At 44.4% G+C, this 72,089-nt stretch overlaps 1 protein-coding gene across 1 annotated transcript; it reads left to right on the top strand.

The window, feature by feature from the left end:
• The first annotated feature begins 44,068 nt into the window (after positions 1-44,068).
• Positions 44,069-71,648, top strand: LOC306715377 (activin receptor type-2A-like). The gene is made up of 12 exons (XM_079185726.1): positions 44,069-44,543; positions 44,842-44,921; positions 54,725-54,932; positions 55,729-55,862; positions 57,180-57,334; positions 64,466-64,609; positions 64,940-65,083; positions 66,912-67,057; positions 67,150-67,264; positions 67,511-67,649; positions 67,738-67,868; positions 68,030-71,648. The coding sequence occupies exons 1-12, from the start codon at positions 44,482-44,484 to the stop codon at positions 68,222-68,224; spliced, it is 1,653 nt and encodes a 550-aa protein (XP_079041852.1). The 5' UTR covers positions 44,069-44,481; the 3' UTR covers positions 68,225-71,648.
• The last annotated feature ends 441 nt before the right edge of the window (positions 71,649-72,089 follow it).

Raw genomic sequence — 72,089 nt, 5'->3', positions numbered from 1 at the left:
TTACATTTCACCACGGTTTAATTTACGCGTTTTGATCTTAAGTTAATATTTAACAATAAAAAGAAGACAATGTTTGAGAAACTTTAGTAGCAGAATAAGTCTGGAAGGGGATGTTTTTGTTCATCATTGTTGTTGATTGTTCTCTGCCCCTCACTACGAGTGCATGCACTCAACTACTACTGTGTTCTGATCAATAATGGAGTCCCGTCTTCGTTAACTGCATCTCGCAAGGCACGGATTAGCAAGACGCTCTCGCCAGGCCGTACATCAGAGAAAGACTTGCCGTTTTGGTAAGTTTGACGTTTTCTGCATCCTGATATTTGATTTATTTAAAAGACCGCTTCAACTGTAACTAGGATCGTCTTTCCCCTCACTGATCTCTACAACAGTGCTATGTACATATTTCTCTTTGTTGCCCTCATGAATATCCAAAACGGAACATGGCTCCATCATGCTCGTAACAGCCAATGGTGTCGCACGACGTCACAGAATGACTGATAGTGTGTATCAGACATTGGCTGAGATGGATCAGAAAAAGAATGGCTGCTGTTATCAGCGATACTGTGGAACTGGTTCCATGCTGTGCTGCATTAAAATATGATCAAGTGAACATGCTGTACTGTTGAATTTGTCAGCTGCACGTTTGTTTCTCTTCTTGTCCTGTTTTTCTTATTTTAGCCAATGCCGAGCGGTGACCCAATTTCCTTGCATCACATTTACAAAAAAAAAAAACACATTAAACATTAAAAACACTCGTCTCTCCATCGACAAACATCAGCTACATTTCAAACCCAGTCCTGAGGGAGAATCGTTCTGTGTGACGGACCTTTTATCCAATTCAGAAATATGGTTTTATGAAAATTAAAACATCCACACTCTTACTTTCATAAACTACTTCCTGTTTCCGGATTTTGTCTCCCGACATTGCTGAAGCATTAATAAACAAATTAGTCAACCGGTTGAGATAATTAATTCCGAACAATTCCGATGAAATAATAACTAATTTTATTTCAGCTTCATTTAAAATAAATAAATGATCAATCACCAGATTAATAGATATTCAGCTGCCAGTATTGTTTCAATTTTAAAAAACACCTTGCTCATTACTCAACATCCCCCCCAAAGATTAGATTTTTCTTCTGGAACGCTGCACAAAAACCAGCCAGAATCAGCACTACAAACAAGCCCGACGCTGGTGTGAAGTGCACCCGTCACCCGGCATATGACAGCATATTGCCGCTGCGCTGTGCAGCAGCCTTCAGAGTGATGTGTGCAGATGAAGGGCCGCGGCTGAGGGGGCCCGGCCAGGCGGCACGGCGGCCCGGAGAGGAGCGCTGGGAGCTGCAGCGGCCGAGCTCCCCTGGTACCCCCCTAATGAGCTCCACCACGGCTCCGAACATGAGCCCTCGCTCCTCCACAACATCACAGAGGCAAGCGAGAGAGCGCTAGCACACATAAACACACAGCTGCTGCAGCATGGAGCAGGAACATTACACACTCTCAGAGTAGCAATATGCATGTTTAAACATACAGACACAGCCCGAGACTAACAAGTACACACAGTCATATGTACTCGGATGCAAAAACAGTCCCTCCACTTACACACACACACACACCTCACAGCTGTTGCATAGCCCACTCCAACAGGAAGAGAGAGTATTTATTAGAGCGAGAGCTAATTAGAGATGCAATATGCATGCACACACTCACAATCTTTCTACAGCTGTAGCATGGACTGTAACTTAAAAGAACATGAAACACCAGAGTCTGAGGTTAAAGATGCAGAATTGTTCACACACGTAAACATTCGTTTGGATCTGGTATCATGAACCCGGCTCAGAGTTGAAAGCGATTCGAAATGTGTACTTTTCAGAAGCACGTTTTTAAGTCTTCATGGATCCGATCCAACACTGTCCTGTGGAAAACCTGATGTGCATGAATTCATCTTCTAAATAAAAGAGGCTCGATCCAAGAGGTCACATGAGGACAAAGGGGCCAAAGATGTTCACAGTTCATCCTGTTCAATAGACAAATCTCAAGAGGCAACAGAACTGAACCCAACCTGGTTCCACTCAGGTCGGATCTCTGTCACTAGGAACCGAGAGGACCTTTGAACACTGAAACAATTAATTCATTAGTCAACAGGGAATTAAATCAGCAATTTGTTACCCTACCAGTTACACATGCAAACGCCAATTAATGTGCCTAAGCTCTGCAATACAGTGAAGTGTAATCATAAAGCCCGGCAGTAGAGCGCCGCTTTGTTAATGTACGAACACGTAAAACATTTCACTTCTTTAACTTTTGCACCAAAATTTAAATCTGCTTGAAAATAAGTGTTCCTCGCTTTCAACACAGGCCCGACTTTGAGTTCTTATCATACTTGGACTATATGACAAGAAGCGAGTACATGATAAGAGCTGGAATCAATTCTGAAAACAGGATAAGAATCAGGCCGGATACATCTTAAATCACGCCCAATGAACATCTATCTCACGTATGTGGCTAAACCCCACACACACCATCGAGATGGCCTCCATATCCACGACTTCCAACAAGTACCAACACTCACACAGAGATGCCCGATAATGTCTTCCCGAGAAGCAAACAAATTGAATTTGTTTTTTTATTCCAGTCAAAGAAATCAACTTCCAGTAATTACCCCACATGGCCAAAAGACAAGAAAGAAAGAAAGAAATCTGCAAACTATATCATTTTTTTTTTTTTTTTTTTTGCCGACCATTTCAACTAATGATATTGTAATAAGATGCCTCGCAATGGAGAGGGAATGGAAAACATAATTACATGCATTAGTTTATCTAAGCGCCGGTACCGTCGCAGATCCATCAGTTTTTCAGAGCTCATCTGGAAGCCCATGCATCACTGTCAGGAGCCGTTTGATGGGGGGAAAACGTGTTCATTTGTTAGCCTCGTTTAAAAGATGGCGCCTCAGATTCACTTAGGCCCAGACGGAGCAGAGCGGTTATGACAGCGCCATTACAAAAAAACACACACACACACACACACAAAAAAAAAGAGAAAAAGGTCTGAGACGGAGCACTCTGCGCCTTGGCAACTTCATCAGCTTTTTGCATTAAGGTGATTACAGTCAATGAGAAGAGCCGGAGCCGTGTTGTGTATGTTAATGATGAGACGATGATGATACGGTAACAGCTGCTCTACCTGGGCTGCTGTTAAGCTGGTGAGGCTGTGTACACGTGCACTTTATTAGCTCCGTTTGGCATAGATCTTATGCTACGTATGTTTATGGCCCATCATGAGCTGCATGATGGTTTTACGTACGGAATAAGCGGAGGAGGAACAACCTTAAAAATGTTTGGATTTGCTTGAGAGAGAGACGGTCCTGTAACTTTTTTGTAAAGTTATTTAATTGTTTCATAATGAATATGCAATTAAATTTAACATGAAGGAGAAGTTACGTGTATGCTGTCAGTTCCAATATAGTTCTTGGAAAGACAGATAATTGTAAATATCTGATATTCTACTTTTTAGAATTATACTTCATCGTGTTTTTTTTACGTCTGCTCATCATCATTATTTTACGCCTTCAAACCAAACATTCCCATCTCTGAAGCTTTGCTGTGTCATCTGAAAGTCTGCAAAGAGAAGCGTCTCCCTCTTCTGCTCGTGTCGCTGAAGGTTGAGCACGTCACTGGTTTACCAAATGTGCTGCAGAAATGAACGCGTTCAGCACTTTCTGACCACGTCTGATCTTCTGGCACTCGTTCCAAAGACCGAGGCAAAACAATTCCTTTGACAAGATTGGCCATTAAACAATACGTCGGATTCATTTACAGCTAAATCTACTTTTTATTCGGGCCATCTTAAACAAAACTAATTCAACAACACTTAAACCGTGTCACTTTCCGTATTAGTCTGTTATAAAAATGATTAAATTCAAGCCACTTGAAGTGATTTGCTCCACGTAGCACCAGTCAAAGTTATCCAAGTTTCTGCTTAAACAAAGTACTTGCATTTAAATTAACTTCCCTTCCAGAGATGCAGGTCACTTGTTTGGGCATTTCGCTCAAGTTATCCATCCTACCTAAACACTCAGCTTTGTTTTAGTGAGCAAAATCCACTTAATTATTAACTGAATGACCCTTAAAAAAAGTTAAGCGGATGTTGTGTAATTGATGATACAATTAACGAGTCAAGGTTTTTCACTAAATTGTCCTTTTAAAAGTCTGTAACAGGAAAAAAAAGAAAGCGGGCTAATGCTACAGGACACCATTACATTCCTCAGTCACCGTCTCTCAACTCTTAATGGACATTAAACACGGAGCTGAAAAAATACACCAGCACAATTGAGTTAGCGGGCACTTACAGGGGAGAAGCCTTGCCCTATACATTAGCGTAAGAACACATAACTGTCACAAAATAACATGTCATTATTGAGCAGATCGTATGGATTCCACTTATTGTTGCTTAATGGCCTCCTTTTTTTCTGTTAAAAATGCGGTTAGCCGTGTTTAAAGATAATGCCGAGGAGGATGCCGAGGGTGTCGTCTTGCCCGGCCTCCTGTCCACCCCCCCCCCCCCCCTCCCCTCCCTCCTTTCATTGAAAGCAAGAATCTGCTCATTCAGTTACATTTCAAACCTCAATTTCCGTTTGCAATCAGCTCATTAAGGCTGACAGCTTGAAAGGCAGCCATTAATGACACACACACACACACTCTGTGGCTCCATGTCCAAGAAAAGGCTTCTACTGCAGCCAGGACCGGATCGGAGTGGAGAGACAACAGCAGCTCACAAGTAGAGGGAAGCCGCCCCCTGCTGGCCTTTAAGAGGACAGCAGCCAAACATCACAAGCTTCTTCTCTGACTGTAACCGAGCAGAAGGAGTGTATTTATCATCTGCATTTAGCTTTTGTGCTACGGCTTCTTAAAAAGTAACTTTCCTGCATGGTGTAATATTTCTGCTTTTGTAGTTTTTAATCAACTTTGCGTTCACGGTGACTATAGCTGGTGTTTGTTTAGTGCAACCAACACTGCAGGCTTTTTGTTCAGGTGAAAGAGCCCCTGATAAAGCATTAACACCATCAAGGGACAGTAAAACGCAGACTAATGAAAATCCTTTAAGGTTAGCAGCTATTTAATTAGCATAATGGACACTCTGGGTTACACTGCTGCTGAGCCTTTATCTGCGTTGGTACCTGGTGATAAACCTCTTTCACAAAAGACCACATAGAGTACGCATCACACAGGTGAATTTAAAAGCATCATGTCATCATAAAAGCACAACGTCTGTGATTTGAGCCTCTAGATGTATTCAAGGATTTGATTTTTTAGATTTTTAAAGTCCCTTCACCCGTTTAATTTTGTTCCCGAGCAGGTGTAACATTTCATTTTTTTTAAATGGAAATCTTTTTTGAGTATTACATTTGTTGGCAGCTTCTCTTGCATGATTCATGAAAGGCCGGTAGAGGGCTAATTGTTCAAATTAATTTGCGTAAACGACTAAGCAAGAGATAACAGAATTACATCTGCACTTCCCTGGCACGGGTTCAACAGTGACGGGCCTCGACAGGCAGCTGCATCAAGACGGCATCCTTGCCAGGAATTAAAAGCCACAAAAAAAACATTAATTAATAGACGTTTTGTTACGTTAATCTGCACCAAAAGGTTTAAGGAGAACGGGGGTAGGGGGAGCGCAGCACAGAGGTAGACCGTGTGTGCATAATTAGAATAAATTAGTTTGATAATAACATTTTGGGAGGTTTGGCTGTGGGTTAAATAAAAAATAAAAATAAAAAAAAGGAGGCGGAGGCACCGGTGTAGGAGGTAAGTTTTTGACAACCTCATTAATCACCATGCTAACAGAGTCGTTACAGTCTGAAAGCCGTCGAGTTGGACGGCGGTAACCGCCTGGCCAAGGAAAAAGCCGGCCGAGCCAAAGAGGACGTGGGACCATCAATCCGCTGGGCTTCAGCTCCTCCTCCCCCTGTTCTCCCCAAATTGAAGGAGCAGCCCATACTCTGCGCTTGTCAATTTGGGGCTTTATCTACATGCTGGAGGCTAATGAGCCATCTCAAACTCTTGATGGCCAGGATGTAAATGATCTTAACTAGCTCTCTGTCACCGGTTACAGGCCCACGGTGGGGAGGAGAAGGCAGGAACTGCATGTGCTGGATCCTCACACACACTAAGTCACACTCTTTTGTTTTTGGGGTCAAGGAATGAACTAGTTTTTGGTTAATGATTGGTTAACCTGCTTCCCACAAAGCGTTTTGTCAAATGTCCATTGAATCGTCACATAACAAAATCAAAACATGCACAATCCAAAAGAAAAAACACATCTTGTTCAGTCAAACTTTATATTTAAGGATCCACAAGTTTACGAAGATATGCCACGGTGCAAGACATGATACATCAATTGTGTAATATATTAGTATAATACTATATAGGAACTTTAAATTATAAGTTTTACATCGTTATGCATTGCATCAAATGACTATTTGCTGGTAATCATCTTTAAACTGAATTTTTGAGAATGCAAAAATATTTTTTATTTGTATATATATATATATATATGATAAGTTTAACAAGCTAATTGGGCAGAAAAAGAGAAAAATACTGCGGAAATATTCAGAGAGGAAAACTGCATCTGAACTGGTGAAACACGGCGATACCGTCGAAACACAACATCAAGAGCAGGACCTGCTGTTGAACATGTATTTATAGTTAAAGGAGTCAGGAGAGGCGTGTACGTTCAGGTGACTTGTGCATCGAGTGGGCTGCTCACATCTAAATAAACCGACATGTTTTATCACCAACGGCATCTAGTGAGCTGTGAATCATCACCTGCTGCACTTGTGACACTGTGGACCGTTTCTTTAGGAGAATGCACGCAGCTAAAGCGCTTACAAAGGCTACGAGATGCTACCAGCAAACTAACAGCGTAGTGACACTAACAACACGGTACACGAGAATGAGAAGACAGCAGATTTACATGAGCAATGCCTCTAATGAAGGCTAAAGCTCGCTGAAACCGAACAACCTCGGATGAATCACCTTCTCCCATCAGCCCGAGGTGATCCACTTCCCCCCTACAGCGCTGGAAGTACCGTTTTTCCTCAATCATATAGGCAACGTAAACATGCTGCGACGAGGCCCCGTTTCTCATCCGCTTCTTTACCCGCCACCATTTCACGGATATTATTAACATAAATTACGGCTGTAACGCGAGGTGGGAGTCTGGGCATCCATTTAGCTCTGGTAAACCTCCCCGTTGCTGCCAGTTCATGATCACCCATCCAAACGGACTATTTTATGCCCCACTTGTCTGATGCATGGGCAGGAGAGCGCGTCGACATTTCTTCTTTTTTTTTTAATCCCCTTTTTCTTCCCCTCCTCTATCCCTGGAAGAGAGAAATCGATGGGAGGACACGAAGAGGCCATCGGTTATGTTTGCTTTAGCGGGAAACAAGCTTGCGTCCGCACGCAGCACGACTCACCTGGGGCCTTTTCATCTCTCCCCCCCCCCCGAGGGCCCTGAACGCACCGCCCACACCGGTAGTACGGACTCTTCGCCTACACATCACTTCAGACAGAGCCGGGATCTAACTGTCACAGAAGGTGTGTCTTTTCTCACATGTAATCTCTACAGCTAAATGAGCCATGTGAGCAACGCATCCGATGTCCACAAGCTCGTATGTATGCATGAGGAAGGATAAATAACAGACACCTGTTTGTGGAATGACAACGCCCACATTTTGACCAGTTTCATGCCAAAACATTTCCTTTTTCCCTTCCTTACTTATAGTACAGCACAGCTCTCGTTCCCTTATTTCATTCCTATGATAGTTCATCTTTGTTTCTTTGTATACAATACTCAAAACTTTGATCAACTCCTAGAAAACATTAGCTTTGCTCGCTCTGATTTATTAATAATTTCTTCTTCCATCTCTCCCCCCCAATCACCATTCTTCCCCACCACTGACATCCAGACAGTTGGTGCTGCCATGTTGCTTGAAGCCTCATTTTTCTTCTTCTTCTCTTATTCTGCTAATATATTCAGCCTCTTCTTCTCCTCCTGATACATATTCCCTCTTGATTGTGGCTGCCAATTAGCCGGCGAGGCTGTGGCAGTTCATCCATCTGACTTAAAGGTTCCTTGCCACTAATTTTGACGGTCGGGTCAAGTAGCAGAGGGGCCCATTAATTGGAATAATGAAGTCTTCAGTGAGTGATCATCAATGACTTCAGAGTACTATTAATCCTTTAAAGAAATCATCTCTTTATTTTTAATGTTTAGCTTTATCGTCCAGCCGGCTGCTGCAACATCTCATTTATCCAAGAGTTAATAAACATCACGCATTTATGATTCCTCTCTTTATGCTTTTTATTTTTTACTCCGATGTCATTTAGTGTAATATCTACTCCTCCCTCTATACCATTTCATTTGTTCCTATTCTTCTCTCCCTCCATCCCTGTTCTCAGCTCTTCTTCATTCACATATTTTTTATTATTTCAGGAGTTTTACGTTCAGATCATTCTGCAAACTAAACAACTCCTTTTTCCTGGACTAACTTTAAATCCAGGTTAAACCCTCAGCATCTCTTTTCACTTCTTTTACATGTAGTTGACTTTGTCTGTCTAACGCTGTATATCCTGTGTGTGTTTTAATGCATAATGTAATGCCTCGTATGAAATGTGCTCTCCCTCGATGCTATTCATCTCTTCATTTTCTTGCTCTTTGCTTTCTCCTCGTTCCTTCTCTATTTCCCCCTCTCCCTCTCTTCTCATCTCATATTCCCTACAGTACCGTCCTCCCTCCTTCCCTCCATATCTCACTCCACTCATGCCGTACCACTTCAGGTCTATATTTGCTGCTTGACTGGACAAATAGAGGATCTATCTGCGCACAATTTTCTTCCCATTCATTCTGTTGCCAGGCGTCAGACAGCTTTAATAACCAATGTAACAAATAAACTGCGGGGGGGGGCATGAACCGGTCTTTCACATAACTGGCAACCCAAGCCTCACATGCAACTACAGACCCACAGACAGCGAGGCGGGACCAACATGCATGACCGTGAAAAGAGGCACGAGTCAGTAATTCAGTCCCATCATTTATTTTAATTCATGCTTCTGTCCGTGTGGTTAAGTTTAAAGCTTTAACGTCAATATGACTTCACACGGCGCTGTGCTTGCAAGAGTGAGTCGACTAACATTTGAAATGCATAACTTTAAAATGAATACACAGATATATGCAGATATAGCTATAGTGTGTCTGCAGCTCGTATCCGATTAGCTCCTTTACACTTTATTATTTGGCATTAGTGATTACAGCATCAATGCATATTAGCAAAAGTATGATTACACGTGATGCACAAAGATTATTGATTTCAAAACATTTCCTTCATATCAAAAAACCTAAAGACCTCAAGTTTTTCTTTATTGTGCAACTTTGGTGATGCATCAAAAATCTGAAAGAACTGGAAGCCGCAACAAGTTAAACCAGAGACTTGAAGTTGTCAAGTCGAGTTCTTAAAGCATTAAAAAGATCAACAGGACTCAACGCCGCCAAAAAAACCACAAGGACAAAGACGTTCTGTTGGAAATAAGAGGCTCAACGAAAAGCTCGGTGCTGAATTGACCCTCGGAAATAAATTTGAGACGATGGCCCTGGAACTGCAGGTTGAGCTGTGCAAAAAGAATCTATTGTAGCATAAAAGAAGGACGAAAAGGCGTCTGGTTGAGCTGAAGCCTCTCACTTCTGATGATTCGTTTTAATAGTTGTAAAGTAGGTGGATATTCAATATTTATTCAAGTGAAACTCAGGAATTATTGGTACTTTGGGTGTGCGATATTGTTGAGGCTACTGGATTTCAGCTGGAAATATTTTTACCCTCCACTGGATTCAACTGATTGCTTCTAATTTATTAACATTTATTACCTATTAATTGACATAATTAAGGGTTACCTTGGGAGTGCAAAATGGTTTTGCAGCCACTCAGAGGTAATACACTGTAACCTCAAATCTACACCTTATTAAAACGTACCTCCTAGTATTGCTGGAAGTCATTTCTTACCTGTGACTGCAACATATTTCACACACTGCTACATTTTTAACAATGTGCATTTATTAAATCAAATCTACACCTCGTGTCCTGTGCAGCACAGACATGTGGAGCATGACGAGGCAATATACCGTTTGTCTGACCTTTGACCCCCCCCAACGCTCCATCAGGGTGACACAATAACTCAAAAACTAATCAATGGATTCATTTGATGCAATTCCCGTAGCATTCATCCATTTCTAAACATACTTAATCCATTTAAAATATCTATTCATTCACCTACAGTAGCTCTATGCATCCACCCATCAGTCTTCTCACATATCAATCTCCGCGTGCGGTTATAAGCTGCACTACAGTACGTGGCCATTACTCACAGTGACAGTGAAGAAGTGACTGCCAATAAGCCCAACAGTGAATACATGTCACAGACAACTTGCACAGAGCTCCCTGTGACACTGCTGGATTTCACACATGAAGGATGGACTTGATTCGCCCCTCTGACAGCAAGTGTAAAGCCTCTGCGCTTTGGCGGCGTGGCCCGAGTCAAATTGTTCATTTTACCTCTAATCGTGCCATTTATCAAAATGCTGCTCAGCCGCGTCAGTAAGTGCAGTTATGCTAACTAGATGTGAGCGAGGCCACGGAGAGGACCAGCCATTATTCAGCCAACACACGTCAGCTACAGCAGGTACCAACAGACTTTCTTCAGTGTTTTAAAAAACGTCACTTTTCGCGTCGTGCTTTTAACTGCGATTATGCTTTAAAGCTGCTGGAGTGAACCTTTAAGGTGAGAACTTGTGCTGAAGTGTATCTGAGCCTGACCTCTGACCTCTGCATGACCGGCAGCAGAGGGACAAACGTCTTCTCAAGGAGAGCAGCGGTCCAAAAATAATGATTTGTCTTTTGAAACCGTAAACTATTATCTATTAACTCACATGGCCAAGCAATCACATACAATTAAAAGATGCCGTCCAACACTGCAGCAGCTTGGTTATGAGACTGTATCCTCCCATTTGGCGTTTATTGAGAGACAGCATCAACCCAGGGCAGAGCACCACAAACAAACACCAGTCAATTTACCCATTTTGCATCCAATTCTCTGGGATTATTATGAGCCGCGGTGCTGCAGTTGATGGAGAGATTAATCTTGCTTTGATAGAAATATGTCACTTTCTGCAGGCCGTGATGGATGCGATTTATCACTGCGGACAAATCTGTGCCTGAACGTCCCTCCTCCTGACAGCTCCATCGTGGCAACAATGTCCCAAAATGTCACCTGTTGTACGCCGAGTGACCTTCTAATTTTCTAATTCAATTTCGAGAACTCCCCTCCCCGCGACTCGGCTCATATCATGAACCAGTAATAACAATTACACACCGTGACTGGCTCCAAAACCTGCAATTCCCCCACTTTAAATCAAACCCCAAGTAGTCTTTTATTAGGCTGCCCGGTTAAATCAATCTAAATCTAAGCATAATAACTCTCTAATCAGGTGCTGGGGAGAATAATAGGTTGTCACGCTCGAGGAAAAATAGGCAATCATGGAATGTTTTCTTTAATTAGGCCGGCTAAAGTAGAAGGGCATGGCGGGAGCGTGGGACACATTCATCATAGCCAAGGTGGGAAATTACTTCAATTACTCAGGAAGGGGAGAGTGAACAGAATTACAGAAGTCAGAGAAGCAGAAGAGAGGAGACCGTGATCTGCAAGGAAGTCCAGATGACACCGAGGGCAGAGGAGGCAAGGAGTGAGGAAAGAAGGGTGGGAGGAGAGGGGAAAAGTGAAGGAAAGACGTTTACAGGATATTTTATTTATATTTAAAGTAAAAGAAGTTGAGGTTAAGGGACAGAGTGATTTGTATTGCAGACGAAGGGACATTTTAAGATGAATTTTAAAAACAGGAGGTTAGGGAGAAGGTAAAGGAGAGAGGGAGTAAGGAAGGCAAAAAGGAAAGAACTGGACAGGACAGGATAGGAAAGGAAGAATGAAAGGAAATAAAGAGGAGTCAATGAGGAAAAAAGATAAAGATTCAGGAAGTTCACACTGAAGTGGATGAAGGAGGCGAAACGAGGGCAAGAAGACAGAGGCAAGGAAAGACGGCCAGAGAAACCTCTCAGATTTCTCTTGCCGTGGCGGTAAAACAATCCTCCATCACTCATCCTCAAAACTGGACCCCTACCTACAGTAGACGGCCAACAACCGTCCACCACAGAGCTCCCAGTGTCCGTCAGCTCTCCCAGAATGCAACGAGAGAGTGACAGAGCGAGCGATTCCTCCCCGACACGACGAGATAAACGGCCTCTTACTGTAACTGGATCTATTGATTGGGACGGTCCCGGATCCAGTTTGTTTTTTTCGGGTGACTGAAGACACGCCAGCTCGGCCGCCGGCCAGATGAACACAAGAGATTATGACTTTTGATAACCGGCCGAGCGCTGCGCTCAGACGGAGTAGCTGCCGTGAGGCGGACGAGTAAAAGCTCGGAGATGGACTGAGGCGGCTTTATTAAGTGCTTTGACGTATTAAAAACAGCCAAAAGAAATGCGTCTCCCTGACTTTTAGAAGGAAGGAAATACCTCACAGGCACATCTATCCACAGCCTGACTGTTTGGTAAAGTGGCGACATCGTTTTCTATTTATAAAGAACAAAAGCATGTACGCACAAAGAAAACATACAAAAACAGAAGAAAGAAATTAGAAAATCATCTGGCGACAGCCAGGACTTTTTTTCCACCCCATTTCTTGCTTTTTTTAATTTGAAATACTTCTAAACATCTCATGCACACTATATTTATCTGGTATTTAGTTTTATGACAAACAGTCCAGCCAACAGTTTGATTGCAACCACAGTAAAAAAAGTCGTTATCAGGATTATTTGGATTTGCCGTCGATGTGATTTTTATCTTTAAAGGCAAAATAACAATTTGTTAGCAGAGACCTGGACTGTCATGTTACTCACGATTGATCCTCACGCCAGGAAGTCTCCATCCATCCCATCTGTCCATCAGCAGCCACGCAGCCCCAAACCCTGCGGATGAAAACAGTCATTTAGTTTATTTATATGTTTTGTTTGTCATCTGCTGCACAATGCGTCCAAAAGCACAGTTTGTTGGCAGACTGATTAAAGACGACTCTCACAATGTCCTGAAAGCTACCAAACATTACGCATGCTTCGTTTTACATTTGGAAAAACTCAGAGCGCCTTCGTGGCCGAGTGGTTCCAAGCTAAAGGTCACATAACCGGTGACCTTTAGCTGCACGTCATTCGCCTCTTCCCACAGCTCAAGTCTGTCTCTAAACCGTCTAATAAAAAGTGGAAAATGCATCTCAAAAAGTCTCGCTTCATTACCAGTTTCATGCATTTTGTCTGTATCTAACGCCAACATGTTTCTCATACTGCATATGTGTGCAGATATTCAACTTGTTATGACGCAGGGTTAAGGTTTCTTATGCTAGATTTAGTCTTTGGGCACACGGGACTCCTAACATATAGAACGATCAGAAACTTCTCAGCCAAATGCTTTGACCGATTTCTTCAGATTTGTGAGGAAATCTAAATCGTCAGCAGGCACAAATGGATTGAAGATGGAGAATTCGTGACTGTTTCATCGCCCCGGCTTCAACCCCGGAACCCCCTGCAGGACGAGCTCTGATCGCAGAAGACGGAGAGGCCTCTGTCAGGATCACAGCGAGGTGGTAATCAGGCGCGGGAGCCGTGTTTCACTTGGAGCGATCAATAAGAGGATTGCGGCGCGTTCACATCTTGCAACTGTGCAGGATTATCAGGTCGGGGCGATCCATCACGGAGGTGAAAGGTGGTCAATGGCAGCCGCAACTAAATAAGCGGAGGAGGCGTAACGGAGCTCGTGACCGCCCGCCGCTCACAAGATTTCTACTAGAAACAAAGAAAGACTACATTTGAGTAGCTGGGATGTTTGTCGTCATTAGAGAATGAGGTCAGTTAAGGCAACGTACCTCTAAACTCTTCCTACGTTTTCCTTCTTTCATCTCTCTCCAACTCCTCTCCTCCTTCCTTTATACCTTACCCTAGATCATTTCATTCTCTTCCTCATCCTTACTCTTTGAATCATCCCTCTTCCTGTTCCCTCATCTTCTTCACTTCCTTCCCTACCCTCTCTTCTCTTGAATCTACTTCCCCTCCTTTCCTTCCCTCCTTTCCTCTCCACTGACCGCAGAGCTCCATCATCATTGCAGGGCCGGCCCAATTTTTTTTGTTGTAAAAGGCAATAAATCATTTCAGCTCTCATCTATTGCTATTGATGAATGACCAATTATTTGTCATCTATTACGCTGAGAAACGATGACCCAGAGAGACGGATCAACTTCTTTTTTTTCTCCTCCTTCCTCCACTGGCTGATGTGACACAGGACAGCAGTGATGGATTGTATCCTTAAACTGTTATTACACGTATAATGTGGCGCTCAAATCCGACATCTCACTTAGTCTGGGTTTCCCCACACTAACCAGATAGAGACTTCATCAGTTACATTAAAGAATAAAGAGCAGATGATGGGAATCTGCAGCTTGTGATCGTTGTTTAAATACACATTCAGAGGGTGCACTCGCTGCTTCTCTACTCGGTCAGTCGGGAGATTGATTGAACTGTTCTTTACAACATCTCACAGCTTTTAAGAGGTTCAAATAAACCCCAAAAACAAGCGCGTCACATGCAACATACTTGAGTTACTGGATAAGAAGAATTAATTCAAGTTTCTTTGATGATTTGAGAAAAATGAGCATATATGTGTGGTGAACATTTGCAGTATTTCCTAACAAAGTGTAGGTGGGCGAGCGCGTCAGCAGGTGTGGTGTTTAGATCAACCTCCATATGAAACGCTCAATTAATCTCCTCCACATCCATCAATCACCGGCCTCCACGCCAGATATCTCAGCTACAAAAGGAGCTCAAACATCCGTTATTTCATGCATTATCACAGTCGACTCCCATGTAATGTATATTTACGCTATTTATTCCAGATTACATGAAGTCATTTATTTTTCCATTTCACAAATAAAATTAAAAAAATGGACTAAAATATATTTTTTACAGGTCAAACTTTATCCTGACTGCAGTACATTTACTTAGTACACTGTACTTTAGAACAGTTTTGAGGTACTTTTTACTGAGTATTTCCATTTTATTCTACTTCTAAAAATGGTGGCTTAGTTTGTACATTTATATTCCACACACAATAACAAAAAGCTTAGAAAATACACATTTTGTATCGAATAAACCACTCAAAAGTACATAAAGTAGTTAAAATTATAGCTCCAACTCGACGTATCACAACAAAGACAGCAGCCATTTTGCTGCATTAGGAGTACTTTTAATATATTTTGGTAAATATTGCTTGGCCCGCTTTTGCTTCAGTAATATGTGCATATTCATAAACTTTAATGCTGCTGTGAACCTGTTGTAGTTAAGCGGTAACTCGTCGACTTTGCAACTAAGTAACCAACTAAATAAACTATTAATGAACACAAATATCATTTTATACGGAAACAAACATATCTGTATAAATATATACGTCATAAAACAACTCACGAATCTCCAGCTCGTGTCTGTCTCGATACATTATGATGGAAAACGCTAATTGGGATCACGTGTGACTGAAGGGACGGTCACGTGCCAAACGTTGAGTTTACTGCACCGTTTAATAAAAAGAAATCTGAATGCCTGCAGAGGAGACTAACTAAAGATTATATGCTCAAGTACCGTAAGTATAATTTCGAGGTACTTGTACTTTGCTTGAATATTTAAGCTACATACTGTATTTTTTACTGCAAATTGAATTAGGGAAGTTTGTGGCTAATTAATTGAAATAAAGCCAGATGTAATTGGGCCGATCAGGACCCTAAAGGACCAATGAGTGTCTTATAATGTGATTTGTATTTGTATATTTTCTCTCCACTTCTAATTTAAGTATTTTTCACCCTAGTTCTTCAGTTTTTACAGCTTTCGTTGAGCTCACATCAACACTCAACTGCTGTCATATGACATGTGGCCACTAGATGGCAGCATTTCACCACACAGGTTTTCCCCACTATTTGACAGCGGTGCATTGTTTTGATATTTAATGTATTTATTGCTAAATAAATCAAGACAAACTGAACTCCAGCTGTCATTATATTAGTATAAACAGTTAATTATGTGCTTTGTGTTGTGTATGACGCTGTAGTGGATGTGTTTGAGCGGAAATATGTATTTATTTGTATTTCTGTAGTATCATTATTCTGCCACCAGGGGTCAGTGTTTAACAGAATATGGTGCCAGAGCTCACATTCAGATGGATAACTGATTATATTAGCTTAAAGAATGTATTACCAAGATGGTGTTTGGGCAGATTAATAGCCGGCCAGTGTTGTATTAACAAGACTCCTTTTGGGGATTTGCTCAAACTATATAACGGAGGAGAAAACATTATTAATTCATCTTTCAATATCGCTCTCTATTATCAAGGTCAACAAGTATTTAAATGAGCATGAGGAATATTTGGAAAGAGCTGAACAGTCTGAACATGGAGAGAGAGGGTTCCTCTTTTCTGCAGGGTAGTTTCACTTGTTCAGGGTTTTTCTACAAATTAATTTAAGCATTTATTAATAGACTCATTGACCTGTTAAGTTGTACATTGTGTTAACTGTTTGCCTCACAATGCAGGTATAATGTGTGAAAGGTCACAAATGAACTGATAAAAGGATCACTAACTCAAATTTGAGCTTGTTTTGAGCCGTGATATTTCATATTTAAAGAATTAATAAGATATTTTGTTGTGTTTTGCTGAAATGCTTTAATGTCTGAAGTGGTTATTGATCACAACCGATGCTGCAGGAATTGCATCTTTATTTCTGTTTCATTTACAGTCGTCTCACTGACCACAGCAGTGCTCTTATTCTGCGAAGTGTGATGAAAAAGTGTCTCAGTCCCATTTCGTTTGTCAAGGGGCTACTTAAGAATGAAAGATGCCTCTTTTTCTTTTCCTCCCAAGGACATATGAGCTCATGCTGCCTGGCCGGTTGCCTGGCCGAGGAGGAAGAAGAGGAAGAGGAGGAGGAGGAGGAGCCGGATGCATTCATCAGGTACATTACGTCACCGCGGGCCAATCCCCTGCTCTCTGACACAAGCTTTGCCAGCAGCGTCTGTCGCAGAGTTTATCGTGTGGGAGTTGGCTCAGAGCTGGACTTCACCTTGAGAAGGGGGACGAACTGGGGTCACCGGGTCAAATGGCGTTCAGACGTCCAAACCCTCCAGCAGAAGATATTCACATTATAACCCCACTTGTTGACATTTTAACAACAAAAAATCTAATGCACAACTTTCTGACACTGAAGATTTGTTTGTTTACTATCTTCAACTCTCATGCAGAACTCTCGCTCATGCAGAAGTATTCCTGATGTTTCTCCTTCAGTACAACGCCAACAAAAACTAATTAACTCAGAAAATAATCAATCCAGGAAAGGGTTTGTGAATTCCGCCTGTAGAAGACCATCTTTCTTGCAAAAACTTAAATAATTTATTAATTTATGTGCACACAGAGGCAGCATTCATTCACCGCCATCTCTCCTCAAAAGCCACTCTAGCATCATCAACTGTGGTGTTGTTTCTGGTGTTATATCACTTTTACTGTAAACATGTCTTTCCTCTACGGGGTTGTAGAGAAAAGAATCAATGGGGCTGATGGGAAATGTGGTCCTCTTTTCTTTTTTTTAAGAAGAAGAAGAAGAAACAACTGTCGAGGTCGCCGGTGCTTCAGGACGCTGTTTGTACACAAGTCAGGCTGTAAAGCTGTCAGCCTCGCTCTGCTTCAACCTCTGTGGGTGTGGGTGTGTGTGTGTGGGTGTGTGTGTGTGTGTGTGTGTGTGTGTGTGTGTGTGTGTGTGTTCAGCCCTTTCACCCAACATGAACCCACCTGTCATTCCATGAATGATGAACTGATGGAAACAGACAGATTTTAAGAGCACGATAGATGGATGGATGGATAGATAGACATATACAGTACATACATAGATAGATATACAGTACATAGAGAGATAGATAGATAGATATACAGTACATAGAGAGATAGAGAGATAGAATGGCTTCCCAAACGTCAGTCATGCTGCGTCCTCTTTCCATTCTCCTTTCGGACGGGAGAAGGTGAACCAGGCATCACTCACCGCTCATCTGCTGCACACACACACACACACGCACGCTGATGTGATTAGCATCATTCGCCCTTTAAGAAGGTACATTGTGTTCGTAATAGAGAGGGAGTCAGAGCCTGGAATTAGAGTCAATCACATTATCTTGCATTTGTGCAGTTAAACTGAAAATGCAGCTCAACATCAGCAACAAAAACATCTGTGTGTCTGCAGTCCAACATTGAGGAATGTACAAATATCGATGGGATTAAACTGTAACGGCGCTGGGGGAAGTGGCAGCGGGAGCGTCGAAGAAATAAGAACAACAAAAATCAAGGTTACATGTAGATGGAGGCAGGAAACAGCAAAGAGGATGAGCTGCAGCTTCACGTCAATACTGAGTTTGCAATCCAGTCCGGCCATCAGGATTAGTTGTTTCACTCGTATTTCTTTGTGGGACAGAATAGATGGATTAAATTCTATCAGGCTGCATTTTAAAGCGTCAAACCGTGAGATGGGCTCTTAATGAAACAGGACTGTGACATCTGTAGAGTGTGGTTGACTCCTTTGTGTTGTTTCTGGGAACATGAGCTTGTGTGTTCCCTTGAATTCCAGACCTTTCTGTTTTTAATTCCCTGTTCGCCGTCATATTTGGGTGAAGTGTTCCTTTAATAAGGAGGAGCCGTCCAACGACACACGATGGCTTTTGAATGCTGATTCTGACACTTTTCACATTAAATATCTTTCAAATTGATTGTTTTTTTGCACGCGATATTGGATATCGTCCTGCAGCGTGGATAAAGCTGCATTAAGGATGAGTAGAAACAGCTCATGCTCAGTATGTCTAGGAACTTATTAGTTTTTGAACATCCCATCAATCAAACCAAACCAAAGAAATAGCGTTTCTGAATGATCTCTCTCTGCATTACGAGCATCTGTTTATTGACCTTTGACATTATATGTTTAATTAAACTAAATCATGTTCTTGAATGCTCCTCAAAGGGTTTCTTGTGCCTTTAAAAAGCAGCAAAACGTGTCACAGATTATCAAGTGAAAGAACACAATTCACTGCTGAGTCTTCTGGAGGTGCTGCAGGACTAAATCAATGAAGCATCTGTGATGGGCGGAGCCTAATCCAATAAACCAATGACTTACATGGCCTCCCCCACCTTCCCTCTCACGCCCCGTGCCAGGTTCCTACATAAGACGATCACTGTGGTTTAATAGCATGAAGGATAGCTAGATCAGATACCGCGTTGGCAGCGGCCCCCCTCCGTCTCTCTCCGGCGTTATCAAGCAGCGTGTTTGGAGCGGCGATGACAGGGCTGGCACAAACAGGGAGTGCTGGAAGTTGGCCTCAGACCAGCGGCGTTGAGTGTGTGTGTGTGTGTGTGTGTGTGTGTGTGTGTGTGTGTGTGTGTGTGTGTGTGTGTGTGTGTGTGTGTGTGTGTGTGTGTGTGTGTGTGTGTGTGTGTGTGTGTGTGTGTGTGTGTGTTGCTGTGCGGCGCCTGTCTGGCTTTTGGCTGGAGCTCGAGGTTGAAGCCTGTTGGAATCAGGGAAATTTAAGTGCAGATGCCAAATGTGGACGTCGACAACAGGACAGGAGTTGACCCAAAGTGCTTTCCAGTTGAGGCAGATGGGTTAGAATCTGCCTCGATACACGGACGCATTATGAAATGAAAGGTGCATAAAGGGCAATTACACAACATGTGATACAATAAGAGAGAGATAAGATAAAAGAGGAAGTTAAGAGTCATAAATAAGTTAAGAGGGAACTTGTCAAAAGCCCTGTGGCAGCCTCAGACTGAACTAAAAGCAATGTGAATATATGCATATGATATTAATGCAACAGAGCAGTTTGCATTCTCAGCTTGTTCCCTTGAATGTGGCTCTTCAGTCATACCCAGATGTTTTGAGGTATATTTCACCTCCGGTGGGCGTGTCGTGTCAGCTTGCCAACAGCAGCAACGGGAGGACAAGGAGTGTTCAGAAACACACCAATCAACAGTCTCAGATCGGATCTGCAGGCTTTGAGGACGTTGGTTACCTCCCATGTGATGGATGACTGCCCATCAGTATGATTGACAGCTGGGGGGCGGGAACTTCGCCCAATTTAGAAGGAGGAAGACGCTTACATTCTTTAAAGTAACACGTTACATGTAGAAATCAAGTGACACAGTGTGGCTGAGTTTTATAGAATGAAGTCAGACTCTGGATTCATTTGTTGTGAATGTTAAAATGCATCGCTGCATGTGAAGATCTTTCCTTTCATCTGATCATCTCTTGCACATATATGCAGTTTGTTCAATTTATTTCTGCAGATTATGCTGAGAAAGCAGTTAGTTAATATCCTGCCAGCATCATTTATTTTGACTGTTCTGCATTTTGCATGAGAAGGAGTCAGTTTTTCCAAATGGCAGAAAAGTCATTATAGAGACAAAGAAGACTAATTTACAGTAATTCTTCTTCTTTTTTTGTCTTTATTAATTTATTCATGCAAAAAAGCACAAGATAAAACAAAAGTATCAAGTCAAATACGGACCTAAATAGAGACCAAACAGGGACATGAAAGAAGAGTCAAATAGCTTGTGTGAAAATGTAACCTTGAACCCTAAACTGTCCTCACTTTCTAATAAAGCTCTAAAAGGTATAAAACTCAAAAATGGACCTCACAAAGATAGAAGTACAAGATCACACACACACACACACTGTCACACCTTTCCCCTACTGAAGTGTTTTGATCTCAGCAATCAGGTTGGCCAGAGGGAAGAAATCCCACCGCTATATCTGTGATCAACACACACACAGAGGGCAGTGTGTGTGTGTGTGTGTTTCCTCTCACCTTATGTCAACCGGTCACGCTCTATCTCCACACTGCCGCGACGACCTTTGACCTTTCTGATGAGATTCACCATGACGGTGTTGTGTAAACATCAGGTTAAATCCCTGGAAGGCAAATAAAGAAGGACAGATAAGCTCCACCGCCCCGTCCTGCAGTCTGACGCGCGGAGTGTGTGTTTGCAACATGCACACTGAAGCGGAGATAATCTGCGTGTTGTCTTGTGGTCTGCGGGGTGTAATCAGCCCGACCCACCGGCCCGCTGTGAATGCCCCGTGCTTATCGCCATATTTTGCAGAGTATGAAGTGGACCACAGGCCTTTTTCACACTGTGGCCTGCTCACGTTTGCGTGCCTTCACCTGGTGTGTGTGTGTGTGTGTTTCTAGCGTCTTCTTTCGGTCTCAGCTGTCGGTGGAAATCAATTTAGAACTTTCATTTTCTGTCTGAATATAGAAAATAAACGGAAGCTTTCACTTGGTCTCAACAGCCTTGAGACAATTCTCGTCTGGAGTCCTGATGTAAAGTCCTTCTCTTACGCAGAGTAGACGGTGGAAACGTGTTTGAAAGAGGTTCAACTCTGAAGTGTGAATATTTCTGTTAGTTCAGATATTACAACTATTGCATAATATTTTACGTAATGTCTGAAAACCACATATGGTTCTATGTTAATGTATTCCTTGTGAAAAGCTGTTTCACTCTAATATTAGATGTGAATTATTATTAGGTGTGATTTTAGCAACCCAGTCGCAAGAAAAGAAATGTTGACGTTGTATGTTTTTGCAAACCACGACTGGGATACATTGAACGTCGACGTTTCTGATCCAAAGATGTGTTTCATGAGTACGTTTTGCAGAAACGCACACTGACGTGTGGTTAAAGTTTTGAAAAGTTGGTTCGATTTTGTCAACAAAACTATTTGGTTAAAGTTGGAAAAGAGATTATAGTGAACTCATGCACGTACGCGCATGTTTCCATCGTTAAAAAATATCAAATTCATGATGTGCAATGGTGTAATGCAGATACAGTCATGTCTGCTTTCATTGGAAAGTATCAGATTCAAAACATCTACGAGTAGAAGTTCACTAAAGGGATTTCATGCTGAGAAAGTATTTAAATGTTCTTCGATCACTTGTTTTGTTGGTCAGTCCATCCGCTCACAATGCAGATGATCCTGAAGGTCCTGACTTCTTTCTCCTCACACAAATACTCGAAAACTTTGTTGAAATATGATATTTAAATACAGAGAAACAGATATATTAGTACTCACCTTTCTTGACAGATCTTAGTGTAAATATGAACGACTGTATAAAAGCAGCAGATGCTTTAAAATAGTACATATTGTTAAGGCAACCTTCCCCGGAGGATGAAGTTTTAGGTATTTAATATTCAAATCTTTTTCTTCTTGAAGACAGATTGAGGCCAGCCTGCAGTCTCTGTCATCCTCCAAACAAATCACCAGCAGGGGAATAACCACGAGCGCTGTTTCATCTTTGTTATTCTGTTGTCTCGTGCATAATTGACGGATATTAACTTCCCATCAAGCAGGTCTAATTATTATCAATCCTCCAATAAGGCTCACAATTAAGGGAGCAATTTGATTGGTTAAAGTTTAACCCCAGAGCCTAATGAAGACGTGCACGCCAACACATTCATCAAGCTGATGGAGTGTCACAGTAAACATCTGGAGAGGGGAGTTTTGATTCAGGGTCGCTGACAGAGCAACGTTTTAGTTCATGATGACCCCGAATGCACTTTTCATATTTTACACATTAACGTGATGCTCTTATTTCAAGTTATTGCTTTGGTAATGGTGCGCTGATGCAAAGAGTTAAGAGTGAGGCCGTTAGGCAGCATTAACGCCACGGTGAAGATGAGGACGCTGAAGTACAAACATTAAAACAAAAGACAACATTTCAAATGATCCGTGTTTGACAGCGTGTCTGTGTGAGTAACGGCTGTCCTCACTCACAAGCAGCGCAGTCAACAGAGTGACTTTATTATACAGCACAGAACAATTTAAAGTGAAAATTCACATCTTCACTCTGACCAACAGCCAGTTTTCTTTCTTTCTTCAATTTCTTTTAACCGCCAGCGCAATCTTTCCCTCAGCTTGGCCAAGAAAGTTTCCGTTGCCTGAACTTTACCAAACCTTTTAAAGAATATTTCACCCACAAACCACCGAACTTTTCTTGAAAAGTCTTTTTATTTGCACGCCTGCACAAGCGTCACACTGTTTCTGTGGAAGTGTTTTAATCAGTAAGGCTTCAGCACAGATGCATGTGTTTAGGAAGCACACAACTGTATAAATGACACTTGGATTATACTGCACATGTTGAGAGTTTTAAACAGATGTTTTTAGTTTTGCTGTTGTTAAACACAACCCCCCATTTACTTCACTTCATCCAGACGTTTCTCCGCTTTGCTTTCTCTGTTCGCCGTGAAGGGTCGAGAAAAACAACGTGTTCCTCATGAATTCAAGGTAACACGGGGATGAGTGTTAATATATACGAATGGTCATTTTGTGGTTGAAGTATTGCTTCAACAACCCGAGGTGGCAGATCAGAAACGCACTGAGTTCCTTATAGTTCAGGTGAGGACTTGTCAGCTGGTCCTGTGGGATCGGGCTGCTGCATAATTGGGATTGGCATCGAACGGGTCAATGCAGGTTTACTTCTGTGTCGCAGCATGTCCCCCACAGGGCCTCAGTGGTTTTTAAGTGCAGACAGACGCAGCAGTTCAAGCAACCTTTGTCTTACAGGACCAGTTGCTTGCTGGGTCCTCATTCATAAAGACCTTCCATTGATGTTTGTAACGATAAATCTCCCTTTCACACTTGCTGAAGGGCATTTTCTCGCGGACAAATATGACAGATAATCCCACCTTTTGAACTCAATCCTGCAGTTGTAGCTTGGCAACGCGACGACTGGCATAGCTGCATAAGTCCTCGCTTCAATAAAACTGGAAGGAATAAAAGGCAGTGGCCAGGTTTGATGTCAATGGCTCCCCGCTCACTCAATCAATGCCCCGAGCCCAAATGAAAGATGAAAGGCAGAGAGAGAGAGAAGCTTTTTTAGCCAACAAAAGGATCCCTGTGCTCTCAGACACTCCAGCAAACATCGATCTGTACCGCTGAGCTAAACCCCCCCCAACCTCCACAAATGGATCCGATCGAACACACAAACTCGGTTTCGACTCGCATGTTTTATTCATCATGTCGTGCTGATACTCCTCTGTTTTTCACTACTTTGGTAAAAACGACCATTGGTGAGGCATCTCTGGATTCATTTCAACGCTTCAATGATAAGGAAATGATGAAATTGTAGATAAGAGCATACAGAAGCATTTATAATGCAGATTAGGTCACCATAGATTCACTGCGGACAAGTTCAAGAGTCCAGCTGTAATCAGGTTTGTAGAGAACTGTAACAAGGTGCTGAACATGGTTTTTGTGTGTCGTCCTCCACGTCGGCTCGTCGGATAACAAGGTCCTTCCCAGAAGGCAGCGGGACGCCTGGAAATGGAAATGAAAAGTCTGAGGCCGAGAGCTGCAAGGACACATGAGATATGTCTCTCAGCGATGATTCATAACATTCACAGTGGGGAGGAAAGAGGGGGGGGGGGTTGGATATTACAGAAGACCTGGTTTATAGTCCAAATCGACCTAAACACTGTAATTATAATGCTTTTTATGGACAGAATGAAACGTGTGGTGAATACAGAACACAGAGTTTCTGCTGACTACTTACTTTTGTCCACGTCGTGTTCAAAGGAACACTTCATCATTCTGTGACGATGCTTTAAGACACTTTTGACATCTGTTTCAGGAGCTCAATCTGCTTTGAAATGAACCATCGACCAGCTGCTTCAGTGCGCCATGAGGCGATAACACTGCATTGTGCGGGAATGACTACTTTGCGTAATTTGTGTCCACACACGTTTCTAAAATGCAATGAGTAAGTGCTAATCGTACCGCCAGTGAGCCCTCAAGCATGGCACTCAGAAACCAGTCGCATCCACACCTTCAGCCAGTTATAGATCTGCATGTAACTGCTGCGTAGATGCGTTTAGTGTAACGCTTACACGCTCTTAAATGGCCCTTAAACCTCATTGTGTGATGTCAGACACATCGACTACATGGATGTCAGCCGAGAGACAAAAGGAACTAGACTGGAGAAAAAAAAACATCTGCAGACGAAGTGTTCTGGCCTCGACTCTGCCGTTCTGATGTTTTAATCCTGTTCTCTGCAGCGCTTTCTCCACAGGCAGCTTATGTACATTTCCTCGATTAACACCTCCTCGCTATTTTGGGAGCTCAGGGAGTCACTTCATTGTAACCACATTTGCTTAATTACATAAGAGAGACAAAAAGAAACAGAGAGAGAGAGAGAGAGCAGTCTGGGCGCTGTGAGGCAGACTGCTGCACCTCTTTGGCTCTGAGACGAAGCTCTGACTCCTCTCCAAACACAATTAATGCTGGCCGAGCACCGAGAGCACTGCCGGCACATGAGGAGGACTGCTGTGGAGGATGAAGATGATGGTTCAACCTGCAACCCCATTTTTACCTGAAGAACAGGCTCTGAGGCTGCTCGGTCTCATGACTGTACTTTAACTGCAGCAGCTTCCTCTTTACCTGCCTCTACAAACTCTCTTTGCGTTTGTGATTTCCTACATCTCCCAGGAAAACCCCCCAAAAAATCTGTCTGGTAAAGCTGCTTTGGATTCTATTCTATTTCTTGTGTATAAATAAATTGATCTTGTGCCTCTTCCTTGATGGATTCCTCCCTGTTGGATTGCTGCTCATAGGTACAACAGAGTACAGCGTGTCCAACATAAAACCTTTTGTTTTTGTTCAGAAATCTCAAACTGAAGGCAGAAATCAGAGGAGATGCGCACACTCTATTAATATCATGAAGTTTTTATGCTTCAGTTCTGACAAACAGAAAACAACACTTTTTCGTCTCCTGTTGGTTTTGTAGGTTCCTGACACTCTGCTCTGCAGCTGGGAAAATCCCAAAGTGATGCGACACAAAACAGAAATTTAAACCGTCTCACAGATTCGGTTGCGACTGAGAAGAAACATCATCCTCGTTAAGATGCACGGGAGCAAAGACCAAATCGATCGACAAAGAAAAATGACAAAAACGGCTCAGTTACAGCAAAGAAGAGTAGAAGTACTGAGCTACTTCCTCCATCAGGCGGCTCCTTGCCGAGGGCTGTAGCCAGTCAGTAAGACGACTGGACTTCTCAAAGACATTATCTGTCTGCAGGAACACACACACACACACACAAGGCACATACTGCATTCAGTCTGTCTTTTCCTGGAAGGATTTGCACACACACACACACACACATTACATTTAAGTATAATGCATTCAGCCTCCCCTTTGCCTGGTCTGTCTGGCTCACACACACACACTTTCTTTAGTAGTAGATTCATGCACCTCACCTCGTTCGCTCCCTTACTTGACAATATGTTCGTTAAGTAAAATGATATCCTATCTACTCAGGTAGCTGGTCCTCTTCATGGAGCACCACCATGTTTCTACAGTAGCCCAGAACGGACAATCCAAACACTGGCTCCAGAGAGAGACTCTTCATGTTGAAGCTGCAGCTTGAACCTGGTGGCACCGGACACACACTAAATCCTGCACACTGTTCTTTGAAAATAAACATTTTGGAACAAACACAGCTAAGTATATTTGCACGAAACTGGTAAACGCTGTCATGCAAACTCACACCATTTGGGAATTCTAAACCTCACCGGAAAAACAAAGGAAAATCCAAACTATCCCACCGAGCGATACAACATGAAGGATCATACTTTAATACAGAAACAGTCGACAGTGACTTGAGAGTTTGATAACAAAATGTTTCCATTTTTCCCAAACCTTAACCATCCATCTTTTTGTCCCCATGTTGTTTATTTTGGCCACAGAGTGAGAGGTTTTCTTGTGGTGAGAGCAGCTCAGAATATGCTTCAAGTAATAGAAAGCGATGGGGAGAAAATAAAGTTCGCTGCTGCTTACGCGCCAGAAAAATGGAATATATTTAACCTGGACTTTTGTTTGCTTGTTTTAAATCTTATTTCCTGCCCTGCACACGTTATACATTTTGGTATCCTTCATGCACACACCATCTCACACATCCCCCAGGAGGTTTCCACTTGTCTCAGCCGCCGTGTTCATCACTCTTCTCTGCCCGGCTCCGGCTCACTCTCCACTTCATCACTGTCAGAGCCGAGTCTTCTGTGTGTGTGTGTGTGTGTGTGTGTGTGTGTGTGTGTGTGTGTGTGTGTGTGTGTGTGTGTGTGTGTGTGTGTGTGTCTTCTTCAACAGTGTGAGCGTGCATTCCTCTGTTTGTGTGCACACACACACGTTATTTGACCCTCTCAATCACAGCACACTCACCCTAACACACAGACACACCCCTGCTCCGTTTAATACCAACACTAACATTAATTTCAATTACTGTTGCCTCCTTTTTACAAGGCGCCAGACGAGAAATAAATGAAAACAACAACGTCAAAAATAAGAAAAAAAGAGAAAACACAGCCAGTGTTTCTCCTCCAAAGGCCGCCGAGGAAAGCAAATCCCTCCGTGCTCGTCCGACTCCTTCTATTTCAAGTCGACTTTAAGTTTTTAATTTGGATTGATTGCAGTGGCGTAGGTGTTGCAGCCGCCACGATAATGAACGCTCTGGGAGAGGGAGAACTGAAGAATTATTAATGAGACACTTAAAGGTGAAAGAAGGAGAGGAGGAGAGAGTGGAAAAGAGACGGATAAATGACGACAGAGGAGGAGGAGAAGAGCTGGATATTTGGGGAAAGCAGAAATAAAGGTGTAACAGCTGAAGGGCCAAAATACAAACAGGAAGTGAAAAGGGAGGCAGTAGAAGAGTTTGTTTACAAAAATAATCCCTCCGTTTTTTAAAGTCACAAAAGGCAGAAAACCACTTTACAATGTTAATAATAAAACTACTTTATCTGCCTCACAAAACACAAACCACCACTTCAATACCTCTAAAAACAGAGTGAATCATCTAAACAGGGATCTGTGTAAACTTGTTTGTGTGACTGACAGGAGCCTCAGCCTATCGCTCTTCATCTCTCAGCTCCACTGAGAGTTTTCTGGCTTCAGTTACTGGCAAAGATGGCAAGAAGTGACTTCAAATCATCGGTGATTCACTGGCACTACTGTGGTTTACGAAGGACACATGTGGACACATGTATTAGTGTCTCCATGCACTGCTGCATATTTTAACAATGTGCATGACTCGTCTTCAGTTTAACATGTTTACTATGTTCTTACTATAACAAGAGGGTCTGAATAAGTACCTAAACTGTTTTGAGTGATACAATTCTATGTGTAAAGTTTTTAACTTCTGTTTTCAGTGTAACCCAGTTGTATTGAAATAAAATAATACAGTAACATTCACCACAACAGCTGGGATTACCATCGCCAGAGACAGCAAAGATAAAGGTGTCTGTTTCAGTGTGTGTGTGTGTGTGTGTGTGTGAGTGCTCCCTGAATATGCTGTTGAGAAGACACACACATACACAACTGTCAGTGCTTCACCTGATCCTGCAACAAAAACAGCATCTCGAGGGAGCAGCAGCTATATATAATCCGCATCATTTGCATCAGACTACATGAACTTCATTGGTTGTTTCAGTGCTGACAACAACACATCCTCTCAATGATATTTCTCTTTATTGTCACCTATTTCATCACGCCGCTGTCCTTGAAGCGTTCTTACTTTCCTTTACATCCCGTTTCATCAAGCGGACACGCTGCACCAAGACTCCAACACCAACGGCAGAATGAAAAGAAGCTCCCTTTACCTCCCTTTGCATTTTACCAGCGTCGTCCATGACGAGTATTTCTTTCAAACTTGACACCCGGAGGTCTGCGGCCCCCTCGGTTTGCTCGGCAGGGGTCCCTGACACCTCGGCGAAGGATTGCTGTGGGGGGGGCTCTGGTCAGCCCAGGGAGGGTGTCTCATTTCAAAAGCATAGAGGAGAAGGATCTGAAGAAGCCTGAAGCCCTAAAGGCAGGCTGGTGCCTCATATCATCTATCCCAGTCAGAGGAAGCAAAGGCCTCCTGTGGAACCCTGTGCAGCAATTACTGCAGAGAAACCGCCACAGATGGATGGATGACAGTCTGCACATCATCTCCGCAGGTGGAGGTGAAGGAGATTTGAGGCAAAAATGGTTTAAAACCATCAAATTACATTTACTGAATAAGTATTTGAGTTCATTTCCGGTACCCAAAACTTCCTCTTCATCACTTTCACGCTGCTGGCCACGATGTATTTTAATGAATGCATCGTCTCTTAACTGTGGCTGGAAGCGCTATTGAGAAATGTAGATCAGCATGTGTGCTGGCACCTGTCCTGGTAAAAATCTGCTCATAAGAGAGCCAGAGCGCTGCAAATCAGCAGCATAGGGCCCTGTGGTATCACATGTCTGCAGGTTTTACTCATTCAAACAAAAGAAAATGGTGCTGGAAAGTTAAGTTTTCCAACTGTCCGCAGAGGAAAGAAGTACTAATTAGCAAATATGTGTTCGTTCCACCAAAGGACGTTTTGCATTACACAAGCTGAAATCTTTGGCAGTCTCTGCTTCACAGAGAGTCACACATTTTGGGCTCGCTGTGAGCTAAAAGAGACGCTCAAACCTAGATTGTTTGGTGATGATTTCTCTGATTACATAATTTGTTTTGTAAGTTCTTGAAGGCAGAGTTATTGGATATTGTGAATCCGCTTTCTGGATCCAGATTTTTTTTCATGTTTTACACCTAGAAAACAACTCTTTAGAGTTTGTGGGGCAACTATGGCGGAAGAAAGTGACGCAAACACACACTTACACGAGCAGTTACACAAACACAAACATGCTTTTAGCGCTACCAGGGTGCTGCTGGATGTGCTGTACGGTGGTGGGTCAGGACACGGCGTTCTGTTTGAGGTGAGATATTACACAACTGATTCAGACACATAATGGGAGGCTGAGCAATACTGGAAGAAAGATGGAGAGGTCTGGAGGCTATGTTCTGCATTTTTCTTTTTGTCAGCGAGTCCTGTGAAAAGAACAATGGAATGATCGTAGCAACAAAGCCTGATGTATCTTCTTCCTCTGTGCCGTAGAGCTCCATTGTTGTCCAAAAACTATAAAAGACACATCAGTGAGCAGCTCTGTACCAAATGGATCAATCCACTGATGAATATAGTCTCCATGTACTCTTGTTTGCCGCATAATTTGCAAACTTAAAACCAATGTTGGTCGCAGCAGCATCTCCTCCTAGTCTGTAGCTTCGTGAAAACCTTCAGAGTTAATGAGAAATAAAATAAAAGACACACTCATGTCTACATCTAAAAAGATAGAGGATGAAATTAAAGGAGGAGCAACGTCAGGAAACAAAAAAGAAACTAATTTAGTTTTGTCTTTAAATTGAAAGAGTGACAATGAGAGATAGAAGTGCACATCCATGAAGACAGAGAGAGAGAATGAGCACAGAAAAAGAGACTTGCATCTGTAAACAAAGGAGAAGAATGAGCTCAACAAAAGCAGCAGAAACTTGAGAGAGAGAGAGACGTCCATGAAGAAAGAGCAATAATTAACCAGAAAGAGGAATAGAGCAAGAAAAGGGCAGAGAGGTCTGCATCTATTTAAAAAAAAAAGGAGAGACGGGGAGATTAGATTGAAAGAGCAAAGAGAAAGAGAGAAAGAGGCTGCATTTATAAATTATTCACGAAGATGAATATGTGCGGCTGATAGATGGCTTTAAGACACAGGTAAATACTTAAAGAGAGGAAAAGGAGAATCCAGAGAACATTGATTGAAAAGGGGCTGATGGAGAAATAAACCACTTGTAATGGAAAAACTAGAGAGAAATGAGGTTGGAGCAGCGACGTCTGCGTGAAGAATACAGATGCTAATAGATGGAAGATTTCTGTTCATCCACGGGTTTGCTGGCTTGTTCAATACAAAGCCCCGTTAGCATGGGACCAGTATTATTTTGGGATTTCATATCAGTAATGATTTATCCCTTAATCTCTCTGAAAGGTCAGGACTGATGAATAGACCTGAAAACACTGACGGTAAATGTCACATGTTGTCCCGCAGAATCAAAGAGCAGAGCAAAGGCTGTATAAATGGAAAATGTGAAACTAAAGAGCTAAATAAAAACACATACACTGACACCACAGCTCCGCAAAGTCAAGATGAGATTTCAAGATGTTTGGCGGTTGGGATGAAATGATGCTGGAAAAAGATAAGAAGAGCTTCAGATATCTTTCCAAATGCCGAACATGGTTTGAGAGCATCTCACTTCACTCAAATGCCTTCTTTTCCTTTTACTGCAGACTGAATATGTACAGCCCGACCATATTAAGTGCACTCAGACTCACCCAGTGCTTGATAGACTGCAGCTCAGATCTGAATAACAGCCTCCTTGAGTAATCTTTGGTCAGAATTCTAAGAATTAAAGCTTCTTTTCAAACTAAACCAGGGAAATGCATTGATGGAGGCTCTCCGTTTTTATTGCATATCAGGCAAACTGATAATGAAATCTGCAGAGAAAACATTTCTGATTCTCACTCCTCAACTCTCACTCTTCAACAACAACACCATGTTTTCTCCACTGGAAGGGCGCCTTCGGGGGGCAAGCATTGGGGCATTTAAGAGGACGGTTCTGCCGTGTTTGTAGTGTGTAAAAGTCAGGATTTCTTCTTTCCTGTCAGGTTGTCATCTTTGGTAGAAAAAGTCCAGTCTGAGTGCAAAGCTCTGGAGACATACAGTCTAACATGCTGTATCTTTATGAAACTGGCCCCTAAAAGCAATGCATCCTCAAGACAGGTGAGTCTTTTTCTCCATTAGCACTGACAGCTACATCTAGCATCCCCGGCTCAGTGACGTTATCTCCGCGTTGGGTTGTTTTCAGTTTACATCGACAACTTGGCAACTAAAGCAAAGCCCGATTAAGACAAAGAACAATTAACGAATGGTCGACTGGTTTCTGTGCCTCCTGGCTGCCCGTGCTGGTCCTGACCGGCTGGGAGGGCCAAGAGTCAGGCAGAGCCAGGACCTGCTGGAGGGATTTCAACTCCCAGCTGGCCTGGGAGCGACCGCTTGTCCCCAAAGCGGGAGGTGGAGGAAGTTGTTGGAGGAGGGGAAGGACATTTGGACCGGAAAACCAACTGATGGCAGGATAGATGGATAATTTAAATGTTTAAACAGGTTGAAGTCTTGTTAAGCTTTGCTGTAGTGCATTCTGGGAAATATAGGAAATCACTAACTGATTAAAAAGTTTAGGGAAGGCGAAACCAAATAAATTCCACTTCAGTGCCAGAACTTGTTTTCAGCACCACACATTGCTGATATATAACAAAGCAGATTATCCTTGAGGTTTGTGCTAAATGCGCTTCAAAAACATCTCACAGCTTTTCCCGTTGCTTCATCTGTCAAAGCAGGAAGACATAAATCAAACACCTAGAAGAAGAATGGAAACAATGATGCATTATGCTACTGACGTGGGGATTTTTTGAACTATCAGCAGACATTTCTCCACACCAAAAATGCAACCTAAAGAAATACGCCTACAACAATCCTCACAATTTTAACACATCCACTGGGCTTTAATAAAAAAAATGAATATCCTTCATAATTCTGCAGGAGAAATTGATAAGGCGTCACGAAAGCCATCTTACGTCAGCGAGGCCGTGTGAAAATGAGCTTCACAGTGAAAAGAGAACGAAAGTACATTGTGTAATATCACCACATATGATTCATGTAGTATTTCTGTCAGCTCTTGGCATGATGCATCACGTCCTCTGCTTTATATTCTGCAGAAAGCATCCGTCTCATTTTTCAATCCTCACCCTTGAAGGAGGAGAGGATGGCCTTCCATACCTTTATCTATTTATTACGATTCACAAAAACACGTATTGTCCGTCCTTGTTTTGCAGCATATTTTTTATGCACATTAACCACCATTAAAACCTACATCTGTCCAGAGGTGACAAGTGAATATTGACAGTTTGAAAGCTATTCTCAACCTTCCTGCCAGAGGAATAAAATCCATCAAAGTCATCGTTTCCAGGAAATTAATGGCAAATGTTATTGATGTTATTGCGCTATTACCTGTACATATCTATGACGTTAATGGTACTTCGTTTTCAGAGTCCTGTCTTTAGTGTTTTATTGATTGGGTCTGCTTTTAGAATACCGGTGACATTACAATGAGCTGCTACTACTTAACAATTTGCAACAAGATTGAAAAATCAAAGAATCAGAAAATGCATCTCAGAGGATGACAACTCTTCAGGGAACAATAGCACACATTCAAAGGCACCACTATTCCTGATATTTTCATGGGTATCGTGTCCCAGAGCTTTTCACACCTCCACACAAGATGGCCAGCCTCGTATGGAGGACGAGGAGGAGGAAGAGGAAGCTGCACTCTTCCTCCTTTTGATAGCGCCGAGGCGAGGAGCAGATGGTGCGAGAGATTGGAAACATCGTCTGGAGTCGGACAACCCTGGGCTAATGGCAAGCTGTGCTGGCAGCGCCGTGTGAGCGTGTGAGGGGTTGGAATTGTCTTACTGTGCATAGCTGGCTTGCTAAAGTTCATTACTTTCTGTGTGTGCACATGTGTGAAGTTCAGAGTCATGTGTGTGTGTGTGTGTGTGTGTGTGGCTAGCTGTGTGTCCATGTGTGTAAAGCTTTCAATGTTTGTGTTTTTTATTGTGCGAGTGACTCTAATGAAGAGATAAACAGGGATGTGAGGCGGAGAGTTTAAGTGTCATTATTTCTGTGAGCCTATTCGGAAAATCATTCGAAAACTGTGTTAAAGCACCAAAGGCTTCGGCGCTTCATTTATCATAATTTGGAAGATTCAAAATAAGCATTTAAAGTGTCAGCGTGTGCGACGGTAAACAAGCCAAGGGAAGTAAACAAGCGTAAACAAGAGACAGACAGAGTTTATGTGTCACTATTAAATTCTCCTCCTGCGATGTTTCCTCGTAAGCTCTCTAAACAAAACTTCAATAGAGACTATTTGTCGCACACATTCATCCCTCCCTGCCTGGTCCGCCTCGCTTGTTTAAAAAGATCAGCTGGTTGAGCAAACATCCAAACAGGGCCGGTTCCCCCTGAAGGTTCCTGGTGAAGAACCAGAGGAAGAACCGTGACGTGTCCTCAGAAGAGTCGTTGAAGTTGTAAGGCACCGTGATCTTGCATGGAGATATCTCCCATAAATATGAATTTTCATGTCGTCTGATCTCATTATTCCAGACGCGGTTGTTGTTTTAATTGAATTGCGTTTTCCAACGACAGCGTCGGGCGTCTTCTCGGGCGCCATAAAAGACCCGTGTTTTATGATTAATGACCTGTTCTGGTCGTGTGACGAATGCTCATCTGTCTTCTCTGAGGAGGAAATGTGGTGTGACATTATGCTGCTGCAGAACATCTTAGAGAGGATGTCGGGGTGGGGATCATTTCCATCCTGATCTTTCACCATAACTAAGTAGTTTTAGGTTGTTAAGGTTACAATTAGATCTTAGCATTGAGAAAATGTTTCTTTTGTGTGTTGAGCAGCAACTCTTTTACAAGTTCTCATATTATCCATTTAAGTAGAGCACAAAGCTACACATATTCTATTTCAGTATATTTAACGAGAAACAGCTAATAACTCATCTTAATAATCCTCGTTTAATGGTGCCCCTCCTCCTTTGCTTGACACTAGAAACAGGTTGGGCGGTTCTGACGCATATCGTTGTACTGTTCTCAGGAGTTAAGCAAAGTACGGGTTCATAAGTTCCCGTCAAACCTGCAAAACTAGCAGAGAATACAAATACACAGTGATCACAACAAACAGCAAACGGTAGGTGTTTTTGATTTGAACTGACAAGTTTGAGATAAGAAGCTTTCACCCAAAGCACAGAAACAGGCATCAGATACGCCGGTGGAAATGTGAGAATGAATGAATCACACTCTGAAAACCAGATGGGTCTATTGGTATCCAAAACAAGCACACCTCAAGGTTCCCGACTGAAAACAGAAACTTCTTTGGACATAATGTTATCACGCATGAATCATCTTCATATCTGTCTGGAGATTCTGTAAGAAACAATGGTTAATCTCCTTAAAAGGTTCAATGTTTTTATCTTGATAAGTGTGTGGCCCGTTTCAGGAAATGCCAGGGCAGCTGGGAGATCCCGGGGAGATAAGTGGCGCCAAAGGCACCGCTGATGTCACCGTCTCTGGACCGAGAACCCTCCCCTCTCTCCCCTCGACCTCCTCCACGCGGACAGAAAAATGCCAAGTGAGGAGTTTGGTTCCAAAACAAGGTAAAGCTGCTCTATCCAGGACAAAAAGAAAAAGGTGCAGTCAAGCAAGAAGCTGCAGACTCACAAAGTACATGAAGCACTTTGAAGTCAAAAAGGTCCGACAGTCCAAGGCAAAAAAAAAGCTTACAGTGACAAAGAAGCAATGTCCTCACACTTTAGAAGCTCAATCAACAGAATGTTTGGAATTCTTTCCTTGCATTTTCTGTCACTAAGGGTCAACATCTCGGGCGCCACAAGAGGATTAAGTTACGAGCCGGCTCGCTGAAGGGAAAGGGCAAACATGAAACCAGGTTGGAGGGGTTAAACAGGAGGCAGTAATTCATACCTGGCCCGGTCTGCAGGTCGTTAACAAGAGCCTCAACACGTCTGTTAGGCCAAACCCAACAACAAGCGACACGGTGGATGTTCACTTAAACATGACTCACAAACTGGCCAAGCTGGACCGGGTGTGGCTCCAATCTAAGTAGGAAGCTGGATGTTGTGCCTCCTTATCTCCTCCCTCCTCCAGCTTCTCACCCGGAAATCTATCTCCATGCTCCATCTTGGCGTCCTGATTCCTAAAATGCATCTCAAGAAGTAAGAAGGCTTGCCAGAAAGGCTACAAGGGAGGATACACTGGTGCGTCCTTTGCTTTAGTCTTTTCACCAGCAATGTATTAAAGAGGCGTGACAATGGACAGATGATGCAGCTGTGCACATCATATTTAATCGACTGCTCCGAGGCAAGCGTGTCTTTTTAATAAACTACCTATTGCGATCTCCTCGCGTCTTTTTCTTGTAGGCAAGGAAAGGAATCGAGGATATACAAACAGGGAATTGGCCGGATAACCTCAGGAATGCATAAAGCAGTAATCAGAGCATAGCATGATGAAGACGTTGGAGAAGATTTACAGGGTTAAAGATTCATTTATTTGACTAATGCTTTGAATATGTCTGTATTCATAACAGAGTTCCCGCTTGTTACTCATATTATTAGCATGGAAACATGGAATTTGTGCATGTTGTGAAAAAGAAATTAAACTTTGGACTCAAAAACAAAATGTAGTTCAGTGTGGAGTCGATGTTTTTCTTAGGATCTACCACACCAAGGAGGGGTATGTAAATGCAGCTGTATATAGTAGTACAGGTTATGTGTATGTGTATACAGAGGCCATGTTATCGCCTGTGTTCAACTCCCACACGGAGCCCCAGTGCATTGTGGGAGTGGGGGTGGCAGAGCGCGGCCATCTGCTGCACGATAACAGCAATGTTTAATCTAGGGAGAGAAAGAATGAGGGAGAGAAAGAGTGAGGCAGACAACAGCATGGAGAGAGGGAGGCAGACAGAAAGGAAGAAAGTGAGCAAAGAAAAGACAAAGTTTACATTTCGTCACTGCCAGGAAGGAAAGAGTGAGATCCTTGGCAGAGCCTCATGCAGCTGTTGAGTGCTGTCACACTGTTCAGAAAGGCCAGACCTATTATCTGTGACCACACACACACACAGCAGGGATTAAGCCAGCGACGACACTTTGACTAGACCTTCGCACCGTCTGATTGGAGACAAACAAGAAGCAGCAATTTATCGCCTTTTAGTCGCGTAAACATGCGTTTCTCATGACAAGTGGATTTGAAGTCCAGGCTGACGACCAACTCCCTGCAACGCAACACCCACACACACACACACACACACACACACACACACACACACACACAGTATGGGGACACTAATGAGCTGCTCTAAGAGCTTTCTGTGATATGTCTCACTTGTACATCCTCACGACAGGAAATACTTCACAAGATAGCATGATGCTCCGCCACTGTGACCATAAAATACAATCAGTTTACCTTCGATAATATACACTGAAAAGCCTGAAAATGTTCTTCAGCTCTCACCTGTGTCTAAAACAACGAGAATCAAGTATAAACCACCGCTATAAACACACTGATCTCTGAGAGGAAACACAACATGACGCTTTCTGTCCCTTAAATGCAGTTGAGGCGAGTGCAATAAGGGGAGAATGAGAGGAAACTGACAGCGCCATCTGGGGATTTACACCCCAGGAAAGTCTGGAGAAACTTAGATATTGTTTTGGAAACTTATAACACAGATTCGTTACTGACACACGACTGAGACAGGGTTTGTAAAATGAACAGAGGTTGTATTGAAATAATCAAATAGACAGAGCAAAAGATATTAATGGCCAAATGAAAAATACTGAAACAAATACAAAAGCAGTTGGTTTAACAGTATCATTTAAAACATAACAGTAGAAAAACAGCAACCGGTAAGCCCAAAGAGGGCGAGGAGCCAGGCTTCACCAACACCTAATGCTGCATTCACTGGCACGATAGGGGAGCGTCCCCCCCCCCACACAGTGTTACCCATAATAAGGGGATATGTAAAACACAAGTGTGACTCATAATAACACACTGGTTGGCGTTGCAACAACAGCTGGCAGAGAGCCACCTGTAATGTTACACCTGATTCCTCTGCTAGAAGTGAAAATGGCTGCTGAGAAAAAAAAAGGGTTAATAATAAAACAGGAGCGATCTAATGCTGCGACGTCATCAAGATTCAAAAGTTGAGTTTGAGAGAAATAAAGAAGGAAGGAAAGACTTTTGACAAGGAAAGAAAATGACAACAGCTGGTGAGTGTTGTGTCACTTCATGTTCTTAATCACGTGATTTCAGTAAAACTCAGCCTGCTTTAATGTAATTCAGGCAAATAGAATACAGACCTTTTCAAAATCCTGAAGTATATGTTTGTGGATTTCATTAACTTCCACTTCCATCTGTTCAAAGACACGTGGACGTGTCTTGATTTGGAGATGGACAGCTGCCAGTTGCCTCCCTAAAAGTTGGCAACAGCTTGTCTATAAAGGGTTCGGGGTATTGAGTTACATTCCCTAAATATCACGGTCTCATTGTGCGATTGCATAAGAGTCACGTCATGCTCGGAGCATGGGCCGACCTCAGCGCTAACGCGGTGTTATTTTCAAACCAGCCTGGTCACGCCGATGCGTATTTATGGGCTGCTGCGTATTAAATTTAGAGCTGTCAGCGCCACGTCACCCCCAACTCCCTCCAGAGAGGAAAATAAAGGGGAGAAGAAGTCATATTTTGCCTGTGTTGCCTGTTCAACCCCCACATGCCTCACACTGGTACTCAGTGCCGTCTCTTTCCTCTACCTTCAGTGTGCACTGGTTTTCCTTTTTTTTGTCAGGTTGAACCCGTCAACCTTTCAAGCCCAGGCAGCTCATTCCAGCCTCCAGTGGGCCTGATGTTTCGAGGGTCGGCCGCTGACAGCTCTTGCATGTCTCGGTGTAAAAACAGTAGCTGTTGCGGGACCACGGCAGGCCTGCGGGGGATTAAGAGGACAGTGATACCTGCCTCTATGACATAAGCGTGAACTGTCATCAACGACTGACGATGTAACTGTAGAGTTAGCGCGTTCTTTCCTTCTTCCTTCCATGTCGCCTCCTGACCTTGAAACCTTAAAAAACACTTTCCTCTCAGCTTAACATGTGCTACTTTGGAGATACGTGGCCACGGGGATGAAGGCTCATTTTTAACTCGCTAATGCCTCCTCTTCTGCGGTTTGCTGCATGGGTTCGTGCGAGGACGAGCAAAGGCAGCTGGGTGCCAGATGAGAACGGTAATTAGGCCGGTATCCACCGGGCTTTGGTTACAGGTGCAGATCTGCCTGCGGGGATGAACAAAGCTGTCAATGGAAAAGATCATTCATGCTGAAACAACAGGAAAGGAGGGAGGGGGAGGTTGGCTGGCTCATGCTACAGAGACCGAGAGCCAAGACAAGATAAATTGCTCTGAGTGGCATCGCGACAAGCCCAAAGCAGGCGTATAAATCATTTTCCTGGGCGCTTTAAGAGCAAAAAGAGAGGCTTTGATTTGAGCTGGAGAGCCTCTGTATATAGAGCCAGACACTGAACTACCTGCTGATGCTATTGTTTTAAATTAGACAAAAGGGGCTTCCAGTGTGATGCTCCCTCTTAGTGCAGCACGGTGATGGAGAACTGCTCTCTGCTTGAGTTTTAAAGTGATGCTGAAGAATCTCAGGAAGGATTTAAACTGATTTGGCCCAGAAGGAGGCTGCTGGTTCAATATTGGACCGCTGCCTGGTTGAATGCACACTGTAGGAAATGTTCTGTCTCTTTCAAGTGACTTTGATTCTATTTTTGCTCTTGTACTCGGCTGCATATTTCCTCTGCTGTATCTGTGCTTGCAAAACAGCTCGTTAATCTCAGCGGCTAAGTGCGTTTAGTATCACGACAGAAACTGGAGAAATATATCCATAAAGGGAAGTTTAGTGCCCTATTTCAGGTGATCATAAGGGAGTGCATGGGGAGTAGACGATGGCCAAAAGCATGTACAGACCTCTGTCCAATAGGCTTCCAGCTTTGTGTCAACAGTTTGATGAAGGCCTTTTCCTGTTGCAACGTGTCTGTGCTCCTGTGAACAAAGCCGGGTCCACAAAGAAAGGATTTCACCTCTTTGGGAAGGTGTTGACTGGCCTGCACAGAAACACCTCATCACCCAAAATTACTGTTGGACCTTCATGGTCTTGATCCTAAATGGGAGCAAATAATCCCTGCAGGTTCTGGTGAAAGCAGAGGAGTGGACAAACATACCGCAGCACCAAAGCCAACACTAACTCATGACGTTTATCTTTTAGTGGACACATCACCTTTTGGAAATGACCTTTCCGAATGCTGCAGCAGCAGAGGACGCGACAGCCTGATTTGAGGTTTGTATGGGAAACTCCATCCTTCCATGCATCATTCATGCTTGCATCTTAAAGCGTCCACTCGTCCTTGGTGTTGTCCTGCAGCTCTCTTTGTCGTGTGTGCGTTACGAACACACACTCCATCTCTACCCTCAACTGTAAACGTTTAGACGCCGCAGTTTTAGATGTATTTACATCCTTTGTTGCTCTGCAATGCACTTTGCAAGCAACCTGCTTTTTGTTAAAAGCACTTTGTCGATAAATTTGACTTCCCTCGACACTCAATACTGAGTCCATTAAGCCGCAGAGCCATGGGGCTACTCTGAACGCAAGGGCCACTGGTTCCAGTAAGGTATATCTGCTGAGCTCTCATTAGCAAGCATCATCATACGTAATTCTGGCACGTGTAATGCCATTAGAGGGGATTTGGCATCTGATAGTTGAGTAATGGGATTAGCTGGACGGTAAATCTCCAGGGTCAGGACTGTAGGTCTTCCCCACTCAAAGGAAGACAGACAGACGCACAAACCCCACTTCTTTCCACATGAGCGTGATGCAAGTCATCTCTTTGTCATGGCTGGATGCTTACTAATGTCTGTTTACATTTTACACAGCTCGCTTTGTTAAGGACTTCTTGAAGAGGAACAGTAGAAAAGGAGAAGTTCGTACGACGTGTTGTCAAGAGGGTTTACACCTGATCTGAATCAAAGCTGGTTGTCTCTTCTGAGAGGCGTTTGTAGCGCGTTCGCACTAAAAGTGACAGAAATAGTTGTGCCAAGAATGAAAAAAAAAAGGAGCTAGAGAGAGAACTTCAAAGCCCGGCTCCTTTCTCACCTCCGCACAGCTGGCCAATCACGGCGTGGAGAGGGTGTGAATGTCAGATCACGCGGTTTTGGATTGTCTTTGGTTTATCTTAAAAGAGCAATGCTGTTGGAATCGTTATTCTTTTTGCTCTCTTTCCCCACACACAGCCAAAAACACAGTGACATGAACATGCATGTGCATGAGACAGTTACAGTGCATATCGGTTCAAGGTTCATCTGTTGTCATTCTGTAACACAGGGCTGCACAACAAAATGCAGTTTTAGCGCGCTCCATTTATGCAACACGAGAGAAAAACATGACGAAACAAAAACAGTAGTTCAATGTAAACAGGTGAAGATAATATGACATCTTCCATCTTCACTGTTACTTAACCCTCGTGTTCTGTTCACACTGGATCTACGTCCTCATTGTTCGGGGGTTCCACAAACCAAAATGTTGTTCAAATGTTCAAATGTAAAAACCCAAAAAGTATTGATGTGACAACCCTTCTTTGACACAAACGGGACAGAAATGAGCATAAAGCTGTTTTATTACAACAAATATAGACACATCTCATGTTTTATGCATGAACAAACACGTTATTTTTGTGTTGCCACATACTGTACATTTCACAAAATGTTCAGTAAGTTACTTATGTTTGGGGTCAACTAGAGCGAGCTTGACTCTTTCTTGAAATTGGTATTTCGTTCCATTTTATAGGTGGAAAGCTTCTCACGACCAGCCGTACAAAGAGGCGTTGAATAAGACTTCAACATACAGTTGAGAAAACTCTCCTTCTATAATTCACCTGCATCGCTGCAGCTGGTACGGCTTCAGTGACCTTGAAGCGAGCTCACAAAGAGACGAGCGGCTGAGTGACGACACGAGGAGGCTCAGCGAGGCCAGAGGAGGAGAGAAGCATGTGGACTTAGCTAACGGCGTGCCGTGCTATAAGATGGTCCTGGAATTAAGCTCATGTTTTATTTAGGTTGGATGATTGCTACCGTGTCATCCTCACGCGCTGACACGGAGCATACATGCTGCATACATGCTGCATACATGCTGCAGATTCCAGAGACGGATTAACAGACAGTTCATGAATAGGAATACTGTGTTTCCTGACTATAACTGTAATTATAAACAAACAAACTGCAACGTAGAGTTCCTTTCTTTTACTTCCGTAAAGAGGTTAGTCTGATGTAATTCAATAGCGGACATTTAAAATGAGCTTAACATCACTTTGACATGTTATTTTGCATATATTTGCCACATTATAATTTATACGGTATGCAAAGATCGTATCGATACAACACCAAGACTTCATGCAAAGTAATTGCCCGATAGTTTCCTCTTTCAGGTGGAATAAATCCTTTCTCAGCGCTCAGCTTCCAACACAGATCGTAAGTATTATCTTCCAAAAGAAGCCTCATCGAGCACCAATAATAGGATCATTTTGTGGTACAAATCCTGCAGACAAACATGCAAAAGTTCCTGTAGGGCTCAACCTAAAACTCATGTGGTAGAATGAGTTAATAGTTTGAGATGTAGGACAAAGAAATAAAACAATGAAGCATAATCTAAACATACGGTGTCCTCATGTATTAGCAGATGTTTTTTGGATGCATGTTCTATTATTTTTCAGTGAAATGGCAAACATCCCCCACGTTTCCTGGACAGAGACGAGCACTACATGCATTTTTCCAGAGAGAGAGAGAGAGAGAGAGAGAGAGAGTTCATTTGTGATGCCAGGGGAATAACGTCCACAGGAACTGAACTCCTCACCCGGCCGGTGTTAGTGCCTCAAACTCGGACCATTAAGCCATGTACAGGTCCGTGTGTTGTGCTGCAGCCAACACGCCAATATAGAACAGGTGACTCAGCTTCCAGCTTGGCAGAGAAATCCCCCGAGACCTTTGACCTCCTAATCGTTCAGCAGCGCTTATGGTTGGAGATCTGCTCCAGGCTATTAGAGATATTAGTGTCACGCAGATTTGGGAGTAGGCCAAGCCTATATCTGTACTTCATGGTATTCTCAGCATTTATTACTGAGCACCCAACCCATGTTGAAACCTGATATTTGTCCGTATAGTAGCACATACTGCAGCGTGAGGCTCTATGTAGGTGCAATATGTGTTGACCTACATAGAGTGGCAGGCTGCATATTATGAACATGCTGTTGATTAAAGATATTATATAATTTATGGTCTAAAAAAACTCATGAAACATCATAATAAGTGCATATGGGTGCTGCTTAGGATCTCCTCCATAGCTTTTATCTAAGTTTGCTCTATATTTTGGACATAAAAATACATAAATGCTTAATAATACATGATATATGTACACACACACACGCCGATTGTAGCCTGCAATAGAATTGTAATTGAAAATCCTTGTGATAACAGTAGCCCACATGGATGATATTGTTTTTGTGTTTTGCTTATTTTGATAAGATGACTGCCTCTCGACCGCCCCTCTTGTCTTGCAACGGCACACGCCGGAGTGCAAAACGAGTAGCCCTCCCGAATAACAACAATCCCCAGCTCGTAAAGCTGTTTCATCACGCTGTATAGAGTGTGCCAGGCTGATGCCGGAAATGAATGATTGTGGTTTCAGAATAAAGGTAAACAAAAAGGAAACATTGAATATGCTCGACACAAACTATATATTTGAATTGGGATGGTTAAGCCTAGCTGAATAAATAAAAAATCCATAGTTGAATATAAAAAATAAAATTCCTATCACCTGTTATAGCCAATTTCATACTATTAGGAGCCCCCAAAATTTGCTTTCAAGGCCCAATTGTAAACTATAATATAACTATACCGTAAACTAAAACAATGGTTGCTTATAAAGTGATTTTGACACGGGGCCTTGGACACACCTTAGTTTTTATGGTATAATTCATTTAATAAATGTGCAATTAATCAAAATAAAATAAAACACCCAAACACCTTGACACCCAGATGGTAATAAAGCCTTGTCTTGTATTGGACATACACTTATTTGTCTTATTGTTGTTCTTATATATAAAACAATCTGTATATCCATTCAGTCCCGTCACGCATCCCCTTTGACATTTTATTTTGAAATGCATCCCCGGAAGCGTCGTGTGTGACTCTGGCTAACTTGACGTGGGGGGCAGTGACGCCATCTTGAAATTGTCCCGACCAGAGGAGGCGAGGAGGAGACGGACTTGTGGAGGAAAAGCACCTCGTCCTAAAACTCGATAGCCGCATTAGCTCCACGGATTAACGGCAGCTTTACGGGTTATTGCTAACATAAGATAGCGTTTCCACTTGTTCCTTCCAAGTGATTTCTACGGCGGGGGAGAAGGTTGTTTGGCCCACTTTGGAGAGGGCGAACGCGTAACCGTTGGAGCGGACGGAGCTCCCGGTTGTGGCCGCCGGACTGAGGCTCCCAAACGGATTATAACAACAACAAAAACACGCTTTGAACATCCTTGTTTTTTTTGCACGACATCTGAAATGCAACATTTTATTTTAAAAAAACGTTTCGACGCTTTTTAAAGAAAGCGATGCGACGGAGAAGTTTTTTGGGAGAGCGGAGTGCGCTTGATTTCCAGTCCGATGGATGTTAGCCCTGCGCGGCTGTGGCTCGGCTCTCCGCTCCGCTGCTCCGACAATAACAGGTGAACTGTAACAATGCTGCAGACATGGCAAGTACATGACGGCCGCGGCTCCATGGCCAACAAGTCGCCCTCCATTGCTCGCCTGTAAACCTGGAAATACCTCCAACCTTCACCTCCTCCTCTTCCTCCCTTCTGTGTTTTCTTTTTGGGGTGGGGGGGGACTAAAGGCTTGCATCACCTGGATATATTTTGGATTTTTAAAGATGTCCTTTTTGCAGAGACAGTGCTCTCTGGAGCAGCAAGACATTTAATCTGACTCTTGAATGTGAGATTGTTGTTGTTTTTATTCTCTTTTTAGTCAGAGGATCACATTCGGATGGAAAATGGGAGACGCCACCAAACTGGCCTTCGCCGTTTTCCTCATCTCGTGCTCTTCAGGTGGGTGTGTGTGTGTGTGTGTGTGTGTGTGTGTGTGTGGGGGGGGGGGGGGGGGGGGGGGGGGGGGGATGCTGATTGTTTCCTCTGCACAGAGCAACGCATTGCTTCTTGTTATCTGTGCAGAATGCAATGCAACCTGATCTCAGTGTCCCTGCCCTTCCTTTGCATCCACGTTGCAGATGCATTGTGCAGATCCCAGTGGGGGGTCCAACATGGGGCATGGGGACCACAAGGGGGGGTCCTTGTGGGACGTACCAGTACAAACTGGGGATCATCACAACATAGACAATATGGTGTTTTAACGGTGCATTCAGGTATTGCAATGTTTATTAGAACTTGTCAAACCTCTTCGCAGCAGAGCAATTTCCAGGCGTCACGCTGGAGAACATTCTTTACGTGTCCTCATTTCCCCAGAGTGGATGCATAATGAATGTCAGCGGGGTCAGTGAGGTGCTAATAAGCTGCAAAAGGGACGACGCACCAGTACTTCTTCTCATGCACGCAGGCGCCTTCTAGTGTGATCTGCTCTGCAGTGCAATCTGTGAAAAACACGGCATGAGTTTGATGCTTGTTGTGTTGAAAGTTTTGGGTTTAATGTTGCTGGAGTGCCCCCCCCCACCCCCCTCTTCCCCAGATGAGCCGGTGTATCCTCACATAACACCAGAGCGGTGACGTGGAGGGCCGGGCAGGGTTCCTCTTCTGGGTCAGCAAAGTCTAAATGCAAGCGGGAAACTGAGAAGTGTCACAATACCTGCATCAGGGTGACGAGTAGTAAACCTGTGCGTTTTAACTTCTACTTAAATTGGCTGCAACACTTTTCTGGATCTGTTGGCTTATGATTGACAGGAAGCAGAAGCTAAAAACACAGATTGTACGAGTTGAAACATTCACATGTAAAAGAAACCTTGAGGCATATCTCTCCACCAGAATTTAGATTTGTATTGCCTATTAATTGCTCGTGTGTGCAACAGTTTTTCTGAATTCCTTCGACGTAAAATGCACGGAACGACCTCGCTTCTAAAACATCCAGTTTACCAAAATGAAAGCAGCTCCACTTAAGGCTTAAGGAGCAGAAAAGGTAAAGTAAGTCGCAGTGGAATTGTCCTTTTTACAGCGAGCCCTCGGGTGTCTTTGAGCGGGAATTAAAAGGCTGCCGGAGTACGGTGATGGTCTGGATTGGTAAGCGTTGTAAACCAGGTGCTGTCTTTATTGCGCGGTGCAGCAGACGATCACTCCGCTCGCTCATTACCGTGTGAAGTGGCTCAATGAATGGGAATAATAATCCAAGTTGAGTTTGCACAGTTCAAGGCGCCACCAGATGCAGATTAACAGTTGTGATCGATTAACTGTTGCTGCGTTCGGCCTCTTAAATGTGAAGGTTTCTTGTCTTTTTAGGAGTGGAGCGTGTCTGCGTGCACAGAAACAGGCCGAGATGTGGAGAGTCTGACCCGGTTTAAGGTTGCATCCAGCAGCTGCCCGGTGTTGTGATCCGTGCTGGCATGTGTAAATGCTGCTGTAACACATGGCGGGTCAAGGTTGTCTGTGTGACAGGATAGTAAATGGGCTTGTTGTGTTCCTCCGGGCTGGGTTTAAAAACTGGAAAGAGACTTTTTACTTCCAAAGGGGCGCATGTTGAACCCGGGTCATGTGCTGGAAAAGGAGACGTGGATCTGGTGTGAACTGCAAATTGCTGAATATTTACCGTGCAACGTGTCTTCGCGGTGATTGGGTTAGTCTGTTTACATGCGTCCACCACTGAGGCCGGTGTCTCGTGCCCTCCTCTCTGTGTTCACTGCAGCAGTTTCACGCCGACATCGATCCTCCTGCACACCAGTGTACGGTTACATCGCCACGAAACAACACACCCGACTCTGCGTTCGGTTCCCGTTGGTCTTGAGAAGAAAAATAACACAAAGAGACCTTTTCCTCCTGCATGCAATGAATTATAAGTGTAAAACCAGTAGGAAATGTGGCCTGAATTACATATAAACTGGTTATTTAATGCACACGCGGTTTGAATCGTGTCGGTACGTTGAACCCTGTTGGACTGTGACTAACCGCCCTCCTGCTGCAGTGTTTTGGGTGTTTCCTGGAGCGGTCAGACGCTGCCTACCCTCCCCTTCATATCTATTTCTAATATGTTCTCTTGCATTATGCATTAGGCTCCAAAAGCACAGGTGTATTTGTTAAGGCCAGATGTAGCCTGGATTTCCCATCGGGCCCAACTAGTCCGACTGCGTCCTTCCAGACCCGTGTATCATCCTGTGCTCCACCGTCGTAAAAAGCAAAATGGAGATCTGCACAGGGGAGTTATGACCCTAAACTTAGACTGCGGCCAGGTGTTTAGTGCGCTGTGCACGCCACAAGCAACATGGATGTTGTCCACGTGTGTGAAGAAGAACTTTGTGTCGATGTGTGTTTATTTACACGCACACACTGTTTAAGTCAATAATAGTCTCCAAAAAAAGGACTTTGGAGCGTGCTGTGAGCCAACGCTTTCTGTGCAAACAGAGGCTGTGCTGAACTTGTACATTTTGATCAACTGCAGTCACGTTAATCTCCATTATTTTGCACGAGACGGACGTTAATGGAACTAAATGAAACGGTGCAGGCGACCTTTGGAAAGTTCAGCTCCGGTCACCGTTTCTCTGTTTGCTTACGTGTTGGCGACGCTTCTCTGGTCGCTCAACTACATTGGGACATAAACGGACGTCTAGTCACGTGACTTTTAAACCTTTTTAAAATGCTACAGCGATGTATTAACGGGCTTCACAGGCCTGCGGCCTCTTAAGACACACTTACCACACAGATGACTAAACTTTCACTCCAATTAAGAATCATCAAAACACCGTAATTGCTGTTGAGGGGGATTTTCTTCAGCTGCAGCGATTTGTTTCAACGTGCTCCGCGTATCATGGTAGTGAGGTTCAGTAGTGAGAGGAAGACCATGAAACGTCCTTCATACTTGGTCGCAGGAGACGGGTGGGGAACCAACGGGTCACGCGTTCTGACATCCGCTCCAGTCACTCGCCGGCCCGGCGGCTCAAACCTCACCTGTGAGTCACGGCGGATATAAGAGCATCAGCTAAAAGCCTAAACATTTAAATGCAGGCCGAGCGCACCTGAATAATGTGGAGTCGATGAATTGCCCCCGTAGCCATTACTGAGTCAAATTAAAACAAACGACGGGGAAGATGGCGAGTCCAAGGTTGGAAGAAAACATCAGGTATTCTTTGAGATATCTGGTGATTAACTTGAGATATAGATTTACTTTAATAGCTTTTTTTTTTTGGATAAAAGCATTCATACATACAGGACTATTTCATCTTAGTCCAGACTGCTCGACGTGTCGGTCCTTTAATGTAATTAATGCGTCCTGCAGATGTTGCCTTTATGTGCTCGGGAGCGTTTCAGTCTAGACAGCCTGGCTGCTCAGACGGCTTTGATCCTTGATTAAAAACTGCGAGCTGTACATTCATCATGCTCTTGTTTCAGACTCTCTCAAGGGTCTTCGCTCGCTTTACGCTCCCTCCTTCCTCCTCCTCCTCCGCCTCCTCTTCGTCCTCGTCCGTCTCTTGCCAAGATTCCTCACTGTCGTGAAGGTTGCTCTAACCCCTTATCACCAGAACCACTAAAGGGTAATGGTGTCTCTGGAACACTGGTTGCTCCTGATATTGTGGCGTTGTTATCCGGACGTTGTTGTCGCTGTCGCTTTGTGTTACTATCTGATGAACCTCAAATGTCATTGAGGAAGCATGGAGCGAGCTGCAAACACCAACAGGTCTCTGGTTCCACGTTTACTGTCCTGTAATCAACTCAAATAACACATTTGAACACAAGAATTGAAAGAAGAACAAGCTCGTAAATCAGGGGATCATCGATGGTATTGACAAACCCAACTACATCAGGGTTATTCTCTGCATCCTAGCACCTGTCATATAATCCCAATTAAAAATACACAAGTGTGGTGTGTTTTATTTTGGCGGTGCGGCGCCTCGTGACCAGCGTGTGTCATTAGTTCACACTAAATATAAAGACGAGGCCGGAGTCAGTGAGGTCGTCTGACGAAAGAGGGATTTACTGACTGTCGGCGTTTATCGGTCCGTCTCTGTGAAGCCGGCGGGTGCAAACGGTGATGTCATTGAGCGGCGGACGACGTGTCTCGAGGACCACGTGAGGGTTCTCAAGACCTTCTCCCCGGTGTCATGTCTTTGGTTACCCTCACCCTCATGGTATTTGCAAAGTGAATGTTTTTAAAGGTTTTATTGTCAGTGTGCTGAGTCTTGTGATGGGTGCTTGAAGCCCACTGAATAGCTTTACAGCAGAGGATTATGGGAAATCTCTTTCCTGAACTGAACTGGATTCACAAAGGACCGATCTCCTCTTCTCCTTTCTTCACTTATTGATTGCTTGTTTTATTTAAAAAAGAAAAGGCTGCAGGCTTTGTGATATTACAATATCACTGTAGACTCAATACACGGTTCAGCTTTAAGCCCAAGTGGCACTTAACGCACCCTTCAAATAAATCCAAACAGCACAAGCACAGAGGGGATTGTGGGTAAGGGGGGCTGCAGATCCTTCTACGGTACCCAGCGAGAGAGATAACGAGGGCTTTTTAAATTGCCTCGTCCTGTAAGGAATGTAAGGAATGCAGTGGGGGGGCGTGTGCAAACGGTACAGTCGTGGATTCACGGCGAGGGACTCGGTCGCTCTCCTGACCCGTCCGGCAACCGGCCCCGTCGGCGCTAATTGAGGCGGAGACCAATGGGCGTTTGTCGCTCGGGCATACCAGCGGGGATTAAAGGGATTGGATTCAGTTGCTGAGTGCTGTGGTTTTTAATGCCCCCCCCGTCCCCCGTCCCCCTCCCGTCCCTCCATGGAAAGACTGCAGTCTTTGTGACCAGCTCACCCAAGCCAACCCGACCACCGCTGCCATGTCACGACACCGTCTGATTAAGCGTTAATGTAGCGCTCCAGAGAGAAGCAGGCTCCTCTGTGAAATGACCCGTCTCCACACTCAGACTAGACTCTTACACAATTATACAGCTCGGCCACATTTTCCACTTAAATACATAATTTCATCCAAAGAACAAAACTCGTCTCTGGACGCATCTGTACTCACATCTCCTCTAATCATTTTTAATAATCATGGAGCAGCTATGAATGCTGTAAAAACAGCCCTCGAGGCACGTTGTGTGGTGCGTTTCTGTTTAGGCTTCGGTCGATGTGCCATCGGGAGGCCAGTCCAATGTTACAACCCCTCCCCGCATATCTTCCCCATGCGATTCCTGCTGAATGTACGCGGTTATTGGCGCATGCTAAAGCTGTATTTACTGGAGTCTTGAGTCAGTTATGTGGGGGAGGAGTGTCAGCGTGCATTGGGAGGAACAACAAGTATTACTGGAAATCCAAGAGGCCGTCACTCTGACCCCTGACCTCAGCCTGACTCCTTTCTCCACCACGATTTCAAAAAGCACACATTCCCACACAAAGCAACGCCCCCGGACATCCATACATCACCTCAGATCTGTTTCAACTCTGCCTGGACGCAGGTGATAAGTTGATCCTGAGAACAAATTCCATCCCTGCTCCTGAGACACACACACACACACACACACACACAAAGCCTGATGAATGAGTTGTTTACCTACGTCGCTGCATGGCCCGGCCCGCCAAAAACACCTTTTCATTATGAGGCTGCAGAGCAGAGAGCAGTCGCACGGAGGAAATGAGATATTAGTTGTCTGGCTAAACATGCCCGATGGACGGTCTTTCAGTCTGAAATGTCACACTGTGAGGTAATCATGGCCCGATAATAAACACACCTGTGTTGTTTTTCTTTATTTTAATGAATCTTTGGTGAGCTGACTTCCCATGCGGCTGGAAGAAGAAGGAAATAAACTGGGTACAGGTTTAATGACTCCGGCAGCCTGTGTATATGTTCCGTGGCTTTTCATCTCGTGGACCTTTTTCAATCGCTTTCGCTGATCTGGTTTTTTGAAGCTGGGGGTGAACTCGGGCAGCATGTTGTCTTACTTGTCAGCCTTCAGGTCCATCACAGTGCAGCTCGCTATCAAGAGAGGGAAGCATCGCCCGCTGCATCTCTGAATTGCCTCCACCTAACGTGACCTCTTGGCCGCCATACAAAAGATTGAATTTTTCAGAGCCGGCAGCAGATAATCAGTAATCTCCAGTCGCAGCAGCGCTGCCAAGTTCACAATCTTTCCCATCGTCGTGTTGCTCTCTCTCTCTCTCTCTGAATCACATCCCCTGTTTGTAGTCTAATTGTCCTTTTTTAAAAACGTCGGGTCTAATTGCCTCATCGGATTGTTCTGTGGTTGCAGGAATATCTTGTACGTCTGAAGGGGACTGGGAGCATTAATCACCGTGGAAAGGAGCATCCGCTAAATGGGCAAAATGTAAACATTTTAAATGTCAGAGAGAATTTTCAGAGCAGCCGGCTAACGAGGGGTGAGAAGCAGTTTTAAAAAAAAAAGCCCCAGTGGATCGAGAAGTGGGTCGGTGTTTAGACGGTTTGCTGAAAACGTCCACAACTAAAGTAGGTCGTGGTTAACCTTGATAAATCTCTCTGTGACTGGAAGAGAGAACGCGCTACGTGGTAGTTTGTCTGCACGAGAAAGAAAGGAAGTCGTGTAGAAGGGGAACAGCGATTGTACTGTTGTGTATCTTGATGAAGTAAAGGACAGGAGGCGACGAGTCCACACATCACACAACCGCTGGTTTATGTTTTCTCCGAAGTGGCCCCACAATGATGCAGCTCTTCCATATGAAGTTTAAATAGAGGGTTTTTTCTTTGCCCACTTACCCTGCATGAGCCAGCCCATATTATCTTCAATTAACTAGACATGGTGATTAAGAATAAGTAGCTTTTAGCCCTTACTTTTCCATCCTTTTGTTGTTTCTCTTCATTTAGACGCTGACATTTTCCGCTGAGTGCGTAGTGAATGAAATGTACGTTACAAGAAAAGGAGCTTTTCCATTAAAGGCATCGCCTAACGCTGCGTTCTCTCCTCCTGAGCTTTCTCTCCAACCGTCCTTATTAGGACCGACGGGAGTGAGCCTGTGCCACTCATGTCTGACATTTCTATATGTGAAATATGGTTCTGAGACAAAGAGGCTTCTCTCTTTATTGCCTGGATCTGTGCTTGTGGGTGGAAAGCCCTATTGTGTGTCCTTGCACAATGGTTCGCGTAGGCTCTGCACTCGCTGACATTATCCGCTTTAGTGAACTCTGAGCTGCGACTTAGTCAGAAGATTGATTTCTCTGCTTTATATCCTTCATATCCGCCATGCACGCCGGGCAGCTCTTGCCCACCTTTGGCACACGGGCGCTATACAAGCAGCCGTCCTGTACCGTCACCTCGGTGCAGAGACGTGATTGATTTGAGCTCTTAACGGCTGCATTTACAAACGGAGCACTGTATTTGCAGTTCACATGGCTCACAGCTCCCTCTCGCACAGTGGAATACCTGGAAGACCTGCTTTTGGTCCTTTTTTTAAAAATTGAGTAATGTCCTATTTAGAAAAAAGCTCAGTTTACTGCCAATTTACATTTAAATTGAATTTAGATATCCGAAACATCTCACATAAAGAGCAAACCTTCCTCTCAGATCAAGATCAGATGTGAGGATTTCATGCTAACAAGTCAGAAGGTTCCTGTAGGTTTAAGAGATGGGTTTATTTGTCTGTGTACTGCACACTCCATACAGGAAGTCAGGCTTCTCCTTCCCGAGTAAAATGGAAATGCGTATGCCAAGCGCCTCCACGGGGATCAGCGCTAGCATGGCTAATGCGGTTTCACCAGAAGTGGCTAATGAGCTAACCTTCCGCCTTACCTCTGCATACCTCTCCATGATTATCGCTTTCAGCTCCCACGAGTGCCCGTGGAGGGAGCGAGGCAGGAAGAGGAGAAAGCAGGCGCCATGCGATGGACTCTCATACTGCTGAGGGGCTGGTGGAGTGGCAGAACGTACCAAAACACAGCCAGAGATGTTGTAGACAACGTCGTAGCATCGTGGTGCAGCCGTATCACATCAGGTTATGTGAGGACGGGTGTCTTTCTAAGGAAAGCATCAAACCCTAACACCCCAGAGGCATGATGGGACATCTAAAGGCTCACTTTCCCTTTTTCCTTGACTTGATTCTTGCAGAGCTCAAGCAGCGATGTCGTGCCGTCAGTTTTAGTGATTTGTTTGCATTAAAGGCATTTTCAAAGAGGAAGTTAACACGAACCACACTTCAAATGATGTCGTTGTGCAGTTATGTGTGCGTGTCAGAAGATATAATATACCTTTTGTGGAGCTTACTGTATGCTTGCTTGGGCACAGACTGTTTCTCTCTTCTCTCTAATTTGCTTCTCAATCGCACACACGCAACAGCTCACAGTTGCACCTGTTGCTGTGAAATAGTTTGGGGGCTTCATGGGAAACTGATTTGACGAGAGAAAGTGCCGTCAGTGACCTCGCCTGCCAGTGAAGTAGCCGCTCTCTACCGGTTGCAGCTGTTAATGTCGGTGAAAAGAGACCTGCTCCAAGGGCCCCGTGCTCGCATTAACCGGCTTTACTTCAGCAGCCATTTTAAATGAAAGATGGATCATCTTCCTAAAGGTAACCTCCATGAGGGAAGCTTAGCCCTAATTTCTTGAGCGTGCTGTGGCTGGAGACCCGGTCAGGGCCGGCGGGACACTTCTCCTCTGCGACGCACACGGCCAGAGGACAATAAGGGTAATGATCGTATCAATTGAAGCATTATTCTTTATACGTCCTGCACAAACATCAGAGTGCAACTTCTCGCTGGCTGGAAGACTAAATATATAAAATGAATAAAACCGGTATAAATAAATACGTAATTAAGGAATCTGTAAGCCAAACAGTTATGCTAACAGCTCTGGTATCTCTGCACAGGAGGTTTCCTCTAAACACATTACAGGACATGGAATAGATTATCATGTACCAGTCACATGAATCAGACATTCTGTGTGTGATTTTCAGCATTAAGGAAAAAGAAAAAGATATCACCTTGATGGTAACACACAGCTTCTCGTTGCTCATTGCATCCGGATGACTGAGAGTTAACGTTGATGTCTTAGAGCAGTAAAAACCTACTGATTGCACCTTTGGGAGCACGAACAAAATGATACGTAGGAAGCAGCTCTGGTTTCCTGTGTCTGAAGCGTCTGGCGGAGGCTGACTGTCTTCGGTCTTGTCAGCAGTCTGAACCGGACTGACTCTCTGACAGGTGATGAGAGGCGGCGGCGGCGGCGGCAGCGCTAAACTGACAAGCTGTCATGCAGTATTTTTCCCTGGATATCGGTTTGCCAAAACCTGACGCCTGCGTCTCCTTTATTTTGGCGGGGAGGGGAAGTCAATTGGCTCACGTCAGTTGTGTTTGTGAATCTTGGTTTCTCTGCGTTCCCTTTGTGTTCCTCTATAACCTCATTTTCTCCGTCATACCGCGGCACTTTTTACGGTCCATCCGTTTCTCAGTGATGTATTGACTCTGAAGCACTTGAGAACTCTGATAAAAAAAGTATTTTATTAGAACTAAATGTTTGATGACTTCACATACTTTGAGGCTGTAAAGAAATGTCATTCCAGTTATTGATACAAAACTAAATTGGTCTTTTTTATCAGTGACAGGAAAGAAATAACCTTTTTTTATCTCCCAGCCACAGTGGCTCCTAAATCCACATGTTTGATAGGAGATAGGAGATACTTTTAACCTCCAGGAAAAGCAATGCGTGAATGTTAAAGTTAAAGAATGCCCTCTTCGTCCGGTTGCAGGTGCCATCCTGGGACGCTCGGAGACGCAAGAGTGCGCCTACTACAACTCCAGCTGGGAAAAGGAGCGCACCAACCGCAGCGGCATCGAGCCGTGCTACGGCGATAAAGAGAAGCGGCGGCACTGCTTCGCCACGTGGAAGAACATCTCCGGTACCGTGGAGGTCGTGAGGCAGGGCTGCTGGCTGGACGACGTCAACTGCTACGACAGGTATCCAGAAAATAATACTTTAAAACTCTGATCCTACACCTTTTTAAAAGTACGAGTGGTTTGAAGCCAGCCCATCATGAAGGGGGCTCCACTGTGAAAGCACTCTTTTTGTTGACTGGCTGCATTTTTAATTACCAGGCAGAGGAAATTGGAAGTTGCTGTGTTCATCTCCAGCAGTAAACCGATATTAATAGTCGGTGCTATTATAGTTTCTTCCTTGCTAGAACATGAGCCTGGCACTAGATGCTGCATTGAGCCAGTTCTGCTTGTGTTTTCCTTTGATTCCCGGGCGATAAAGTTGCTGTAGATTCTGCAGCCCGCACAGTTTGGGTACCTCTGCTCAGACGGCGCCGCCTCGCCTCCCTGGAGAGTCCAGAGCAAGTCGAGGGCGGCTGCCACTTCCTTTGGCTTTTATCTGATGACTGTGTGAGTGTGAAAGAGGGTGTGTGTGTGATTGTTAGTGTGTGTGTGTATTGGCGTGTGTAGGAGTTATATTTTATAAATGTTTTTCTTTCATGTCTTCTGCAGCAGAGAGGAAGTGTGTGTTTGTGTGAAAGTGCGCGTATGTTCCTAGTGTGTTTGTGCGCGTCGATGCTTTTTAGAAAGCGTCTTCTGCAGTGAGTGCATTGAGAAGTGTGTGCGTGCACATGCAGACGATGGTTTGTTCTGCGCCCGAGTGTGCACTCACTCACTCGCACTCACATAAAATAAATTGCTTCCTTGTCCTTTGCAGTGAGCAGAGAGGAGAGATTGGTGATGTCCTTGTTTTTAATTTCCACCTCCATGTCCTCTGCAGCACCGAGTGTGTGGAGAAGAAGGAGGGCCCCGACGTTTTCTTCTGCTGCTGTGAAGGCAACATGTGCAACGAAAGGTTCCTGTACGTCCCTGAAGCGAGCCCACAGAGCGACCCGCACCATTCAACCGCCTACAGTACGTACAAGCCAGCCTGCACACACACACACACACACACACACACACACACTATCTGTATCTTACCATCGCAAATCATTTACACAACGCCCAAGCTTCTACTTTGAAGACTCCACAAAGTGGAATCTGAGGAAAAATTAACTAAATGTTGTAATTTAAAAGAATGCATCTTATCATTAAAGCTCATGATAAACCGATCCAGTACAAACGTGGCAGTTAAGCCCATATATATATATATATATATATATACATATATATATATATATATATATATATATATATATATATATGCTTCTCATCGTCATCCACTGGCATGACATCTTGATATTAATGTTTTTATAGTTGCTAATGTGTTTGCATGCAGTTTAATTTCAATTAATATGGTATAACTGATAGTAGCTCTGAAGCATTGAACCTACCATCAATCCCAATAATCCATAAGAGCTGTCACTCAACGCAGTGAACACAGAATCAGATAAAACAATGCGAACAGACAGATAACACTGATGAGAGACAATTAGCTGTGTTTTTCTGTGGGACTTGAGAGTTCACTCGGAGTATCAAAGCCGATCTGCAGAGGATACCAGAGTGAGACTATTTCAAATGCAAAATGATGCCGCTGCCTTGTGCTGGTAACAGTTAGTGTGGCGGTTGTGGTGTCCTTGCACTCATCACGTTACAGCGAAATTGTCCAACAGGCCCGTCTGTCTTTTCGTATTTCTTTAAATTTGACTCTCTGAAACCTGCAGACACCCTGTGGAGAGAAACCTCTCTGACAATCGCCCCGAGTGCCCCGCGATGCAGCTGGTGCAACCCCATCAGTCCGCCACTGCCGACCCCCCCCCGAGGTCAGCAGTGGCGGTTGGCGTCCGAGCGCCGGCGCTTTGACAGCACTGCCGAATCAGACTGTCACACCTTGTGATGGGAGAGACGGGCTGAGCCAGCAGGCGTCACCCGGCGACTCCTGCAGGGGTCGGACGCAGTTCAGAGCTCTGTTATTTTTGGCAGGCGGATTACGTTATGTCACGAGATAGATTTGCTAATCCTGCTGCGTGAGTGTGAGTGTGTGTGTGTGCGTGCGTGCATGGATATGATCCCTAAGCACAGTGGCAGTAAGCTGTGAGCAGAGTTGGTGCTGCACTTAGAGATGATGTAGCACAATGTCAGGCCAATCAGGCTCCCTCTTTGTTTATTCTCTGTTCTGGCCATCTTTCTTTAGATTTATTTTTGTTGCTATGAAGACAAAATGTTGTGAGTCCTATCTTTTTTAATTTGTCTTCTTCTTTCCTACCATCTTCTCTCTTTATCTCCCCGCAGCCACCTCCAACCCGTTTTCCCAGAAGCCCCAGCTCTTCAGCACTCTGCTGTACTCCCTGGTGCCCATCATAGGCCTGGCCGCCGTCGTCCTCTTCTCCTTCTGGATGTGGAGACATCACAAACTGGCCTACCCGGCGGCCCTCGTCCCCACACATGTAAGTCCTACATCTAGACGGAGCTCCACACACAGATCCTTAAACTCTGACCGAACGCTCATCACTGTTTCCAGAGGGCGCCTGTCAATCAAACAGTGCGGCAGCGACCGTGGTGTCCTCTTTCTTCGAAGTTGCTGCTGATGCAGTTAGAGTTTCTCTTTTTGTCTGTTCAGCCACGGCGGCCATTGCGTCCTACTTCATCTGTTAATTGCAAACAAAGGGGAAATGTAAAACGCATCGCTTTCTGCGCCTCAAATGATTTATTCCTCGGAAACGCACGCTGTACGTGCAAACACAGAAGCTTGGAACTAAACAGGAAAAACCAAGAATATGTATATAATGCTCGTTTGTAAAGCAGGTTAAAGATCTAAAATAATACATGAATTGCAGAAATTGTCTCATTCTGCTGCTTGTACTGTTTGACGCTGTACCAACCTTCACCTTTAGCACCGATCTAGTTCTCAGCGGGCCGTAGCAGCCTTGGCCAGAACAGACGCACTGTGTGGACAGTTCACGTTTACGATAATTGCTTTTTCAGTTTCTTCCTTCACTGAACAAACTTTACTTTCAAGACTTTCAATGCAGCGGGCTGTAGTTGGGATGGTTCATGTCGTGTCAGGCTTTTAATCGCACAAGATTAAAACAGACTTTTGACTCTTTTCTTTCCCTGTTCCTAACTTGCCATCAGGCTTTTTCCACGGCTGCTTAGTTGGAAGAACCCTCATATCTACACGTCCGATCGCTTTCATGTCTTCACTTGATTTGGCCAGTTTCATCACCTTTTTGCAAACTTTTTAAACATCTCCATTCTTGTAGGACTGAGAGTGAGGCTCCAGATTCCTGATCCTCTCTTTTTTTTTCATGCCTTCGAGGCGGTTTTAACCCGACGGCGGCGGAGCTGTATTCTGTGCTGCTCAGCAGCAGGGGAAAATGAAAACCCATGCAGAGCTTCCACCGTATGGAAGAGGAGTCAGGGGCCTCTGCATTATTGATGAGGCTTTATATAGGCAAACAAAACTAAACACAGAGACGCTTGCAGCTCTGCCTCGGAGGATGGGGGCGGTGGTGGTGGGTGGGTGGTTCCTGCAGGGGAGGGAGGGAGGAGAGACATGCGATTCTTTCAACTTAGTTATTGTATTTGCACAGTGCCAGAGCAGGGAAGAGATAAAAAGACAGTGACACAATACAATCAAATGCTAATGCGCATTGGAAAAACAACAGCGCTAAGAGGCTTATGAATCATCCTACCTGGAAACAGATAAATGAATAAATAAACAACATTAAAGAAAATACGAGCAACGGAGAGTGGAGCAGATAACTAATGATGATGCAGCTAAAATATTCATAATATCACAGGAGGAGGAAAGTGAAATCAAACAGCCAGGCTGGAACAAAGGAAGTCATGCCGGATGTGTATAATCGCGTGTGCAGAAGTATTTAACGCATGCATGAGTAGGTGCACAAGGACGGCAGGAGGAAAGGAGGTCACTCGTTCAAGAACGTGTGTAAACGTCAGCTCGGGTGCTTTTTTCTGGGAGGAGGTGATGCGGTAAACCCCACCCGCCTGCTACTCCAAGGAGGCTAAAACAAGCGCAGATATATTCGCAATCACTATCTGATCAGACGTTCAGTTGTTCCGGCATCAGCTGCTTGTTTTGTGACTGATTTAAGCAGAAGATGGAGAGCAGAGCGATGGATGCGGCGGGAGGGGGATTTACTTCTATCTTCTCCTCTTTGTGATGCACCGCGGGCTGCGGCGACTACGACGATCACTCAAACAGCTCAGACTTGCAAAGTCATCGACGACAGCTTCGAGCAATTCTCCCACCTGAGAGTAAAAAGTCTATATGTATAATATACTCTCTATGCAAGCGCCGTCCGAAGGCACCTCACAAATGGTGAACGGCTTTTTGCCATCGATTGTGTCAAACGCGATTGATTGAATCTGAATAAGACGTCTTATGTTTTATCAGTGAAACTTGAAAAGCAGAAGCTGTTCCATAGATTTAGTCATTTCTGCTTCATCATGCCTGCTCCTGTGCTGTGCTGTGTGCTCTATACGCACTCATGTATTTTTAATGTGACGCTCACAAATTGCCCGCAGTCATATTTTTAAGCGGAAGCCGTGACAGTCGTTCATCGCAGGCGTTTTCCCAACATCCACGTGCTGCTTCTTTTTTTTTTTTTTTTAAACTGCCAGCGCTCCGCTTCACACTGTGCTGATTTAATCTAAATCTCTAATTAAAAGGAGTCGGAGTGTGATTGTGTCACGAACAAGCAGCTGCAGTCTGATCCCAGCACAGAGATGTCACACATGCACAATGCTGACTTCTGCTTTTGAGCAAAGCCGTGTCCTTCTCCAGTTGTTTTTCATATTAATGACCACAACAAAATATATATATATTTGTCTCGTGCATTCAATCTGGTCAGCTGAGGGAGTTCATAGCCACTGTTTTCTTTGCGACGTAATGAAACATGCAGTCTTCATGATGCAAAAGTAATTGTTCCCACTTAATGATCTTTAATGGGTTCATTATCACGGCGCCGAGGAAACAAAGGAAGGAAACCAACCCGGTGCAGAGAGCTGTACTTGTTTGATTTTCTTGCGTTTTGGACCCGACGGCCCTTCAAAAGATTGACTCCAGTGTGCGATGCGGAGCATGCTGTGCGGCTAAGTAACTTAATCGCCTCCCGTCATTATGTCATTGTGCTCGTGGTACTTCGCAAACTGCATATTTGCCACCAAGCCTCCATTATTCACACCACAGTGCGAAGTGGAGGCAAACTGGAATTGATTGTGTCTGAGTACGCAGACCCACAGCTTTCACACGGGAGAGGCCCGGAGCACTTAAACACAAGTCTGGCCTCCACCTGGACCCGGTTTTCTTATCTCTATCCATCTCGCAGATCGATTCTGACCAAAATCTCATCAATTGCTTTGTTGTGGAGCTACTTGCGTCTTGTTTGTCTGGGTGCAGCTTTCCAGAAGGACTCCTGAAATGCTGTGACAGTTGAGATTTAGGCTTTCTTCAGCGCTTCTTATTTTACCACACGTGTTTGCTTGACTTCTCCTCCGTGAGAGACGTAAATGAGCTTTTCTTCACCGAACATTCGTCTCATAAAAGGTTTTTGTTCTTGACCAAAATGGGCCAATAGCACATCACATAGTCCCTGTTTTTTTCATTTAATTTGGACAAAACACTTTGCTTTAAAGTGTGAGCTCGGAGCCTCTTCTGCTACGTGCGGACATATTTTATATTTCTTAAAGTGAGCTTTGAAGAATAGGCAAACCGTTACCCAGAAGGACATCTTTTTATGTCTGAGTTTGTTCAACCGGAGCTCCGTGTTAATCTTTTCATTCACTCTCTTAACCCAACATTTCTGTCTCTTACATGATTTTCTCTTGGTACCTTTTAATGCATTTATTTGACTCACTCATCTTATCAATCCACTTCCACTTGCTCTGCTTGAGAGCATCATTTGAAGTTCCCATAAAATCTTGCATCAGGACCACCACAGCCCCGGTGCCTTAAAGAAGTCCTGGTCTGGAGAGCAGAAGGTTGTTCAGAGGCGAGCCGTCATCTCTATTATCTGCCTCCACTTCATCCTCTAACCGACAGGAAATAATCTCTCTGTTTGCTTCTTATGTTCTTTTTCAACAAGCACGCCTTTCACATTATGGTGGAGGTAAGAGCAGTTCAATTGAAGTTGAAAACATTTGATCCCCCCCCCCCCCCCTTCCCTCTTTTTGGGTTCAGAGCTTGGTATGAATTCTCCACCTCGATCCCAGACTACCATTTTGTTCTTCTCTTTGCTTTTTCCGACAGCGTCTTGTTTACTCGGTTCGTAGCACATTTCTGTTGTTTTCTGCCTGGGTTTATTGCATGGATGGATGTCTTTTCTTTTCCCTGCTGAAAATGCATTGTGCATGGTGGAAAAGTGGCCCACGTGGCTCCGAATGCAGCCCCCCTTTTATTTCTGTATGAATGTCCACCTGTGATGCTGACGTAACGCACTGTGCCTGATGTGACCCAGTTTCCAGAGCGGTATCTGCTGGACCTATGGCTCACCACGTCTCCCATGCACAGACACACAGCAGCGCTGTTTCAAGCTTTTCCATCTTATTGCAGACTGAGGAGGAGTGCAGACACATTTTGCATAAGTAGGAGCATTGCCACTTACCTGGAACATATTTCAAGTCGGAGTGTGTAAATGACTTAAGTACAAGAGGAGCATGAGCCTTCTGCAAATGTGCTTTGGCTCAAATTTGAGTAGAAGGATGGCTGCAGACATCACCGAAAGTTCTCATTTAAAAACCGAGAAGGCAGCTGAATACCAAAAGTCTCTGACAGAGTTTAGACCTCGGCTTATTGTCAGTCCAGCCTTCCAGGTTAGCTCTCTTTAAGGTCACGTCAACGACGGTTTTATGGCCGTATCCACAACAAGATGAGATAAGATGTGAGTTTTGGAGGCCAGAATATCTGCCCATTCAACGTCTGTCTCTAAATCAAACTTAGCATTTTGACTCTACTTCATCTCTGAAGCCAAAGCAGACCTAAAGGACCCGTTCTGATGCAGTAGATGAAGGTGTAATCCGATTAGGCCATGGGAGACGGTTGAGGGTTGGGAAGAACGGCGTGAAGCAGCAGATTCTGTTTTCCTGCTTCCTGTGGTCTGCTGACTAAGTGTAATGCGCCCCCGCTCGAGGCCACGGCGCCCTGCGATCGGACAAGGGATCCGGTGACTCCCGGGGGGGGGGGGTGCCGGGGGGGGCCGGGCCGGGCCGGGCCGCCTCGTCAGGACGAAGCCCGGAAGACCAGACAAAGAGTTTCTAGAAACAATGTAGGCGCAAAGAAAGAAAAGTTAGTTTCTCATCATCGGGATCATCTCGAATGCCGGGAAGTTGTCGACATGTTGATGAGTTTCACTGTAACACGACGCACTGCTGGTAGTGAGGATCAATCACATCTACATCTCTGTCGCCCGGCGTTGTCGCTGTGCGGGAATCCGCTCTGCTCTTATATCTTCAGACGTAGCGACGGCTTGTTCTCTGTGTGCATACACTGGTATGTCGAGCACGCCACAGGCCTCCTGGGATCATTTCTTCTCATGCGTATCATGATCAGAGTCGGCATCGCATATTTCACAGAGCACAATGAATGCTCAGGAATTTGTCTTGGTCAGACGCACCGATGGCTGTCATTGTGCCAGCATCTATGAATTTGAAATGCTTTAATTACTGAGCACAAAAACAGACAGGAAATTGTTTGGGCGACGCAGACAAATTGCGTCCTTGGATAACATCATAGTTTTCATGATCGGAATGATAACCGCTACAGACTGAAAGATCAATAAATGTGCTAAGCATCCGGGGATGCTTCTGCACGTCGAACAGTAACGGGCCACATTCACAGCAGGGGGATCCTGGTCCTGCCCCCGTCGTGGGTAACTCTCCCCGGCGTTCAGAGAGGAAGCGGCGCGTAGAGACAGCAGGTCTGCCTCACAGCTCTCTGTTAGAGGGGAGAAGGATTCAAGTAAACATGGCGGTTCCCTCTGCTCTGCCAGGAAGCTAGTGGAAGACACACACACACACACTGCTCCACCTAAACACTGTTACTATGTGAACAACCTCCACTCAATAACAGATGACACTGGATGAAACTGCATCTAAGACACTCGTATCTCTATTCTGTCCAACAGGAGTTCCTTCTTTTGTGTGACCTTGAAGCCACAAAGTTCAGGACCAGGAGAACATTTCCAAACGGATAAAAATCCATCCCATAAAGGCTTCTCAGTGACGTACAGTTTGCTTCCGCTGCCTCAATAATCCTGTCAGGACAGGCGGTTAAAAAAGACGTGTGTTTGTCTTTAAGAAAGGGTGGGGGCAGTAATGTTCCCTTTTTTTCATTCCTCACAGCCAAAGAGAACGCATTATGTATATTTAATCTGTGTATCGGTGGCAAACCTTTTAACCCAGAAGGGGGGCATTTTATGTGAAGTTTAGAAAACCGGGATTGACGAGCGCTTTTGATACCGCGGTGCTTGAACGGATCCTGTGGGCCTCGGGGTCTTGAAACTTGCTCCAGCTTATCAAGCACCTTGTAAGCCTCCAGTTCAAGTAAGAACATGAACATCGGCGCTGTTGGTGGGAGGGGAGGAGAGGGGAGGAGAGGGGAGGAGAGGGGAGGAGGGGGCTGACAACAGCGATACAGAGGCATGGAGGTAAAGTCGAGATTTTACAGAAGCATATCTGGTTTCATCAAAGGCCATCAGTCATGTGCTCGTCTTTCTCCTCCACCTTTTATCCTTTGGAAATGTGACTCCCTCACTGCATGCTTCTTTTTAACCTCTCTCTCCCTCCCTCTCTCTCTCACTCTCTCTCCCTCTCCCTCTCTCTCCGTCACGTGAAAGTGATCAGCTTAATCCCGATCACCAGCTGTGTTTAACCTACTTTACATTTGGAACACTTGGCTTCCTCGCTTTCATGAACACACGGCGCACACGCATGAGGTTTGACCTGCCAGGGTTTCTTTTGTTTTTTTTTACCCAAAAAAATGTATTGTTCATTCTGATCGTCCCGCTTCATGTTCCTTCATGTTCCAGTCTGAGCTCTGTGCGCTCTGCTCGGTTGTAGTCGAGGTTTTAGATCCACAACGACCGACTTTTCCTCTGCGACTGATTTGATTCAAACTGGCACCTTTCCAGTTACAATCCCGCTTCTGTAAACTCGAGCAAATGCGGCCTCGAGGGGTTCAATTGAATTTAAAATGAATGAATCCAAACCCATATTTAATATGCTGTTCCCTCGCTGCCAAACAAAACGTCACAGCAATGATGATGATGCTGAACTCAAACACACAGCACGTCCTAAACCAGACTCTGCTTTAACAATCAAATAAAGCAAACAGACCCATGCAATACATAAAGCAAACAAAGAAGGCTCCACAACATAAAGAGGCTAAAAGCAGCATGCTAGCAAAACATTATAAGAGAGCATCGTCGCATTAAAGTAAGTGTGTAAGTCGTGAGATGTGACTCTGCAGGTCCCCTTCAGTGGGAGCCCAAGCTATTTCAATGCAAAAGAAGAAGAAGGACTGAAGAATAACCCTGTCCTCTGCCCTCTCTCCACAGGATCCCGGGCCCTCACCCCCGTCCCCCATTTTGGGACACAAACCGCTGCAGCTGATCGAGATGAAAGCCAGGGGGCGCTTCGGGTGTGTGTGGAAGGCCCAGCTGCTGAACGACTTCGTGGCTGTGAAGATCTTCCCCATTCAGGTATTAAACTGTGGAATGTGTAGCTGATGTAAGAGGTAAAAGGCAATGAGGCATCGCGACATAAGAGAGGCTGAAAGTGTCAAACTCTTGCAGACTGATGACGTAAACGAGCGTGTTTCCATCACTGCCGCTGATAAACACCTGCGACTACTGCAGAGTCATTTGTCCCGATTATAACCTTTACCGCTAAAGACAAACGCCGTGCGTTAGTGGGGTTTTTGTCCGGTGAGAAAAGGGTCTTTGGACACAAAAACATGGAGGAAACTACGGTCTGATGAGGTGTCTTGATGACAGACATAACCTCTGCGTCGTCTCTCTGCTCTTGTCCAGGACAAGCTGTCGTGGCAGAACGAGTACGAGATCTTCAGCGTGAGCGGCATGAAGCACGACAACATCCTCCACTTTCTCGGTGCGGAGAAGAGGAACAACAACCTGGACCTGGAGCTGTGGCTCATCACCGCCTACCACGAAAAGGTACGCCGTCCGGCACACATGCTTTTATTTTATTGAGTCATCTTCTTTTTGTTTTATAAGAAATGCTCAGGTTGGAGCTGAACAGAGACTTTTAACAAGCACAGGGGGGAGAAATGGCAGTGCATAAAATGCTGCATTGAATTTTGTGATGCGGTTTCACAGCAAAGCAATACAAGCTGCCTCTTTTCTACTGTAACTCCATTATTTCGATCAATTTAATTGCCCGTTTACATAAATTTACAAAATCTGGCTTTTATTTCCCCTAAAAAGGTCACAAGAGCTTATCCACCGAGAGAAAAGTACAAAATAGACACGCCTAGCTAAGCTAAGCTAGCGTTACCTCTACACTGACGGACATTAGAGGGGGAAAGATCTGCTGCAACAACAGTGAGGAGGGCGAACACATGAAAGCTGTTAGTGGTGCATCCAAAATAATTCAATCTGGTGTGTAACCGACACTAAGACTGAAATGAACGAGTCCAAATAAGTACTCGAGTTTCCACAACTGAACTGGCGGTTATTTGTCAAATTCAGACACATTGACATAGTAAGACAACAAATAAACACAGCGCACGTAGCTTTTCCTAAGCCGTGTTTATCCGGAGGAGGTGGACTCGGTGCTTCGCTCGCCCTCTCAACCACAGTCCCTGCAGCGTCGGGGGCTTTAAGTGCCTCTGTGTTCTGAGGGTCATTACCGACAAAGTGGAGAGTGATTCTCGCTTGCTTGAGTTTTCCCGTTTTCTCTGTTTGAATTAAGGTTGAAAATGTAAAGGTTGTGGGTGTGGCGGCGGGGCTTCAACCCAACAATACACCTCTTTAGTGAGCCACTTAACCCTGCAGCGGCTCTGACGGTGCTCTGACTTGTAGAAGCTCTCCGAGTAGAAATAACGTTGAATAAACTAGTTTTAAAGGAGTTTTTTAGGAAAGGTCATACGACTCGTGCCTTGCCAAGAGTGCGCTGTAATTATTTTGAAAGTCTTTAGGGGATACATAACTTAAACTCTAACCTACAAAGAGCTTTTCCTTCCTGCCAGTTTTTTTTCAGAGCAGGTGTTAAAATGTTGGCCACGTCAGTCGGGGCTGAACCTTCGCTTGTGTAGCACAGCTGGAGCAGTGATTGCAGAGTTCACTCTCCTTGACAGCTGATTTATGCCTTGATGTCTGGTGCATTTAAGCAGCTTCATGGTGTTGAGGTTTCAGTATCCGTAGCATGCAGCGACTTGCTTGAAAGGACACAGGCCCCTAAAAAACTCCCTGTAATTAAAATATTCATGTCTTGGACCATGCATTCTTATTAATAGGTGCCAGGGATGATGTCTTTCTTTGTAACAATGTGACAGAAATGTAAAAATGCTGAATAAACCCAGGTATGAACATTTATCCAACAGCAGGAACAACTGATTTACTGTCTCCATCTGTTGGCGCTGCCTGCCCTCTAGTGGTCACTCCTGCTACTACATCTGTCTCTGGCCTTGCCGGAAGTGACCTTGTATCATATTGACATTCATTATGTAAGAACAAAGATGTGTAGAGGATAAGGAATGAAGCAGACGCAGCTGGAATATCACTGCTGAAGTCTTAGCCATGCAGTTCTACTTCAGTATTTATCATAAATGCATGTCTTCAAATGTGATCAGTATCTAAAAATACTCTTTGAAACGGTTTATAAAAAGTAAAATAGCACAAATAACTATGGAAATTAAAGAGCCTGCGTGCTTTGCAAACAATAGATAGAGATTAAAGAATAAACACCACAACACCCACATTTCTAGGAAAACAAATACTTGAATATATTCTATAATGTATAAAATGACGGCTCTGTCTCCAGGGCTCGATGACGGACTTCCTGAAGGCCAACGTGGTGTCGTGGAACGAGCTCTGCCACATCACTCAGACGGCGGCCCGCGGCCTGGCCTACCTCCATGAAGACATCCCGGGACACAAGGACGGACACAAGCCCTCCATCGCTCACAGGTTTCAGTTCGATCCATAAAGGCTCTTTATCAGAACGTTTGCATCGTGTCGACTGGCTCCACACTAAATGTGTTGTCCTTGTTGTGTCTTAGGGACATTAAGAGTAAGAACTTGCTGTTGAAGAGTAACCTGACAGCCTGCATAGCTGACTTTGGCCTTGCCCTGCAGTTTGAGGCGGGAAAATCGGCAGGAGACACACATGGACAGGTACGGACACCTCGTCCACGTCTGGGTAGTGTGGTTAGCTGTGTGTGACACACAGGGGTCAGCTCACAGATCCCTGTGTGTCACACAGTTTGATGCATCTGCCAGCTAAGCAACGACGAGCATCACTTTTCGCTCATCTCAGCACATCTGTGAGCTGTGTCATGACTTTCCACTTGATCTTCTGTTAATCGTCTGTGTCCCGAGGCTGACCTTTCACCTCTTGACCTGTCCCGTTTGGACCCTCAGGTGGGGACGCGGCGCTACATGGCTCCTGAAGTCCTGGAGGGCGCCATCAACTTCCAACGCGACTCCTTCCTGCGTATCGACATGTACGCCTTCGGCCTCGTCCTCTGGGAGCTCGTGTCGCGATGCACCGCCGCCGACGGTGAGTCCCGATGCAACGCAATGTTGTGACGCGCGTTGCGTTACTTCAGATTAGTTTGAATTGTGTTTTTAAATGCGTTTGTCAACAGGCCCGGTGGATGAGTACATGCTCCCGTTTGAGGAGGAGGTGGGTCAGCATCCGTCTCTGGAGGACATGCAGGAGGTTGTCGTTCATAAGAAACTGAGGCCTATTCTGAGAGACTGCTGGCAGAAACACGCGGTGAGCGACGAGAACTTGATATTTGAAAATATCCTAAATGTGTAGTAGAATAATTCGATGTATTAGATTTGTGTTGAAGGCTTAGAAGAGACTTTGCGGTGAAATGTAATCTGGTTCTTTTGTTCCGAGACGTCCCGTTCAACCTGCCGCTCTTCTCTCAGGGTCTGGCCATGCTTTGTGAAACCATCGAGGACTGCTGGGACCACGAGGCCGAGGCCCGCCTGTCCGCCGGCTGCGTCGAGGAGCGCATCGGACAAATGCAGCGCCAGGCCCCCGCCATCGGCCCCGAGGAGATCGTCACCGTCGTCACGATGGTGACCAACGTGGACCTCCAGCCCAAGGAGTCCAGCTTATGATCGGGCCGATCGACCGCCAGCAGAAACGCGGATCAACACGAGCAGCCGGCCCTGGTTGGTTGGCGTAGTGTGTTTTTCTTTCCAATTTCCGGTTTTGTCTTCTTTTTTTTCTTTAAGTGCGGGCCGCTACTCGCGTTCAGGAAACACCGTGCGCCCCCCCCCCCCCCCCACATCCGTTGATATCCATTTTGATATGTGTGCGCCGGAGGATTTTAACGGTCGACACTCTCTCGTCCCGAGCAAACGATTCAGGATAACACGACGACGTCACCGAGTGACATGCTGGGACGCCGACACTCGACAAACACTTTCATCATGTATTGTTTTTACACACACACACACACACACACACACACACATACATAGGAGGGCGACCTGTTCTGCTCGGTTTTCTACAGAGAGAGAAGATCTGGCAGAGAAATGTCACAGAACTCTCGGTGCATTTTAGTGTAAAACAAAAAAGAAAAAAAAGAGGAGCACCTGGCTCTCGATGCATTTGCTGTTTTTCTCGTGTGCGTTTTTCTGAAGAAACGACTATCGTTCTGCCAATAAGCAACGGCTTCTGAATGTTTATAGTGTAATGCTGCTGTACATAGTGTATTATGGACCCAGACAACTTGGTAATCAAGCTTATTTTAAAGGGGGAAGGGGGAGGGGGGGGTCCATTCTCAAGCATTACGACGATTAAAAGAAAACCATAAACCTCCTTCAACCAGGTATACCTCAGTTCAGATGGACACAGTTTAAATTAGTCTCCCTGTTCACAGTCATAGCTCACACTCTCCCTTGACTCTTCATGACATCCACGACGCTCATGGGTAATGTAGTCAGCAAAGCCTCTGTACACATGGCCGTACACACTGGAGACGACAGTGATCCTCCCCGTTCTCTATCATCTTTAGTGTTGCTCCACTTTGATTTGTGACTGAATATTCACTTTTGTTTATTTCTTTTCTCTTTGAGATTTTATTCTGATGATGATGATGAAAAAAGAGAGAGAACCCCCCCCACGATGAAGTTGCCGTTTTTTGGTTTGCCGTGTCAACTGTCAACGGAGTCCTAATATCTATCGCTGACGAGTGAGCTCTGGATATAGAGAATATGTATTTATATCTCTGGATTAGCGCTGGGTACTAATGATACCTTTGATATTTGGTATCAAACTCTTGGAGCCTCTTCGTCTGGCTCTTTTCATTTGGAGCAGTCATGTGTGGTCTGATTCTATCTATTAATATTAACCGAGCGTCCCGTGCGTTTGTTTTAGGAGAGGTATCACATGAAGTGCAGGGGTACCCAGCCCTCATCTGGATTTATACCTGTATTTAGCTGAGCCAGCTTGCTTTTGATCTGATTGCACACACGCATCCTTTTTTTTTTGTTTTTGTTTTATTACTATCAAGAGTTTCTGCTCTCCTTTGATACACCTCAGGAAACTTTGCTACTCACCACCTACTCGCATCCTCTTCCTCCTCCTCCTCTTGCTGATACTTACGCTTTCCTCCCTCTCTCTCTAGACTCGGTTTAGCCGTGCTGTCATGCTCAAAAACATCGTCTCCACAGGCTTTATTAAGACCAGATCAAATTTAATCTCAGACTGGTACATTGTACTGGTCGAACCTTGTCAATCCCTCTACAGCTGTTTATTAGATCCTACTGAAAACTGAAAACACACTGTAAAAGGATTAAAGACGAAAACAACTCCCAAATACTGCAAGTATTTCAAGTCAAATGTTGCCTAAACAACATTTAAACAACTGCCCGGTCCTTTCTACCTCCGGACATCTAGCTGGATAGACGGCATGTCTTGGTTTAAACACCGTTTTCACAATTAAAACCGATAAACTGACACCACGGTGCAGCTTTATGTCCCTCATATGACGCGACCGCACGGCTAGCTGCAGCGAGACGAGTGGAGACGAGGACTCTCTCTTTCATCCTGGTGCCATTTCTACGTATCCACACTAGTTTTACTCTTGTAGATGTCAGGCAAAACGGATGTATCTGTCATTGTAGTGACGCAATGACATTTTTTTGAGTCTTTTCTTTCTTCTGAGGGACGTTGAACACTGGTGCCGGCAGACCTGCAGTCTCTCCTCAAGCTTTGGGACGGTTTCACAAGACGCAGTTTAAAATCTAGCGCTTTCAGATCAAATGGTGCGTTTTGGAAAATACTAAAAGAAAAACATGAAGAAGCTTCTTTCTGCCAAACCATTTCACATTCAAAGCAACGCACAATCACGCTTTCTTTGCTGTACTGTAGTGCTCGAATAGCAGACGAGTTAAATCAATGATCATTTGTGAGGCAAGTCAAAGCAAACATCTAGTCTATAACTGAGCTAAACATTAGATTAGAGTGATAAAATGTTCCCCAAGTATTCTGGTATTCACGCTGTATTTACTAAAACACTTCGTTAAACTAGCTAAATACAAACAAGCAGTTTTCCACCAAACAACCCAGAAACTCTTAAGAACTAAAGAGCAGATGATCTACAGCTGTGATGGTCAGGTTTGAGATATCATCTCAGTACAATAACGACTATTGCAACAACACAGCAAACCTGAAGGAAGTTAAAGCCATCTTCTCAGTCACTGTAGCACCGAGTACAATATTCACATCAGTATCGCTTCCCTTTGCTCCAGCTGTTTTTCAATTAACCGCCATTTGTCTGAGGGGGGGGAACAGTCGGGGACGATCAGCAGCCCTTCAATCAGCGCTACCTCACTCGCAGGGACTTCTTCGGGGTAGAAAGTGTGGGGGAGTTTGGGGATTATTCTAAGGAGTAAACGCTCATTCCTCCCCATAAGTTTGAGATGACTCATCAACTGTACAAGACTTAACTTTTTTAAAAACCTAAAGGAAAAACACCAGTATTACCCTTTTTTATCTCCAAGTTTGTGTCCAAAAGTGTAAAACTCACCAGTATTTCAGCAGCCAAGTGGATTTTAAAAACTGCCTCCAACAGGTTGGTTGGTTTCCTGCCAAAGTGGCTGTTTACAGTTGACTTAACAGCCACAGCAACAAAAACAACAACAACAACAACAACGTGCCAGTGTTTGGTTGGCGGTCACGTCCCAGCTTCAGTGTTAAACAGCTGGAGTTTAAACGGCGCTTGAGAAACCGACCCAAAACCAGCAAACACCATTCAGGGATTCAGTACTATGCTTTTCTAAGTTCTAGCAAGTTATATGCAACCAGTGCCGCAAACTACCCTACGCTGCTGTAGGACCAGCTGCAGGAGTGACTTTCAATACACAGACACACAAATAACTTGTAGCATTTTAATTTTTCTGTCTTTTTAATCCGTTACCTTGCATATTGATGTGTTGTATTTATTTTTTAATTTACAGGCCTGAGGGTTTTGGGTATCGGAACTCGGGTGCAACTCTGAATAATGTCGTAAGGGTTGGCACGATTTATGGTTGTTGGCGGGGAGGGAGGGAGGGTGGGAGGGAGGGAGGGAGGGGGGGGGGTTCAGTTGTAATTCAGGAAATACTTTCATTAATTCAAAAAGAAAAGATATAAACTGTAACGTGCTTCTTTCTATTCAGTCTATGGACAAACGACCGAGAATGATTGTTCTTCAGACTGCTGGGTTCCAGTGTTGTGTGTACTTTGGTGGATTGAGCCCGGCCCCGTGTAACTCTAGAGGGCTCTGGGTTTGGCTGGTTTCGTGTGATTGTGCCCCGTGTCGCTGTAGGAACTAGTAAAACCAACGCACTCGGAGATCCATTCATACCACCAGAGAGAGGAGAACAAATCTGTGCATTGATCCGTTTCATTAAAACGTTCCCTGGTAGGATGTAAATACAACAGACCCACGCGCTTTAAGAAGCATATCAGTTTATCCCAAATACCTTTTTGTCT

The sequence above is a fragment of the Pholis gunnellus genome (genome assembly GCF_910591455.1).
Source record: "Pholis gunnellus genome assembly, chromosome: 24".
Lineage (NCBI taxonomy): Eukaryota > Metazoa > Chordata > Actinopteri > Perciformes > Pholidae > Pholis > Pholis gunnellus.
Note: the sequence above shows the minus strand (reverse complement) of the source record. Positions and strands in the feature narration are given on the sequence as shown.

What these genes read in the sequence shown, in the direction of transcription:
- LOC306715377 (XM_079185726.1), top strand. Translation starts at nt 44,482, where the DNA reads ATGGATGTTAGCCCTGCGCGGCTGTGGCTCGGCTCTCCGCTCCGCTGC. An exon ending in TCACCGCCTACCACGAAAAG is followed by an intron (nt 65,084 to 66,911) that starts GTACGCCGTCCG and finishes CTCTGTCTCCAG; the next exon opens with GGCTCGATGACGGACTTCCT. An exon ending in GCGATGCACCGCCGCCGACG is followed by an intron (nt 67,650 to 67,737) that starts GTGAGTCCCGAT and finishes GTTTGTCAACAG; the next exon opens with GCCCGGTGGATGAGTACATG.